At 41.6% G+C, this 72089-nt stretch overlaps 6 protein-coding genes and 2 long non-coding RNA genes across 8 annotated transcripts in view; 4 read left to right on the top strand and 4 right to left on the bottom strand.

Annotated features, from left to right (window-relative positions):
• LOC138945377 (metalloreductase STEAP4-like) overlaps positions 1–2456 on the bottom strand; it is a 17081-nt gene extending 14625 nt beyond the window's left edge. Inside the window, exon 1 of the mRNA XM_070316804.1 lies at positions 2319–2456. The gene's annotated coding sequence lies outside the window, so the exon portion shown is untranslated. The remainder of the gene's footprint in view (positions 1–2318) is intronic.
• Positions 2457–13440: 10984 nt separating this feature from the next.
• On the top strand, positions 13441–14767 carry LOC138945843 (uncharacterized). Its single transcript, XM_070317358.1, has 3 exons — positions 13441–13711; positions 14063–14153; positions 14465–14767. The coding sequence occupies exons 1-3, from the start codon at positions 13662–13664 to the stop codon at positions 14765–14767; spliced, it is 444 nt and encodes a 147-aa protein (XP_070173459.1). The 5' UTR covers positions 13441–13661.
• A 262-nt stretch (positions 14768–15029) lies between these two features.
• On the top strand, positions 15030–16607 carry LOC138945842 (uncharacterized). Its single transcript, XM_070317356.1, has one exon. The coding sequence runs from the start codon at positions 15030–15032 to the stop codon at positions 16605–16607; it is 1578 nt and encodes a 525-aa protein (XP_070173457.1).
• Positions 16608–17888: 1281 nt separating this feature from the next.
• Positions 17889–25294, top strand: LOC138945375 (uncharacterized). Its single transcript, XR_011448980.1, has 2 exons — positions 17889–18169; positions 18869–25294. It is a non-coding gene; the product is annotated as an uncharacterized lncRNA (long non-coding RNA).
• Positions 25295–27117: 1823 nt separating this feature from the next.
• LOC138945374 (putative zinc finger protein F44E2.7) lies at positions 27118–33989 on the bottom strand. Its single transcript, XM_070316803.1, has 3 exons — positions 33746–33989; positions 31036–33527; positions 27118–27880 (listed from the first exon to the last, which is right to left on the bottom strand). Exons 1-2 carry the CDS (start codon positions 33966–33968, stop codon positions 32530–32532), a joined length of 1221 nt encoding a protein of 406 aa, XP_070172904.1. The 5' UTR covers positions 33969–33989; the 3' UTR covers positions 27118–27880; positions 31036–32529.
• Positions 33990–34544: 555 nt separating this feature from the next.
• On the top strand, positions 34545–41241 carry LOC138945841 (uncharacterized). The gene is made up of 4 exons (XM_070317355.1): positions 34545–34853; positions 35965–38449; positions 38813–39096; positions 39718–41241. The coding sequence occupies exons 2-4, from the start codon at positions 35971–35973 to the stop codon at positions 39889–39891; spliced, it is 2937 nt and encodes a 978-aa protein (XP_070173456.1). The 5' UTR covers positions 34545–34853; positions 35965–35970; the 3' UTR covers positions 39892–41241.
• A 1099-nt stretch (positions 41242–42340) lies between these two features.
• On the bottom strand, positions 42341–44176 carry LOC138945373 (uncharacterized). The gene is made up of 3 exons (XR_011448979.1): positions 43922–44176; positions 43310–43432; positions 42341–43143 (listed from the first exon to the last, which is right to left on the bottom strand). It is a non-coding gene; the product is annotated as an uncharacterized lncRNA (long non-coding RNA).
• Positions 44177–64441: 20265 nt separating this feature from the next.
• Positions 64442–65815, bottom strand: LOC138945840 (uncharacterized). Its single transcript, XM_070317354.1, has one exon. It carries the CDS (start codon positions 65813–65815, stop codon positions 64442–64444), a length of 1374 nt encoding a protein of 457 aa, XP_070173455.1.
• Between the last annotated feature and the right edge of the window lie 6274 nt (positions 65816–72089).

Raw genomic sequence — 72089 nt, 5'->3', positions numbered from 1 at the left:
AATCATAAAAGATTTCCTTTTTTTCATCAAGACAAGATTAGTACAATTCGAAGTTTTGAAAGATTGGAAAAAGAAAAGCCCGAAAACGTGTCACGCAAACCGTCTTTCTCGTAGCAGACGACGGTTTTGCCTAGCGCCCGTTCCTCTGAACAGTCAACTGTCATCGCTCTAGTTCGTGGGAATCGCAGCCGTTTGTTGCGTTTAGATTCAGAGGTACACAATAACGTGCTATTGCAGATGAGCTTACTGCGAGTCCCATTGAAATCACAAACTGACGACTACATTGTGAAAAAAGAAAACTGGATCACACGGGATCACACGGGTTCGCGATGGCTCAGGGGTAAGATAAACCACGCAAAAATTAATTCTTTGAAAATTGCTCGGTCTTTACGGATGGCACCTCGGATGTTCAAAAGCGGTGAGTGTGTAAATGAAAGGGTGTTTGTACTATGTGCAAAAGCCTGACAGTATCTGTGATGGTTTACGGGAGGCTTACTGTGGCTTTACGTCTTTGGTAAAGGGTAACAAAGTGATCGGGTCGGTTGAAGTAATTCCAGCTCTTCAAATGCATTGCCTGCTCTGTGTTAACCTTTGAAGACTGAAAGCAACTTGTTATTACAGTGTTCTAGTTGGTCGAACGTGTAGCAAAGACCTGTACGCGTACGTGTAGATATTACGTCACCCGTGACTCACTTTTTTCTCCAATGTTCCAAATGCATACGTTGTTTTGCTCCCACCAAGACTGCAGATCTTGGCAAACGCGTGTCGTAAAAACTAGATTTGATGACGTTACCCCTTACACGTTCCCGTACACGTGCTGAAAAGTTCCACATCTAGACCTGTCTATTAGCAGCTTCCCCGAAACAAGTTCATTACATATTGCAAATCAAAGTTCACCCGTTCTGGGAGCAGAAGGAAATACCGTAAAATCCCTAGCAAACGCCCACCCCCCCTCTGCACAGATTTCGGGTACAAGTAGGGGGTGGGCGTTTGCTAGGTATACACCCCTTTGCAAGATAAAGTGTCATCACATTTTCACAAGAAAAAAAAAGTGATACAACATGTGATGTATGCAATTTTAATGAAAAATAAACACACCGTTTGTTTACAGAAATAAAGATCAACGTTCTGTGATAGAAAAAAAGAAGAAAAAAAAACCCGGCGAATCATCGAACAGTGTGCACAAATCGTAGATAAAGGAGGCCGAATGTCTTAAAACAAATTATGTTTAAAGCAAAAAAGGGGTGGGCGTTTGCTAGGTAGTGACCCCTCTGCACAACTTTTAGCCAAAAGTGGGGGATGGGCGTTTGCTAGATACTGGGCGTTTGCTAGGGATTTTACGGTAAATGCACTGTGTAAACACGGAACATGCCAGTGTATCGATCAGTGTAAAGATGACAATCAAGAAGTAATCAGTAAGTTCTAAACTGAGCGTCATAATACGAGCAACAGCTCACGGGCCACGAGGAATTAATAAAAGTAAACTCAATACAAAAAGTTAAGCAACCCTGATGTAAAATATGAAACTAAATATTCAATAATTGTCCATCAAACTTGACTGAAACGGTAGAATCACTTTTCTTTACCAAAAAAAAAAGAAAAAAAAAGCCAGGCAATGTCTTCGCTTAACAACCGAACTTTTGTTCAGATAAAAACGTTACTAAAGGGTAATTATAAATCCTTTGAAATAATGTCCAAAATACGCATATTTACATGGAAGAGCTATTTGTTTTACGAATATTTTCACATGTATTAATGGCAGACGTCCCTGAGAATGATAAAAAGATCGTTTGAAAAATTCGTTCTTTAAGTAGAATTTATGGCAAACGTTCCTGAGAATTATAAACACATTTTCTTTGATTCATTCTTCACAAATTCGTCTTCCGGATTGATTTTAATAATTAACGGCAAACGTTTCTAAGAGTAACAGACTGTCTTTAGATCATTCTAAACAAATTCGTTTTACGAATACGTTTGGAAGAATGGCAAACTTTTCTGATAATAATAAACAAACTGTCTTTGGCTTATTGATTTACAAATTTGTTTTCACAAATTAACGCTTTTAGAAGATTTAATATCTTCACATGTATAGACGCTCATGAAATTTAGGCAACCAATTTTTCGTTTGGTTCTGCTTGATAGCAGTTTTTCTTTGGTTCATTCTGCCAAAATTCGTTTAACGAATATTTTTAATTCTATTGGCAGAAGTTCCTGAAAATGAGCACAAGATTGTTTCAAAAATTAGTTTTTACGAATTCTGTTAAAAGATTTCATGATAAACCTTCCCGAAAGTAACTTCAAATATACATGTCACTTACATGTGGAGGAATCAAAAACATGCACCAGTCACAGCAGTACTGTGTTACGTCTTCGTGTTACATTGTGTGATTGCCACGCAGCCGGCGAGACGATCGCTTTTTTATACAAACCACCAAACACCGTAACAGTCTATACCGTCGGAGGGGCGTGGTACTTACTGCATATATCCAGGGCCGGACCAAGTTCGTTTGAGGGGGGGGGGGGGGGGGGGGTTCCAACTGAAGGCAGGGGTCCAAAGTCCACATTTTTTTTTCTCTGAGAGGTACATTGGATGGCCAGGGGGGGGGGGGGGGTCCGGAACCCCAGGACCCCCCCCCCCCCCCCCCCAGATCCGGATCATCTTCGTTCATGGGCTGAAACGTCCACGTTCACTCATGTTTTCGCACGAGTGGTGTTTTGTGTGCATGGCCGTTTTTACCCCGCCATTCAGGCAGCCATTCGCCGCTTACACAGCACTATCGTAGTTCGTTCGTAGTTCGTTTAAGTTTGTTTATTGTTCATTTTGTACATTTTTAAGATAGAAAATGTTAAACAAATGAGTGCTATTTAAAAAAATCTGATGATCTTACACATGTTGTTTGCATTTGGAGGGCTTATTTCCCTTTGTTTATAACATATTTAGAGGTAGAGGTTTTCTTTCTGACAGATGGTGCATGAATAGCTCCTTGACAAAGGCATGCAACTATGTGAAGATATCTTGAAAAGAACCGGAGTTGTTGGCATGTGAATAAAAGTCTAAACTCTAAATTGAAGTGTTCCACGTTTAAACACACTTTCTGTAACCAATTGTTAACACAATGTAACATATTACATAGTTCTACTGGCAAAAGTAGCAAACCTTGTAAATCACTGGTGTTCAAATGATTGATGAAATATTATTTACTTTGTGTTCAAAACAGGTTACAGAAGGTGTGTTCAAAAATGGAACGCTTCAGTTTAAAGTGTGTGCGCATTTGCACCCACAAAATACGATAAAGATTCAACTTCCTTTCGGGACGTACTGACACCTCGATCCTTCTTTTTTCAACTGACAGATATTGAACTAGCTATATTTATTCGCCGAATAAAGGGGATCTGGGTGTCATTTTGTATACTTTAGCTCTTCAATTAACTATCTTTGACAGCTCAATTTCAATATGAAAAGCGTGTTTGCTTGAGTTAAAAAAAAAAGGATAGAAGTCTTAGTTAAAAACATGTTTGTGTCAGAGCTGTCCTTGGGATTGTATTTTGAGCGGCTGTCAACACCTGGGATCTGTTCACAGGCGGAAGGTATCGTCCACTGGACTACTACTATCACAGAAAGACTACAAGGTCTGTCACTCACCTTCGAGTCTTCTGTGTTCTTGGAGTCGCTTCCTGGGGAAAAATATTGTTCAAGACGGTTTGCCTCTTCCTACAGTCTGTGTAAGGTCAAATAAATACAGTTGAATGATTGTTTGAACTATTATGTGCCTTTAGTTTTCAGCTTCCGTCCGCTGCAGGTTGTTTTTAACCATCATTTGGACGAATCTTCGTTTGCGAGCCGCTAATCCACTTGGGGACAAATCGTGTATCCGCACCGAATATGCATACCAGCGCTCATTGGTTAATAACAGGATATTCGATGATTATTTTCCCGTGGGTAGCTTCCCTTTGCTGCACAATATTTACATAATGTTTTAGACCAATGAGCTCTGGTATGCATATTCGGTGCGGATACATGATTTGTCCCCAAGTGGATTAGCGGCTCGCAAACGAAGATTCGTCCAAATGATGGTTAGAAACAACCTGCAGCGGACGGAAGCTGAAAACTAAAGGCACATAATAGTTCAAGCAATCATTCAACTGTATTTATTTGACCTTACACAGACTGTAGGAAGAGGCAAACCGTCTTGAACAATATTTTACCCCAGGAAGCGACTCCAAGAACACAGAAGACTCGAAGGTGAGTGACAGACCTTGTAGTCTTTCTGTGATAGTAGTAGTCCAGTGGACGATACCTTCCGCCTGTGACCTGTTAAAGATACCGTTCTTCCCGCGTACACGATCATAGTCACCGCCACATATTTGTCAGGGCTTTTACGTTGAATTAGACCATTATTCCACTTGGACATATACCAAAAATTAACACCCTGGCTGTGTCCTTTGAGGAATTGGATTTTTGGGATGAATTGAATTCTTACAAATTAAGAAATTGGTGCAACAAATACAACTTGGACGTTTGAAAATTATGCCTTTATCAGTTCATTTCACATACCTATACCGTTTTACCGAGGTCTAAATACTTGGTGTAGAATTTGTGATGATAGATCGGTTTAGAAGATGATCTAAATATACTTGACAGTTCTCTCCACAACTATTGTTATCTGTTTGAAAAAAATGCGTTTTTAGGATTTTGGTGACAGGTCAACATTATACTTTTCGTTGCAGTAACAACACTTCACCCTTACGCCATATTACACCGCTTATGTAGAGGTACAACGAGACTCTAAGTTACAAAACGGGCTCCCCGTACAGACAGTTTAACATCAAATCAAATCAAATCAAATCAAATCAAATTAAGTTTATTATCTCACATGGAGAAATTGCAGTGATATCCTGCACGAATCTGTTTTAATTCGTGAAATATCGGTTTGTATTTTACTACAGTTTGAAAACCAAATAATATTTATTGCGACAGTGGGCGCGAGTGTAGCGTTTCCTTTGCCGATGAGTGTATGCGATTTCTTCACCCAGGACTAATAGGAAACGACACCACTCGGGGGAGAACAAAACCTGGGGAATTCCCTGTTATTCTGAGCAAAGTCGTGTAAACAGTTCGGGTCATGATCATCACAGATCTGCCCAGGCTTGTGTACGTGGGATAAGACCATCCCTCCACCTTGACACATACCAAAACTGAATTGACTGGCTGCTTTCTGTGTAATGTGTGCTTTTTTTTATTTTATTTTTTACATTTAGTCAAGTCAAAGTCAAATTTAAGGGGCTTACTGTCCGTCAGGTCTAATTAGTGCCTATGTTGGACATGAGTTGGTTTATACGATTTGTTTGTTTGTTTGTTTGTTTGCTTAACGCCCAGCCGACCACGAAGGGCCATATCAAGGCTGTGCTGCTCTGACATATAACGTGCGCCACACACAAGACAGAGGTCGCAGCACAGGCTTCATGTCTCACCCAGTCACATTATTCTGACACCGGACCAACCAGTCCTAGCACTAACCCCATAATGCCAGACGCCAGGCGGAGCAGCCACTAGATTGCCAATTTTAAAGTCTTAGGTATGACCCGGCCGGGGTTCGAACCCACGACCTCCCGATCACGGGGCGGACGCCTTACCACTAGGCCAACCGTGCCGGTCTCCTCCAGCTGCTGACAGCCAGCTATATTCATATACCCAATAGCACAATAGACGCAGGGAGACTGTTAGGAAACGCTACCGTTGCTGAGCTTTGGTTCAGTTTTGTGTGTTACATGTAGTTGACTTATTTGTACTTTGTGGGAAAATACCGATATTATATTTTGTAAACACAATATTTATGTTTTGACGAGAATGCAGGTGAATTTTCTAGTCCTGTCAAAACAAGTTGTTTACCACGCTGTTTTTACTCGTGGGTTCGTGGCGTTCGTTCGGATTAAGTGCGTCGGCGCTTTTGATGTACGTCATAGAGAATGTCGCTAGTTTAGTCCATGCACGGCTCGTATAATGTAGTTGTATCATGTTCGGTCTGGAATATTCTCGAGATTGAGTATTTACTATATATGCCAGCGCGATTTGTATGTAAGAAAGCTTCTATTTGAGTTCTGCTAGATGTGCAGTTGTATGTATGGAATGCTAAATAAATCCTCGAACTCAATTTGACGAGTTGTTTTCTGCTGCTGCGAAGACGGGCGACGTAGAATAAAAGAACACAACTATACGACGTTTGAGAACTTGTGGCAATCTCAAGTGTCGTGTAACAGAGACAAATACAGAAACACAAAGACACCCCAATGCTGTCTCTAAGAGCACAATAGACTCAGAGAGACAAAAACAGAAACACAAATACAAGTTTTGACTAAATGTTTTTACATAGAGGGGGAATCGAGACGAGGGTCGTGGTGTGTGTATGTGTGTGTGTCTGTGTGTGTGTCCAGTGTTGTTTGTAAATTAATGTTGTTGATCAGTTTGTATAAATGATGCGTGTGTTGGTGTATATGGCTGGATTGAAATGTTTCTTAAGCGCACTGTCATCACAAATTCCCAACCTTGGGCAATTAAAGATTCTGTATTCTGTATTGTGTGTGTGTGTGTGTGTGTGTGTGTGTGTTTGTGTGTGTGTAGAGCGATTCAGGGAAAACTATTGGACCGATCTGCATGAAACATCACATGAAAGTTCCTGGGTATGATATCCCCGGATGTTTTTTTTCATTTTTTCGATACATGTTTTTGATGGCGTCATATCCGGCTTTTTACATTTAGTCAAGTTTTGACTAAATGTTTTAACGTATTACGTAGAGGGGGGAATCGAGACGAGGGTCGTGGTGTATGTGCGTGTGTGTGTGTGTGTGTGTGTGTGTCTGTCTGTCTGTCTGTGTGTGTGTGTAGAGCGATTCAGACTAAACTACTGGACAGATCTTTATGAAATTTGACATGAGAGTTCCTGGGTATGATATCCTCAGACGTTTTTTTCATTTTTTTGATACATGTCTTTGATGACGTCATATCCGGCTTTTCGTGAAAGTTGAGGCGGCACTGTCACGCTCTCATTTTTCAACCAAATTGGTTGAAATTTTAGTCAAGTAATCTCCGACGAAGCCCGGACTTCGGTATTGCATTTCAGCTTGGTGGCTTAACAATTAATTAATGACTTTGTTCATTAAAAATCTGAAAATTGTAAAAAAAAATATTTTTTTTATAAAAGGATCCAAATTTACGTTCATCTTATTCTCCATCATTTTCTGATTCCAAAAACATATAAATATGTTATATTTGGATTAAAAACAAGCTCTGAAAATTAAAAATATAAAAATTATTATCAAAATTAAATTGTCGAAATCAATTTAAAAACACTTTCATCTTATTCCTTGTCGGTTCCTGATTCCAAAAACATATAGATATGATATGTTTGGATTGAAAACACGCTCAGAAAGTTAAAACGAAGAGAGGTACAGAAAAGCGTGCTATCCTTCTCAGCGCAACTACTACCCCGCTCTTCTTGTCAATTTCACTGCCTTTGCCATGAGCGGTGGACTGACGATGCTACGAGTATACGGTCTTGCTGCGTTGCATTGCGTTCAGTTTCATTCTGTGAGTTCGACAGCTACTTGACTAAATGTTGTATTTTCGCCTTACGCGACTTGTTGTAAAAGTTGAGGCGGACTTGTCACGCTCTCCTTTTCTAACCAATTTTGTTGAAATGTTGGTCAAGTAATCTTCGAAGAAGGCCGGACTTTGGTATTGCATTTCAGCTTGGAGGCTTAAAAACAATTAATGAGTTTGCTCATTAGATTTGTCATTACAATCGATTTTTCGCAAACAGATTTTAAATTGAAAACAAGTCGCGTAAGGCGAAATTACTACATTTAGTCAAGCTGTGGAACTCACAGAATGAAACTGAACGTAGTCCGCCGCTAGTGCAAAAGGCGGTGAAAGTGACGAGCCTGTTTGGCGCGGTAGCGATTGCGCTGTGCTTCATAGCACGCTTTACTGTACCTCTCTTCGTTTTAACTTTCTGAGCGTGTTTTTAATCCAAACATATCATATCTATATGTTTTTGGAATCAGGAACCGACAAGGAATAAGATGAAAGTGATTTTAAATTGATTTGGAAAATTTAATTTTGATAATAATTCTTATATATTTAATTTTCAGAGCTTGTTTTTAATCCGAATATAACATATTTAATTTTGATCATAATTTTTATATTTTTAATTTTCAGAGCTTGTTTTTAATCCAAATATAACATATGTATATGTTTTTGGAATCAGAAAATGACGAAGAATAAGATAAAATTGTTTTAAAATGTTATTTTAATTACAAGTTTCCGATTTTTAATGACCAAACTCACTCATTAGTTTTTAAGCCACCAAGCTGAAATGCAATACCAAACCCCGGGCTTCGTCGAAGATTGCTTTGCCAAAATTTCAATCAATTTGATTGAAAAATGAGGGTGTGACAGTGCCGCCTCAACTTTTACAAAAAGCCGGATATGACGTCATCAAAGGTATTCATCGAAAAAATGAAAAAAACGTCCGGGGATATCATACCCAGGAACTCTCATGTCAAATTTCATAAAGATCGGCCCAGTAGTTTAGTCTGAATCGCTCTACACACACACACACACACACACACACACACACACACACACACACAGACAGACACACAGACACACATACACCACGACCCTCGTCTCGATTCCCCCCTCTATGTTAAAACATTTAGTCAAAACTTGACTAAATGTAAAAATGCAGTGCGTTCAGTTTCATTCCGTGAGTTCAACAGCTTGACTAAATGTAGTAATTTTGCCTTACGCACTTGTTTTATTACTAATTAATTTCGAAACGGACACTATTGTCATTCAGCAAAAATAATTCCTGAAACAAAATTCCCCTTCTCGGTTAGAAATAGCAAGGCAGCTGATGTTTTTGTGGTGTTATTAAAAGCCTGGAAAGATCTGAAGTGACGACCCAAAATGTTGGCCACGGGAAGGCCTGTGCCTTTCACCTTAACTGTGAGTATTTGTGTCGACTGGTGTAAGTCGAGCAAGGTTGAACTCTTTTCAAATCTTTAACAATCCCTCTTCACTGAATACGTGAAGCAAGTATGTATGACTGCGCGGGAGTACAAGTTGGCAAATAATCAGCCCCTGGGTTCGTGCGTGCGTGTGTGTGTGTGTGTGTGTGTGTCTGTGTGTGTGCGTGCGTGCGTGCGTGCGCGAGTGTGTCAATACCTTGTCTATCTCATTTGAATGTGCACTTGAAATTTTATCTATGCATCAACAGTCATGTGCGTGCGTGTGTGTGTGTGTGTGTGTGTGTTTTAGTACGTGCGTGCGTGCGTGTGTGTGTGTGTGTGTGCGTGCGTGCGTGCGTGCGTGCGTGCGTGCGCGTGTGTGTCAATACCTTGTCTATCTCATTTGAATGTGCACTTGAAATTTTATCTATGCATCAACAGTCATGTGCGTGCGTGTGTGTGTGTGTGTGTGTGTGTGTGTGTTTTAGTACGTGCGTGCGTGCGTGAGTGCGTGCGTGAGTGCGTGCGTGCCGGTGCGTGCGTACGTGAAGCAATCAATACTTTGTCCATCTCATTTGAATGCGCACTTAAAATTTTATCCGCCAGGCCATGTTGGGTTTGATGCGTGCATGCCTGGTTTTCTCCTGTAGATGGGTGTCGGCACAGAAGGTCTGCCCGCTGTCCTCAGCCAACATGCTCCGTCTTCATGGCAGCTCAAATTTTTTATCGAGGTTCTCTCCTCTAGATCCGCCGTGTTTCGCCTAGGGGCTTGCGCTGCCTAGTTGATAGGGTCACCTCGTAGAGGATGTGGTCATAGACCACGCACGGTCGGTCTTGGGATAGGGAAACGTTATGCTAGTCCGGAGGGATTACGCCACAATATGGCCACCTCGCGAAGACCCAGGGTCCTAGACTAGGGAGGTCCAAGGGGGAGCACCGGGAGGGCTACCCCTCTACCCGCACCTCCAACACAATCCCTTCCCCTGGTAGCTTCATCCCCAAGGAGGAAACAGAGCTACCTGCAACACCCCAAAATTTTATCTATTGATCAACAGTCATGGCGAGATCCTGTTGTGACTCACTCTCGGATATCAGCACTGCGTTTTATTGCATTAGCGTGCTTGATTATTTTGTTTGTCTTTTTACATTTAGTCAAGTTTTGACTAAATGTTTTAACGTAGAGGGGGGAATCGAGACGAGGGTCGTGGTGTATGTGCGTGCGTGTGTGTGTGTGTGTGTGTGTGTGTCTGTGTGTGTGTGTAGAGCGATTCAGACTAAACTACTGGACCGATCTTTATGAAATTTGACATGAGAGTTCCTGGGTATGAAATCCCCGAACGATTTTTTCATTTTTTTGATAAATGTCTTTGATGACGTCATATCCGGCTTTTCGTGAAAGTTGAGGCGGCACTGTCACGCCCTCATTTTTCAACCAAATTGGTTGAAATTTTGGTCAAGTAATCTTCGACGAAGCCCGGACTTCGGTATTGCATTTCAGCTTGGTGGCTTAAAAATTAATTAATGACTTTGGTCATTAAAAATCTGAAAATTGTAAAAAAAATATGTTTTTTATAAAACGATCCAAATTTACGTTTATCTTATTTTCCATCATTTGCTGATTCCAAAAACATATAAATATGTTATATTTGGATTAAAAACAAGCTCTGAAAATTAAATATATAAAAATTATTATCAAAATTAAATTGTCCAAATCAATTTAAAAACACTTTCATCTTATTCCTTGTCGGTTCCTGATTCCAAAAACATATAGATATGATATGTTTGGATTAAAAACACGCTCAGAAAGTTAAAACAAAGAGAGGTACAGAAAAGCGTGCTATCCTTCTCAGCGCAACTACTACCCCGCTCTTCTTGTCAATTTCACTGCCTTTGCCGTGAGCGGTGGACTGACGATGCCACGAGTATACGGTCTTGCTGCGTTGCATTGCGTTCAGTTTCATTCTGTGAGTTCGACAGCTACTTGACTAAATGTTGTATTTTCGCCTTACGCGACTTGTTTTTCCTATGCATAACTTGATCAAAAACCGGCACCGTTGATTCGATGGCGAGATCCTGTTGTGACTCACTCTCGGATGTTAAAAATCCTTCAGCTTTACATTTTATTGCATCAGTTTTCGTGCTTATTCTTTGCTATGCATAACTTGGACACAATTAAAACTAAACAGGCACCGTTAATTCGACTGTCAGATCAGTATTATACTACGCTTGGTGCCGATTTTTCAACCTTATATATATACATTTTCGAATCGTCTAAAACAAGAAATTCCTCCGAGGTAGGAAAAACACCCCCGTCTTTACCATTCTCACTGCCACCAACTGAGAAGGTTATTTCCCTTTGACCATTAATATGTCCCTCTATAAGTCCTTGTAGAATCTTAATCCACCAATAACTCCCTAACCGTGTGTTTGACTGGTCCCAATTTTTGTAAGGACCGTCTCAGGAATGTATAGAACCTGTTCACCAAGTTTGGTGACGATCGGTCCGTTCATTCTTGAGATCTATATGCGAACACAAACACACACACACACAAACAAACAAACAAACAAACACATCGACCGAATCCTATACACACCCCTATACCGGGGGTGTAAATATAACAACTTTTGACGCCCTTGGGTAGATGATCAGTTACCAGTTATCAAGAGCGTCTTATTTTTGTCTGCTGAAAAACTTCGCTCTGTTTTGCTCTGTAACTATAACTGATATTAGACTGAATTGTCATTTGCTTGTCCCTTGGCCTATATATTTAATCATTTTTGAAGATACTAATATGCATATCATCATTTTTTTAAAATCTTGAACTTCGCTGTAAATGCGTTTGGAACTGACGTCAACAAAATGTTGCTGCCCTAGATGCCAACCGGCATAACGGACAGTAAGTAAGTAAGTCAACAATGTGTGTCAGTTCTGTGTTGATGGTGTTTTCGACATATGAGTCGCATCCACTCCACAGTTGTTGGTTTTTCATTTGCAACACATACGAATGATACCATTGCATTTCTATTTCTTTTTCTTCGCGGACGGCAAGACGCATGTGGTGTGGGTTTCGCAGTTTACATTGACACCCACCCCCCGCCCCCCCCCCCCCCCCCCCCCCCCCTCCCCGCTATTCTATTCTATTCACACACACACACACACACACACTCACACGCACACACACGCACACACACACACACGCACACACACACACACACACATACGCACACACACACACACACACACACACACACACACGCACACACACACACACACGCACACACACACACGCACACACACACACACGCACACACGCACACACACGCACACACACACGCACGCACACACACACACACGTACACACACACACACACACACACACACACACACACACACACGTACACACACACACACACACACGCACGCACGCACGCACGCTCGCACGCATGCACGTACGTACAGACACAAACACACACATACACATACACACACACACACACATAACCTCACCCTCGTCTCGATTTCCAGTCTATCGTAATACATTTAGTCAAATATTAAGAGTAAGATCCTCGAGCACGCAAACCGAGCTTTGTAAACAAAATGTTTTTGAAATGCATTCAGAAAAAGGGGACCAAAAATCGTCGTTCAATGAGGAAGAAAGTGTTACATTTCACACATAAAACACACACACGCACATACGCATAGCTTGTCAACAGCATTCAGAAAAAAAGGGACCCAATATCTCTGCTCAATGACGAAGAAAGTAGGGTATTTGACACACACACACACACACACACACACACACACACACACACACATACACACACACACTCACACACAAACACACACACACACACACACACGCACACACACACACACCCACACCCACACACACACACACACACACACACACACACACACACACGCAAGCAACTACTAAAATGACATTTTTTAAGACATTAATGAATAGATTATAAATACGAAAATCGTGACAAGAATAAAATATTCTTCCCAGTCCAAACCAAAAACGAAATTCGGTCATTCATTCAGGAAGTCCAAAACGGATCTTAAAAGGGGTAGGGATGTACCCGCTCGACTAGTCCGGGTACGGTGAATGTTACATTCGAACTGTAAAATAAACAACAGGATTAAAAACAAGATTTAAAAAAAGGGAGTGTTCGGAGATATCAAGCTGTGCATTTGGTATTATTACAGCGGGTGTTTCACCGCATGAGTGCACAGCTGAATAAAATATGGGTGGGACTGAAAAATATCCTGAATCCTGAACCTCAACCGACCCCCCCGACAACAATAGTTAGGTAAGGTTAACCTGACCGAACTTATTTTTGTCTGCCGACCCTGGAACTTTTTTCAGCTCTCGGGGAAAAGAAAAGATTCACAGACAAAGGGACATTTGGCGCTCAATCCATTCATTTAACCTTCACCGGGCTTCGTGTTTGATACCCCGATTATGGCATCCTGGGTCCTACAGGACCCATATTTTTCAAAGAAGGATAAAACTGTTTATACTGATTCGGATGATGTGGGTACCACAGGACCCATACTTTTTAAAGAAGGTTGCACATAGTTATTTGCTTTGGCGATGTAATTCTTTTGTTTCCGTGAGTACTGATCATCGTGACACATTGACAAAATGGCATCAGCAAGCAAGGCAAACCTCGAGGAAGCTTTCAGAAATGTTGGGTAAGCCATTTTAAATCCTTTGTTGTCTAAACTTCGTTGGTACTAGAAAATGAACGGCACTGTAATAAAGTACTTTCAACAAGTCAGAACATGATCTCTTTGTGTACTTGGAACTATTTATTCATTTGGGTGTGATAATGAGATTCCCACGTGCTTCAGTTATTTAGCTGAGCTCGAAAAAAAAAATATCAACGTGCTGCGCGTACTGTCTTGTGTTTTATAGACTACTTTGTAGATGTACAGTGATGATCAGTGATGCATGGTGAATACAACGTCCTAGTGAGTTAACACCATTTTCACCCTAATGTTAGTTCTGATTTCACTAATATTTTACATCCTTTGTGTCTGTAGCGCGGACGTGCCAAAGGGGATGGTGCATATCCTGCACCACGTGGGTTCCACCAGGCAGGATGTGTACAGGTCAATGTGGAGCAGCCTCATAGTAAGTTAGTTTTACTGTTTTCATTTATACAAAGTGTACTGTTTGTTGATGGCACAGAAGTGTTTATTTATTCGATATCTGGCCTTCTAATTGGAGACAAAGAATGTGTGCAAAAACGTAGATTATCATGTGGTCATTTTGATATTCACACTGTATACCAAATAAGTTCTCATTGCAATGATACTTGATATGTTGCACACACACACACACACACACACACACACACGCACACACCAGAGAGAGAGAGAAAGAGAGAGAGAGAGTGAGTTTTCTAACTCGTAACTGAAATTACTGTGATTTTTTTTATACAGTACGTTGGGAAACTGTCGACGTCTGGAAAGAGGACACTGGTGTATCCCACCCGCGTCGCTGGGGCCGATTCGCCCGGCCCCTCGTCCATGGGTTCTACTGCTTCGGCAAAGGGATTTCCGGCCACAGGATTTCTTTCGAGGGATCGTGGCACTTTCAAATCGTTACCATCGACTTCCGGTTCGCATCCTACGGGAGTTCCGGTCGTAGGTGGTAACGGCAATCCGTTTCCTGCCTACGCTTCCGCTCAGGCGGTTGCGGACGGTGGGGGACAGGATGGGTCAGCTTTCAGAGCTTGCCCTTAAGCAGGGTCAGAAGAAAGGCGGTTCCACGCAGTCTTCGTCTTTTCGTGGGTCTGGGCAAAAGACGCGGTCGCATAGGGGTGGCAGCCGTTCTCGTCCCTATAATAAGAAGCCTTCCTTCGGGAAGAAGGGGTCAGGTGGTAAACCTAACCCCCAATGAAGGCTCCCCGATCCAACCACTCCTCTAGCCCCTACCCCTTTGGTAGCGGGCGGCCTCTCAAGGGCCGTTCCAGCTTGGTTGTCTCTCGCGAGCAGCCCTTGGGTTATGGGAGTGGTTCGATCGGGGTTCCGGTTGCTCTGGTTAGAGGACAAGGCTCCTTTAACCAGAACAACACCCAGTTTCAGGTTTCCCGCCGATCCGGAGGCATGTGCCGTCATTCAGGCGGAGGTGCTGCTGCTTTTGCAGAAGCATGCGATAGAGGAGGTCATCGATCGTCGATCCCCGGGGTTTTACGGGAGACTGTTTGTCGTCCCGAAAGCGTCAGGGGGTTGGCGACCGGTGTTGGATCTGTCTCCCTTGAACGGCTTTCTCCGGAAGGTTCCGTTCAAGATGGAGACTCCAGCGTCTGTCAGGGAGGCCCTTCGTCCGTTGGACTGGGTCACTTCCATCGACCTGACAGACGCATACTTCCATATTCTGATGCACAGGTCAGATCGAAAGTGGCTGCGGTTCCTGTGGGACGACAGGGTGTTCCAGTTCAGGGCGCTGCCGTTCGGGCTCTCGTTAGCGCCTTGGATCTTCACCATGATAGTGCGCCAGCTTTGCGCTTTAGTGCGGCAGCAAGGGATTCGTCTCAGAGTTTATCTGGACGACTGGTTGGTCCTGAATCAGCTAGAGTCCCTGTGCGATCAGCACACCCGGATAGTCTTGCAGACTGCGAGAGACTTATGTTTCTCCGTGAACCAAGGGAAGTCCGACTTGGTTCCCTCTCAGCAGTTTACGTATCTGGGCATGGTGTTCGACACCCGAGCTTGGACTGTTTGTCCCGCCCAGCGGAGGATAGACAAGCTACAGGATCTGGTCAGGTCCCTGTCGAGCCTCCGCCACGCGCCAGTCAGGGTATTGGCTTCACTCCAGGGCCAGATGGAGTCGATGTCTACCCTGATTCCGCTGGGCAGAGTTCACAAACGCCCGTTTCAGGCGTTTCTGAACTCTGCCTGGGATCCAGCCTCTCAAGGTTGGAATTTGTCTCTTCCCCTTCAGGGATGGTTCCTGGAGTCAACGAGGCAGTGGTTGGATTCGGCCTGGCTGACTCAGGGCGTTCCGATTTCACTGCCCCTTCCGGAGTTGCATCTCTTTACCGATGCTTCTCTTCAGGGTTGGGGAGCTCATCTGGAGGGGAACACAGCTTCCGGTCTTTGGGACCAGGCTCAGAAGTTATTGCACATCAACATTCTGGAATTGGAAGCAGTGTGCCTCGGGCTTCTGGAGTTTGTCGCCTCTCTGCGAGGCAAGCAGGTGTTGATCCACATGGACAACACCACTGTGGCCGCGTACCTGAACAAGCAGGGGGGCACGCGCTCGCTAGTTCTGTCCAACAGAGCATGCGAGATTCTCACTTGGGCGTTCCATCAGGGGATAGTGATCTCAGCGAAGTACCTTCCGGGGTGCCTGAACATCTTGGCAGATTCGCTCAGTCGCTCATCGCAGGTACTGCACTCGGAGTGGACTATCGCGCACCAGGCACTGCGGCGTCTTTGGACGCAGGTGGACAAACCCCTCTTGGATCTGTTCGCCACCCGGTTCTCTCGGCGTCTCCCAGTCTTCGTGTCTCCGGTACCGGACCCGGAGGCTTGGGCGGTCAACGTCATGGGAATATCCCTTTATCACTGCTGCGCTTAAAAAGTGTGGGTCCTGTGTTACCCACATCATCCGAATCGGTATAAACACCTCCATCCCTCTTTGAAACGTATGGGTCCTGTGGGACCCAGGAAACCAGAATCGGGTATATCAAACGACGTCATTGCTGATTGTTTTCTAATTTGACCGATTGACTTAAAATTTGGGTCATAGGAAGCCATGCAGGTGGCCGAGGAATACACCAAATTTCATTAAAAAATTCGTATTAGCACTGGAGTTATGGTCATTTTTATGTGCCTCTGGGTCCTGTAGGACCCAGGAAGCCCGGTGAAGGTTAAAGGCATACGAACGCACTCCCGTGTTTACAAAGTGTAGTTTGCCCACAATCGATGTCAAACTATGGCATTCCGTTTGTCAAATAATTATTTGAATACTTTTTCATGTTTTTTTCACCAGTTTTAGCTAAATAATCATTATTTAGAAGCTCATGTGCTAAATAAGTAATTGTTTATAAACAATGTAAAACAATTCTAAATAATTTTTTATTTACGTAAACCATTCATTATTTACCTAAACAATTCATTGTTTACGTAAATAATTCATTGTTTACGTAAATAATGATTTATTTACGTAAACAATATATTATTTAGACTTATATTACATTGTTTATAAACAATCAGCAATGTTTCTAAATAAATCATTATTTACGTAAACAATGAATTATTTACGTAAATAATTCATTGTTTACGTAAATAATGATTTATTTACGTAAACAATATATTATTTAGACTTATATTACATTGTTTATAAACAATGAGCAATGTTTCTAAATAAATCATTATTTACGTAAACAATGAATTATTTACGTAAACAATTCATTGTTTAGGGAAAGCAGTTTTCATTATTTAGGGGAATCAAGAATTGACTTCTAAGCTTCATTTTTTTTCTTTGTGTATATACTATAATTCAATACAAGGTATCTCCAAACATTATTTATCAGAAAATGTTCGTAAATTTGTTTATTTTACAAGCTGAAATTGCCGTACGAAAAGAACTGAATGCGAAAACAAACAAAAGGTCAAGGTCATGACCGGGAGTGTTTAGTGTTTGCATTCTCTCCCTGGAAGTTGTTGAAAAAAAGTTTTCCGTCCTAAGTGTTCTGTTCTGTCTCAACAAAAACTGTTTGTTTCTCTTTCCATTTCTCTTACTGCATGATTAAACTTTTTGTTATCTGTAGGTTACACAACACACCACAACTTGGTATGAGCTCTGACGCGATGACGTCACACAGTCGTGTGCAGAGTTGTCCGGCCTTGCCCCATGCATTCCGGCGGAACTCGCGAGAAGGCAACACGCGAAATCTGCACTCTGAATCTCTCGCATTTATCGACATGGTCTCTAGTTGTAGTGTTAAACATTGCCATAACAGACAAGATAGAGATAGGGACAGAAGATTCTTTTCTTTGTTGTCAACGGAAAGGGCAAAGAGACAAGGGATTTGACTGCACGACGCCGGCGAGAATGGTTGGCACAGCTTCAGCTGAAGAATTTCAACTTTGAATCAACAGCTAGGAGATACGTGTGCTCTGATCATTTTGTCAATGGTAAGTACTCATGCTTTTGTTCACCTGCCTTGGTTAGTCTGTGTTTTATGCAAGCTGTGTTGTAATGGTAGTGTGCGGACAGTCGGTCAGTCCTGCACCGAGTGCAGTCTATGACTGAGTGAGTCTTCTTCTTCTTCTTCTTCTTCTTAGTGATAGGTAGCCAACATCAGCATGGTGATGAATCTGCTACACTTGGGTGATGGTGGTTCCGGTCTATTGCTTGGTCAGGGGTGAAGTTCAGGGGGGGGGGGGGGAGGTTGGGGGTAGGGGGGGGGGGGGGATGATGGGTCAGTGGAGAGTTGCCAGCCTGGCCTGAAAGGATGCCAGGGATGGCGCTGTGGCAGTTTCTACAGGCAGGCGGTTTCACTCTGGAATGGTGCGCGGGAAGAATGTTTTCTGCCTGTAGGCTGTCCTGGAGTGGGGGATTTCGTAGGACAGAGCGTGGGTCTGCCTGTAACAACTTATCATGGTTGCCCAAAACCATGACTTGTGAGAATGCCATATGTGTGAAATACTTGGATTTGATAATCAGAATTTATTTGAACACTAAATGGTCATTGTTGATACAACTTCATAGTTCAGTTTTAAAGGGTAGATCTGTGTCGAGATTTACTCATTCATTTTGTTTGGGCGACTTATTTTTAAAATAACTCCCAATCCATAATTTACAATACATTTGCCTTTGATTTTTTTCTGCAGGGCAACCATCTGTGGGAAGTAAACAGTCCGAGCTGGACACCTACTTTGAAACTTGGGTATGGTGCAGGGACACAGCCTGACAGCCAACAAGGACAGTACCAGAGACTCAAGGACTGAAGGAGAGGAAGAAGCTTGTGGGGAGTGAGTCAACTCCTTGTCCTCCTCACCCTAATTTAGCAGAGGATGCTGGTGATGGCGACGGTGAAGGTACTTCGGATACAGCAGAACTGGCTGCTCCCAGACCTGTTTACCCCCATGAGTGTTTTGGAGTAATGCTCAGCCCCAAAAATAGTAATCCTGGCACAAAAATAGTAATCATCCAGCATTCGTCACCAATTACAACGCATATAACAACTGTGTCTGCGAAACGCAATCATGCACATAGATGCATCATTCACAAACAAAACACATCAGTCAGTTTTTGTAGTCATCATAATTTCAAAGAAGATCACATCAAAAGCATAGTAGGCCTTTTTCAGTGTGTCAAACGCTTCTCTACTGTACTTGCGCTTGCCGAATGAGTGAGGGCGAGACTTCACCACTAGAAGGCTCTCCAGCGTCTCATCAGACCGACATGATCTCTGGTCAGTCCTGTGCTCTTTCACACCATTTTGCCATTGAAAAAAACCAATGCCAAACATGTGAATTGGTAAAAAAAAAAAAATTTTTTTTTACATTTTTTTTATTTATGAAAATCGTAGTCTTGACACGGATAGCGGAATGGCGTATTTTTTGCAGAAAATCGTAATAAATTACGCCAAAATCGTAAGGGTAAACAGGTCTGCTGCTCCTCTTCCCGAGAGAGGTGACTGTGGCGGTACTTATTGCCAGACTGAAACCTATGACAATTTTGCCTGTATTTCTAAAGATGAAGAAAAGCAGCTACGGGATGAACTTAACAGGCTGGTGCTAGAAACTCGGGAACTTAAAGACGAACTTGCCAAGAAAAAAATGACACTTGAATCTTTGAGGGACAATGACGATACTGTACGATATTTTACTGGGATTTCTAATTTCTTCACACTTGTTACATTATTTGATTTTCAATCAATCAATCAATCAATCAATGAGGCTTATGTCGCGCATATTCCGTGGGTACAGTTCTAGGCGCTCTGCAGTGATGCCGTGTGAGATGAAATTTTATACGGCCAGTAGATTGCAGCCATTTCGGCGCATATTTACCTTTCACGGCCTATTATTCCAAGTCACACGGGTATAGGTAGACAATTATTAAATGTGGCTAAGCAATTTTGCCAGGAAAGACCCTTTTGTCAATCGTGGGATCTTTAACGTGCACACCCAATGTAGTGTACAAGGGGGGGGGGGGGGGGGGGGGGGGGAGTTCGGACACCGAAGAGAGTCTGCACACAAAGTTGACTCTGAAATAAATTTCCGCCGAACCTGGGATCGAACTCGCGCTGACAACGGCCAACTGAATACAAATCCAGCACGCTACCAACTGAGCTATATCCCCGATTTTCTTGCATCGCATTTGCCAACACACTCGCGCAGAGCACTGACACAGTTTCAAGCTCTCATTCATGCATATATACGCCTTAACACACCTCTGCAACACCTGGCATACATCTTTTCTGTGTCAAGAACATCTGCCAGCAAAGTTTTTCACGAGACTGTGCATATCATGTACCACTACCACAGACTGCAGCCACTTGTTTTCTGGCCAGACAGGCAAAGTATAAAGACAAGTATACCGCCACAGTTCCTTCCCTATCCATGGAACAGAGTAGTGTCCATTATTGACTGTTTTGAAATATATTCATTGAGAGACCCTCCAGTGTTGATGCTATAGCGCTAGTGCACTCACCTGGTCTAACTACAAGCACAACAATACAATTAATATGGTGCGCCAAATTGATATTACTATCGTTAACTGTTATGTAGAGTTTCGAAACTATCGTTATCTGTTATATAGAGTTTCAGAAACTCTATATAACAGCTAACGATAGTTTTATTAAAAGCGCGTTGGTATCATTCCCAAATGGGAAAACCCTGAAATGCCATTGCAAAACTGTCTTTTTGCTACGAAATGTACATTTTAACTAGAAACATAATACAACATTATTTAGTTAGTGACCGTTCTTCTGTTGTCGTCTTCTCAAATCATTGTTGAGTTTGTTTAATATTAGCTTTATCATTTGTACTTTCGGCCGTACCGTTTTCCACGTGTGCGGTTTGAAGACGGTAGGCCTACTGAATATTCGCGGAAAAGACCATGACGCATTACACAAAACAGTGGGTTTTTTTCAAAACAAACACAAAACAACGTGTTTCCCAAGTGACATCCCCCAAGGCGCGTTTTGGAAAACACTGCATGCTTTCGCATCGTGTACCGTTGCCCACTGCATGCATGCCAGCCGTATGTGTACAAACTGACCCGCACACAGTGCGGTAGCTAGAACGGGTCAAGCTGACACTGACCAATATTTCTGTGAAAACAGGAAGCGTCCTAGCTGTAACGAAGATTTGATTACTTGATTAAACGAAGCAGCGAAATGATGGACTTATCAGACGACAGTTAGTTGAATATGATCTACCAGGGATCGCGCTAGCTTTTTAAAAAACGCGTAAGTCATACGCAACGAAACGAAAAAAAAGCGTCACGGACCAATATTTTTGCGTACTACGAACACACGTACAGACACAAACAAAACACGCACGAAAGACTTAAAGACACTCCTTAAGTTACCTAAATACGGCGAGTTTTCCTGTCGAACTCCGCGCACGCCTGTCGAATAACACCCCTGCTGTCTCCAACCTTCGGGCCTTGCGAGTTTGTTTCCCGCTCTAATACGACTAGACACACTTTCCGCCTTTTGGAAGCGCGAGATGGGAGAGCAGCTAATGTCTGTTTCATTATCCGACAAGACATTATCTGGTAATACCCTCGTTACGTTCGTTTGCGATACTTCGATGCAAAAAGAAACAGACTTTAGTTTTGACGCGCAGATTTCATGTGTGTCGTCACTTCTCGAGCCCTATAGTCAGTTTCAGGATCGGGTGATTATTAAGTCAGAGCAAAAGCGCTGCGTGAAGACAAGAAAAAGTTACAATATTTTTGCGTATGGCTTACGCGGCGCGACGAAAAAAACGCGCCAACGACTTTTAAAATGCGTCAAATACGCAAAAATCGTGCGTAAACGCGATCCCTGATCTACTAAATCATGTTGTAGTAATTTAGTGCAAATTCGCTCGAACCAGAGACATGTCTCTGCTCGAACGAAACGTTCAGCAGCCATTTTGCCGGCATCAAAACATCCGACCACGCCATCGCTATTTTTAGAAACTCTATATAACAGTTAACGATAGTAATATCACTTGCGCGCACCATGCCGCCGTTTTGCGAAACCCTCGTTATCTGTTATTCATAGTTTTAGCAATAGCGCGCACAAACGCGCTATTTATATATTATAACTCTAAATAACAGTTAACGATAGTTTCGAAACTCTATTTAACAGTTAACGATAGTTTTGAAACTCTATATAACAGATAACGATAGTTTCAAAACTCTATATAACAGTTAACGATAGTTTCAAAACTCTATTTAACAGTTAACGATAGTTTTGAAACTATATATAACAGATAACGATAGTTTTGAAACTCTATATATAAGTATAACAGTTAACGATAGTTTTAAAACCCTGTATAACTGTTAACGATAGTAATACCAATTTTGTGCACCATAAATTAAATACCTAATATCAATTACACCTCAAGGCCATATTTCTTTTATTTCTAAAGGGTGGGGTGGGCTTTCAAGTGACAAGCACATCACTGCAAATAGTGGGTATCTAGACAATATTGTACAAAATGATGTCATTTTGGCCGACAGGGGATTTGACATTAATGAACTAGTGGCTATGAGAGGTGCACAAGTGAAAATCCCTGCCTTTACAAGAAAGAAGAGTCAGCTTACAGCTTATGAGATAGTCAACACGCAAACTGAGAATTTATGTTGAGCGAGTTATCGGTATTCTTTGGGGAAAGTACACAATTTTGAACTCTGATATTCTGACTGATCTTTTGTTTGCAAGGGAAGAGGAAGAAGTGGTAACACTGGACAAAATAGTCACTTTATCATCTGGGCTTGTCAATGTTTGCACAGCCTAGTGTTCAAACTGAAGGCATTGTTTAGACTAAAGAATATGTTAATTAAACTCCAGGGGTGTCGTTTGGATCGGCCCTTCGGCGAATCGCCGATTTTTTTTTTACTTTGGCCGAAACTTTCATGTACTTATCGGCCAAATGTCCGAAGAGTATTCGTCTGAATCGGCCAAGGTTTGTCCGGGTTTTTTATTGGTCAGGCTTTTGGGCGGGGATATAGCTCAGTTTGTAGCGCGCTGGATTTGCATTCAGTTGGCCGCTGTCAGCGTGAGTTCGATCCCAGGTTCGGCGGAAATTTATTTCAGAGTCAACTTTGTGTGCAGACTCTCTTTGGTGTCCGAACTCCCCCCCCCTGTACACTACATTGGGTGTGCACGTTAAAGATCCCACGATTGACAAAAGGGTCTTTCCTGGCAAAATTGCTTAGGCACAGCCGGTTAATAATTGTCTACCTATACCCGTGTGACTTGGAATAATAGGCCGTGAAAGGTAAATATGCGCCGAAATGGCTGCAATTACTGGCCGTATAAAATTTCATCTCACACGGCATTACTGCAGAGCGCCTAGAACTGTACCCACGGAATATGCGCGATATAAGCGTCATTGATTGATTGATTGATAAAACTGCTGCCGATGTACTTAGACAACTGACTGGCGTTTATTTTCTTCGTGAATACCAAGAACGAAACATCAGTGTTTTGAGCGCAAGCCATTGACAAAAACTATAGCTGCCAGAGTGGTTTCGACAAGGGAAACCACACTTTCTGCGGACCGCTCAGGCTCAGCGTTTGCGTTCGCCGAACATCATGTCGCAACCAAAAAAGAAGAAAAAAACTCAATTGATCAGTGGCCACGGTGTGCTACCCTTCGCCAAGGTAGGTGCTTCTGAAAAAAATAACAGCAACACCGCGAACGTGGACAGTGTGAGTGATAGGGGTAGTGTTGTCGAGTCGATGGAAGCAGACGACACAAGCTTAGCAGAGGACAGTCACATTCACCGGCGTATCGACATCTGCTGAGATTGAAAAGCGACATCCAAATCGTGGTTTTCAAGCAAATTGGCTCACCCTAGGCCTAGGCTTAGCTATGAGGGTGGGTCCATGTTTTGCAAACTGTGCAAGAACGGTGGATGTAAAAATATTTTCACCAGGGGAGGTTGCCAAAATTTCAGCATTAACTGACCACCTCGCTAGCAAAGACCATGCCAGATCCATAGATGTGCTCGTGTATCAGGAAACCTTCAAAACAATGGATAAAATCACAATGTTATGTGACGGTGTCAGAGTGTGTTTATGTTTTATTGGTGTTTTACCAGTCATATTTCCAACTGAAAGGCTTGTCAAGATTGGAAGAGTTTTATTGTTTTACTTTCAAAACATTAAAGTTAAAGGTTTGAAAAAGTTTTAAAGAATTGGTGTCTTTGTGTTTTACTTAAATCAACAAAGCTGATTGTTTCAGTTGCAGTATGCAACATATGTTCTGTGTTCCTAAGACAATGATTACCTCTTGTGCTTCAATGTTGCGGTGACTTTCGATGAGCCAAAATAATGGCCGAAATTTTTTCAAAATGTCCTAAAGCATTCTGACAGTTTTGGCCAAATGTCCCAACATAAAAATGTCTAGCAACACCCCTGAACTGTGGTGTCTTGTATCTGATTCTGATGTCTCTCATGAGCAGTAGCAATAGTCTTTCTGTTATTATGTTTTCACTGGACGGAATCTTGAATTTGAAGATAAAGGCATTGTTTAAAGAATGTGTTAATTAAACTGTGGTGTATTGTATCTAATTCTGATGCAGGTGTCTCACATGAGCAGTAGCAACAGTTTTTCTGTTATGTTTTCACTGGATGGAATCTTGAATTTGAATACACATACATGTATCATGTGTATATGATCTGACCTGCTGCTATTTCCTTCCATTTCAAGAGCAGATTTCACTCTTTCTATCACACACACACACACACACACACACACCACATTAACATACACTTTGAAATCATTTTGCATAAATGTGACATGTATGTATTGACACAACTGACAAAGGTTGAATTATGCTGATTAACCTCAAAAAAGCTCTACACAGGAAACAAGATCAGGAGCATTGCAAAATTAAATGGCCTACACTTGAAATGCGAGCACACATTTAAACTACCAATAACATGCAACTTCAAGCAACACTGAACATACCACTACCAGTATTGCAGGTATCAAGCCAAAGTGAAGAGAAGAACACTTTCACTAAATGTTCAAAATTGAAATAACATACTGTGGGCATGTGAGTCATTAACTATTCATTATGATAAATAGACCTGTGCGCTTTTTTGCAGAAATAAGTGTGTTCAATTTTGTTGTCATCAAAACAGAACTAGTTGATAATAGAAACTAACTTTCAGTTCCACTGCCAATTTAAACACTGTATTACTTGACTGTACTGATGCAGAACTACGCTGGACCACACACTCTTATTTGTTCCCTAAATCAAGCAGCCTATCCGTGTCACTGGAAACATTGAACAAGGAGAATGAACAATATACCTGGCTGAATAAGTTGATAATCAAACTGCTCATGATTCTTTGTTATTCACAGCAGTGGATGTAAAACAATCACAAAATAATGTCCTGTATGCATCATAATTTATACTTGTAGCACTTGATTTTGTATTGTGGTCAGTGATCCTAAACAAAATGTATGCCTACATCTGTGCATGATTTTACTTTAAGAATAAAATGAAACAAGAATGGAACAATGACTTCTCTGTGAGTGTGAACTGTGATTTAAAACATTACATGCCCTCTTTTCTCTCCCTCTTTACAACTTTACTACTGGCCACTTTCTGTGTGTACAGTCATACATGATGTTTGTTTTCCCACACACATGAGCAAGCGAGTCAGGCATTGTCACTGTTTCTTGCTGCGTTTCACGGCTTGTGTTTGCAGCTGCTCCTGGTTCACATCCACTGCTTGTAGAGGCTCAGCTTCTCTGTCCAGCCAGTTTCCAACTAGCTCTGGAAAAACTGCGAGTCTGAACACTTTCAAAGCTTTCTCCACACACATTGCCCAAAAATCACAGTCAGGCAATACTCAGACAATAACTTTATCCACAGTAGTCCACACCATGAAATCGCAGTAGGAGGAACTGGTCATAACAATCTGGCACTGTACCGGTACTTGACTATTTAACTTTTAAGTATGGGTGGTCCTTGCGCAGACAAAGCATCCCCTCACTGTTAGATTCCAAACAGAAATGGCGGTATGTCACACGCTTTCCTTCTTTGCCACTACTAAAGCAAACGTGTGCAAGATTGTATGTTACGCGCTTTGGAGCATGTGCAAGAACGGATTCAAACTCGAAATCGTCCCCCCAAAAACCCCAAAATGCACACACGACTTTTATTTCTCCTGCTGTTATCGTTTCTTCTCTTTACAAATTCTTCAACGCTCAGAATACTGAAAACGGCATCCCAGACGACAGTACTGTTTCCATACGCGAATTTAGCTGCCCTTGGAAAGTGGCTCGCTCAGGAGGCCTGTTAGTCTGACACTATAAGGACAGAGTTGTGAACATAGATGACAAAGATCCCGGAAAGAACAAACATTTCGCGGATGCAGACACAGAAAGACGTCATGAAGATTGCGATGCTTCAAAAGATACAGACTGTGACGATGACTGTGACGTCATTCACATATTCCGAGACGTCATTTATAGTTGTTCGGTCACTTTCGTCAAAAAGTAGATCTCTCCACAATGGCTGCTCCTGTGTTTAGGTTTATCAAGCGTGAGTACGCAAAACGTGTTTGTTCTCTCCTCTGTTGAAGCTGTGAGACATAATCGCCATTACGAGCTAGTCGTGTGACAGAGAGTTTTCTTGCACACTCGACTGCTGCTGTTTCACTCCGGCTAAAGCCGTCGTGAAACATCTACAGTCTCGTGTGCAAGAAAACTCTCTGTCACACGACTAGCTCGTAATAGCGGGTAATGTCACACGCTTTCCTTCTTTGCCACTACTAAAGCAAACGTGTGCAAGATTGTATGTTACACGCTTTGGAGCATGTGCAAGAACGGATTCAAACTCGAAATCGTCCCTCCAAAAGCCCCAAAATGCACACACGACTTTTATTTCTCCTGCTGTTGTCGTGTCTTCTCTTTACAAATTCTTCAACGCTGAGAATACTGAAAACGGCATCCCAGACTACAGTACTGTTTCCATACGCGAGTTTAGCTTCCCTTGGAAAGTGGCTCGCTCAGGAGGCCTGTTAGTCTGAAACTAGAAGGACAGAGTTCTGAACATAGATGACAAAGACCCCGGAAAGAACAAACATTTCGCGGATGCAGACACAGAAAGACGTCATGAAGAATGGAATGCTTCAAAAGATACAGACTGTGACGATGACTGTGACGTCATTCACATATACCGAGATGTCATTCATAGTTGTTCGTTCACTTTCGTCAAAAAGTAGATCTCTCCACAATGGCTGCTCCTGTGTTTAGGTTTATCAAGCGTGAGTACGCAAAACGTGTTTGTTCTCTCCTCTGTTGAAGCTGTGAGACATAATCGCCATTACGAGCTAGTCGTGTGACAGAGAGTGTTCTTGCACACTCGACTGCTGCTGTTTCACTCCGGCTAAAGCCGTCGTGAAACATCTACAGTCTTGTGTGCAAGAAAACTCTCTGTCACATGACTAGCTCGTAATAGCGGGTACTGTCACACACACTCAACAGCTGACTCCTTGAAGGTGAAGGGACGTGTGTGCAGGTTTCTCCAACTCCGGCCATGCAGGTTTCTCCAACTCCAGCCATGCAGGTACAGTGTGCTGACAGTATGTTGCCATCAAAAGTGGCGATGGTCCAAGGAGAAAGTGCTGGTTCATTAAGGCGTTGTAAATGAAGAACCTGAAACATAAATTGAAGATCACACAAATCAGCATTCAGCTAGGTCAATCGAATGAATATAACTCTAAGACGCACATAATGTCAATGTGCTTTACAACATTAACAATGAAAAGTAAACAACAGATTTTTAACTGAATATGAACATGAAGCTCATTATAATTATATATAAATATAATATTTTGCAAGCTATTTCAAAATATAAATATATTCAAGACTATCTACAGCTTTTGTCGTAGTCCAGAATACAAACTAAAGCGAAGAATATATTAAAGACAAAGCCTCAACACAATATCCTGAACTGCAACTTACAAGTGAAATCTGCAACACAAGACAGAGAACACTCACGTTCATTCATTATTATATTTGGCCTTAAGTCTGAAATGGTGTCCACAGCTGAAATAGCTGTGCAACCTTGGCTCTAACCTGATTTGTACATCAAAGAAAAATAAAATCCTTGTAAAGATTAATGAGACTTGTAAAAAAAAGTATGAAGTACACACCTAGAGAAACATTGTGTGCTCAGTTGTTGTTTTTAATGAAAATGTCGCCATTATCTGAAGTCAGCAGCACTACATTTTGGCCATTTTTTGTGACATGACCTTACAGCATATTGAAACATGGTCTACTCTGTCATATTTATGGGACAGAATGTCATGAATGACTTTTCACTGAGCCAGTAAAACTCAAATGTACCTTTGACAAAGCAAAGTTTTTGAATTTTGTCAGTGAGCCTGCAGAAAATGGGGAGACAAAATTTCACAGAAAGTTCATAACTATTTCCGTAAGACTTCATTTATGTTCACTGATCAGCTCTAAATAATAATTAAAGATTGAAACCTGATATATTTTTGTAAAAAAGTATTTTACAGTATGTTTTGCAGAGGTATAAAACATAAAAAGGGTTGTTTGACTTGTTTTTGCATGTTCAAAAGTAGTTTGAAGTTTACGTGCAGATTTTCTTGTGAAAAAAGAGTTATGAACTTTCCAACCTTTTGCCTTATAAAATGAGTAAATTAACTGGTTGGGGAACACCTAGCTTTGTAATGCATTTGGATCCACTAGCAGCAGTCACACTGAAAGTTTGCATCAAGTTCATTCATTGGTGTTTGAGTAATTGAGAAATAAAAAATTCTTGTGAGAAAGTTATGAACTTTCCTACTACAGTATCTCCACTGAGAGTGTTTTTTGTTCTTAAATGCTAGCCATGAAAGTTAAGGTTGTAGTGGAACAGCAATTTTGCATATAAAAGTACATTAGATTTAGATACTAAGCAATTTTTGTCACTAAAGTCAAGCAGTATGCTTTAGTTAGCCATTTTCTCTGTGTCTTGCGCACTATTTTTATGTGAGAGTTACTAACTCATATCAAAACCCAAAATATATGTAAAATGACTATTTTCAGTTTCCAAATTACACTGTACCATGATTTTCATCACAAAAAGAATCTACTGGCTGCTGACTGTTTCTTTCTGAAGTACTTAGCCGTTTTGTCATGAAGTTCATAACTTCACATAACTCAAGCTCATTTTTCAAGGGCGTGTTTAAAATAATGCCTTGTTAATAGCAAAAGAGTACATTTGACTTTATCTGGACATTTTGTAAGAAGTTTTCTGAATATCAACCCTCAAAATTACATTTTGATAATTCCAGCATGAATCTGGGTTGACTGCACGGTGTACATAACTTCACATCAACTGACCCTCAGCCCCACGGTGTGAAGTTATGAACACATGCCATGAGTATGATTTATACACAATAATTAATTTACTACACTAAATCACTACCTCAAATGATGTGCTGCTCTTCTCCAGAGTAGGCTGTTACAGTTTGATGTCATTTTTATTTTAATTTACCAGCAGATTTTAGTACGTAGCTTTTCAGTTAAATAAATGATGTGAAGTTATGAACACACAGTCAGCTGACATAAACACTAACTAAATAATGATTTCGGTAACAGTTTTCATGACTGAGTTTGGTTAAGTAAATCATTAAGTTGTTTAGAATTATTTGCAAGAGACTTTAGTTAGTTATTTTAGTATAAATGTGTGATTGATGTGAAGTTATGAACTTTCACAAGTTTCAAACAATTTGTTTTATTTTGGCAATTAAAATCTGATTTTGTAATATAAGTGCAGCTTTAGCCTATACTATAACTCTGTGTTCTCAGTTTGTCATTGTTTTGCAAATATATTATACAGTAACTGTACTAGAGACCAACATAACAAAAATTCTTGTGAAGTTATGCGCACGCTCACATTTTATGATTTTTGTTATCGTTTGTTTTCACAAATGTTTTACTTTTATTACTTAGTTGTATGTTGATTACAAAGAGTAGCTGGAGAGAAAATAAGATGACATATGCACTTTCTTACTTTGGTTTGAATTAGCCATAGTTTGTGATGTCACGGTGTGAAGTTATGAACTCCTAGGACATTCTAAAAAAACTTTCAGTTTCTGCCAACTCTTTGAGTCAGACAAACATTTTGGTGTATTGAAATCCTTTTGATGGTACTTTTCAAGCACATTTTGCACAAAAACAGCAAAATTGTAGATTTAATTATAACTTATGCCAATATTTGCTGTGAAAAAATTGTGACAATATTAATTTCTATAAATAATACAGATAACCAAAAAATCTTCTCCACACTTCATCTTCAAAAATTACCTTCATGTTCCAGCTCACCTTTTTCAGATTAAAAAACAAAACAAATTGTTTCCTGCCTGTATAAATTAAATTTATTATACCAATAAAAGTAAATTATGTGAAGTTATGAACTTCCCATTAATGGAGTTCACATCTGCATCATGCGTGGCCAAAACAAGTTTAACTTGCTTGAAATGCAAAGTAATTTGCTGTAGCAATTTGCTCAGATGTCTAAAACAGACCCAATACATGTAGCAACAATGATTTAACAAGTCTAAATTTTGTGACGGTGTGAAGTTATGAACTCCTGCAAACTTTTAAACCTGAATCTGTGAAGTGATCAAACATGAGTTTTCTTAAATCATAGCTGTTCCTTGCGTATTTATGCTCTAAAATACATCTCTATTTTCAAAACAAAGAAAATGTTCATTTTTAAAATTGATTTTGTATGTCACAAAAATGGACACCTATTCTGACTTTGGGCCATTTATAAACTGAAAGCACATTCTTACCTTTGCAGAAATGACAGAGTTTTGACAGCCATCAGGGCTGTAGCGCTTGACATCCCTCACCCAGCCAGAGACAAAAAGTCGGTAGGAATCCAAACGTTTGTAAGCTTTCAGCAACATGCAGTTAGAGAAAAAATGAAAGGTAAATGAAATAAATGAAATGTAGTTTGTTGAAAAGATAATAAAAAGACCATTCCAATGGTATAAGTATGAACACTGTGAGTCAATTTGTTCAAAAGTTACGAATTTTTAATTGAATAAAATCCCGTCCTTTGTTTTACTAATTGGACATTAGAAAATTTGTGACCAGATTACATGCGCTGAACAACAAAAACCTGCCTAACTTTTTTATTTTCAAAGCTAGAAGAAAACCAAAGATATCTCTGGAATTGTTATGGCTAGAGCTATTGATTGAAATAAAAAAAAAATGACAATTTTTTTTTTAGTTAATTAATTAATTAAATAAAAGGTGAATTAATTACCGTCGTTAACACAACCAAGCGACTGTAAACCTGCCTAACTTTTTTATTTTCAAAGCTAGAAGAAAACCAAAGATATCTCTGGAATTGTTATGGCTAGAGCTATTGATTGAAATAAAAAAAAATGACAATTTTTTTTTAGTTAATTAACTAATTAAATAAAAGGTGAATTAATTACCGTCGTTAACACAACCAAGCGACTGTAAACCTGCCTAACTTTTTTATTTTCAAAGCTAGAAGAAAACCAAAGATATCTCTGGAATTGTTATGGCTAGAGCTATTGATTGAAATAAAAAAAAATGACAATTTTTTTTAAGTTAATTAATTAATTAAATAAAAGGTGAATTAATTACCGTCGTTAACACAACCAAGCGACTGTAAACCTGCATAACTTTTTTTTTTCAAAGCTAGAAGAAAACCAAAGATATCTGTGGAATCCTTATGGCTAGAGCTATTGATTAAAGTGGGAAAAAAATGAAAGAAATTAAGTTAATTAATTAACTAAAAGGTGAGTTAATTACTGTCGTTGACACAATCAAGCGACTGTAAATTCTGTATATTTTTCAAACCTCTCAAGTGATATTGAAAAATGTGATGTTTTCAGAAAACCTGTGACTAGGACTATCATTCTACTGAAAAAAATCACACCCAATGTATGAATCAAAAGATTTGAAGCTTATTAATTTTAATAATTAATTACAGCTATACGTACACAGTTCATGAAGTCCGGACACTTACACAGGCAGCAAGCACAAGTTCCACAGTCTATATATACAGTTGATGAAGTTAATAAAGTTCACCCTTTGAATGTACATCAGGCATCTGCACCATCCACAGTATAAGACAGCATAAGTTCACCGGCGATGACGTCTGCCGCAAGTTGAAACTTGCCCATGTCGTAGTCTACTGCATGATCTTCCTCCTCTTCTTTCGGTGACCAGTATACAGTTGATGAAGTTAATAGAGTTCACCCTTTGAATGTACATAATATACAACAGGCATTTGCACCATCCACAGTTTAAGACAACATAAGTTCACCGGCGATGACGTCTGCCGCAAGTTGAAACTTGCCCATGTCGTAGTCTACTGCATCATCTTCCTCCTCTTCTTTCGGTGACCAGTATGCGATGACTAGCACATCCGGCTTCTTCTTCTTGGTCTTGAGGACCTTGCCATAGTACATTTTCTGGCTGTTGGTGTCCTCATCAAACCACATGTGGCAGAGGCGGCGACCGATGATGGTTCCAGACATAATGTCACTCACATCAGCAGCCTCTTTCTTCTCCAGATCAGGGAACAGCTGCTCGACCTGATGAGGGGCGCAATCCTTGAGGGCTTTCTCAATCTTTCTCCTCTCCTTCTCTTCCTTCTTTTGCTTTTGGGCGGCCACACGGCGTGACATTTCCTCCTTCAATTGTTCATGTTTTTGCCTGTTGGCATTCCTCTTCTTCCTTGCAAAGGAGATGGCCCACGTCACAATCTTGTTCTTCTCTGTGGGTTTGGCGCGGAGATAGTCTGTGCATTTGTTCTTCTTTGCACGCAGCATGGACGACAGGTAGCACAGTGTGGCGTTGGGGGCCTTCTCCTTAGCCGCACTGAACATACCCATAAGTTCCTCCGCATCGATATTGTGGAGACGTGCGGTCTGAGTTTGTGCTTGGAGGTCATCTGTCTGGACAATTTCAAACTGTTTCTTGTATTGGCGATCGATGACGCTCATCACGGCATCCAAGCACAGTGTCAGCATGTCCCTCATTTCATCAGTCCTAGGAGTGAAGGCAGCAATTGAATGGAGGACAGGATCTTTGCTGATATCCCCACCGAAGAAGTCGGTTTGTCGGTCCAGGAGCGAGAGGGGATCCATGGCGCTCTGGGCAATGGTGTTGTGCACGCTTCTGACGACATCAACGCCAGCCAGGTAGTGCAGTCCTTTCTCTGGTCCAGCGTAGAACTTGGTCATCCAAGGGCCGGTCAGGAGCTTCCCGAACAAACCCAAGGCACAAAGCTCAAGGATGCCTGGGGAAAAAAATAAATGTTTTTTAGTTCAAAGCCAGCATGACCAAAAACTAAGTAATGTTTCAATTATACTTTTCATCAACTAGCACCCATACATAAATCAGCTGCAGAGACATAATGCTGGTTGCTGTGATCATGACTTCCACTGTTTACACCAGTATAATTACGTTAAACAATGTGAATGAACTTATAATGCTACAATTAATAATACTCATTACCTGTCTCTGATGTGAAGTCATGGAACAAACTGTCTCTCAGACCTCCGCATGACACCACACCAGTTGCAAGGAAATCCCTGATGAGGTCATAGTGCTGAACCAGAACTCCACAGGTGTGGAACAGTATGTGGAGACGGTTCCCCCTGTAGCGTGGCAGGAGTCCTTTGGGCAGGCTGTGATCCTCCAAGAAAACCTTGAAGCCCTTTGGGTCACCTTCAGACATACACACAAATACTAATTAGCCAGGTACATTTGAGTTCTTCTCCGATACTGAGCTCACTTAGGGGTGATGAAACAAAAACGAAAATTATGAATAAACAAATTAACTGAATGCTGTTTTTATTGTTCAATGAAACAGTGAAATAATAAAACTATAAACTGTTGTAGTTTGAGTTAAGTGATTTGTGAGGTTGTGTGATAAAATTGTGAAAAAGTTGTGATTTTGCTCCAAAATGGCGCCCAAAAAAGTGGAATTTGAGAGTGATGAAAATGTTGTACCATATTTGTCCCTTTTTTCGTCCTAGTGTTGTACAATTTATGTTGTAATCCATTCATAAGTGATTGATGAAATAATACAAACATATATTCATGCAATTGTAAAACGGAGCTCACAAAAAATAATCCTTCACAAACGTGTTTCGGCCGAAACAAGTAGCGTCCCGTTGGTTGCGACCGAAATAATGGTCTCGCAACTGCCTGCAAGATAAATAAATATCCCAATCAAATCATAAGTGAACGATATTTCATTCACTGGGTTGCCTTCAAACCTTTTTCGATGGAAAAAGTAAAAGATTTTTTTTCTTTTAATTTTTGAAATCGTTGTGTCCCTGATGATACGGCCGAAGCGTGAAATCTGTTTTCGATTGTGCCGAACCACACGAGAGGCTCAACACACTGCCAAAAATCCTGCAAAATTCTCGAACAGTTTTGCACAGAAACTGATGACGTTTTCAGTAGAAATGTTAATTTCTTCGAAGAAAAGCACAGAAATGCGTGACGTGTCCGGACTTTGTGTTCCGGTTTCGGCCATAACGCACGTTGCGACAGTATCTGTCGAACTCGAATCCTGAGTAATCTCCACGACGTACAGGCATCATCTTGCTTCCAGGTACGTGAATTTAACTTTATTATACTTTTCTTGATATATTGTCATCGTAGTAGATGTATTTATTGCATGATCTCTCACGACTGAAGCGATTAATCGACGATGTCGGGTTTCGGACGATTCACTGGACAACGAGAAGCAGCCATTTTTGAGTGTCTTATGATTCGTACGAGGGAAAAATCTTGCATTTCTTTCATATACCTTGAAACTACATACAAAAGCTTGGAAAGGAGTAAGGATGATCAATCTCTGGTAAAGATAACATGTTGTCATCGTAGTGAATGAATGTATTGCATAATCTCTCACGACTGAAGCGATTAATCAGCGCTGTCGAGTTTCGGCCGATTCACTGGACAACGAGAAGCAGCCATTTTTGAGTGTCTCATGATTCGTACGAGGGAAAAATCTTGCATTTCTTTCATATACAGAAACTGCATACAAAAGCTTGGAAATGAGTAAGGGTTATGAATCTCTGGTAAAGATAATATGCTATCGTCGTAGTGAATGAATGTATTGCATAATCTCTCACGACTGAGACGATTAATCAGTGATGTCGAGTTTCGGCCGATTCACTGGACAACGAGAAGCAGCCATTTATGAGTGTCTCATGATGCGTACGAGGGAAGAGTTTGCCATTTCTTTCATATCCCTTAAAACAACACACAAAAACTTTGAAATGAGTAAGGATTATCAATCTCTGATAAAGATAACATTTTATGCAAAATCCATTGATGTTGTATTTACGTAAAATGTGTGACAGGGCACAGATCAAAATAATGTTTTGGCCGTTTCATGACACTCAAGAAGTTGTGCTTAACTGAGAAGCTGATTATTGAAAAAATATTACAGTGTGTTGGTCAGTGTAGTAATTAAGAAAAAATACCTGCCAAACGATTTTAAAAGGGTGGGGGAGGGAGTGGCGAAGTGGTCTGAACAAAAATTAGCACACTACTGGCTTACAACCATTTGTTTGCGATCATCAGTGGGAAAACAGTTAAGCTTCGATTAAAAAAAAGTGGGAAAACAGTTAAGCTTCGATTTAAAAAAATGCAATGTCATGCATTTATATATATATATATATATATATTTTTTTTTTTTTTTTTTTTTTTTGCAGGCAGTTATGGAATCTACAGCTGCCAGACGCTCTTCGCGTAGACAGAGCAACGCAACTAAGATCAACAACAGTAATGATGTAACAACTCCGCCACCACTTCCACCACCTCCTCAAAAGTCCACTCCTGAGGGAATATCAGCTGCAGGACAAAGGTCTAGAAATTTCCGTGCCAAGGTAAAGGCTGACCCTGAGCGATTCGAGGCTTATAAAAAGTCTGAGCGGCTAAGGTCCAAGCTAAGAAGACTTTCCATGACACCAGAAGAAAAGGAGGCCTACATCAAAGCAGGAGCTGAACGCACAAAGAAATGCAGAGCAAAGAAAAAAGACGCTGGTCTGCCACTGAATAAAAAACGTCCAGAACCAACAACAAGAGCTGCTGTGTTGAAGAAAAGAGAAGTTGAACGTGTGCGCAAAGCTAACTACAGAGCAAGGGTGGCAGAAAACCCTTACAAAAAATCATGGGTAGACAGAAAAAGAAGAGAAAGCTATAGAAAGAAAAAAGCAGCTTTAAAGGAAAAAGAATCCAGTCAACAAAGTGAAGCAGCGGTCACCCAAGAAGTTACGTCTGGTGGATATAAAAATAAGTCATCAAAATTGAAAGCTTTAAAAAAAGTAAAGAATGTCATTTCACCTTCACCGGGAAAATATGCAGATGTAGTTGCCGCTTTGGCACAGACAAAATCCCCGAGAAAAAGAAAGATTCTGGACGAAAAAGGAGTGAAAGCTCCATCGCCAAGGAAAAAGTTGTTTTCTGATGATGTCCTGCACAGTGTAAAAGAAGACTTACAACGAACTTCTAAAAAGCGCACCAAAGTAGAAAATGCCAGACGACGAGTTCTCTGTGGTGTCTTCAACAGATACAGTAAACACCGTGGCTGTGCTTCTACTCTAAAGGCTTTTGGCACCACCAAGAAGTTTGTAAACCAGTGTGCAGAGAAAAATGGAGAGTGGACAAGAAAAAAGCGCAAGGATGCAGTACCAGCTCATGTAGTGGAAAAAATACAAACGATATATGAACGCGAAGACATTTCCAGAGATGACCCATGCCAAAAGTCGGTCAGTGCTCGAACAGGCAATTCAACACGTTATATGGAAAAAACTCTGCAAGAATCCTATGATCAGTATATCACCGAGTGTAATCCTGACACAGAAAAACAAGTGTCCTTTTCGAAGTTTGCTAAATTGAAACCAAAAGATGTCAAAACCACTCAGCACAACAAGCTTAAAACTTGCAAGTGTGAGCACTGTGAAAAAGTGCGACTGCTACTCATGGGTATAAACAATTTCCTCATAAAGAAGAACCAAAGGGGTCTGACACTTGCAAACAAACGAGCCGCACTTGACTTGACACTGTGCCCCAAACAAGGCGAGTTCCACAACATTGCATGTGTGGAGAGGACCTGTGAACACTGTGGTGTTCGGAAGCTGCGGGATCACCTCAGTACAACTTTGGAAGCTCATGCAGACGAACTGACGACTTGGGATGCCTGGACTCTGACGAAGGAGCAGTACAGGAAGAATGATGGCACGGTAAAGGACACCACGAAGTGGAAGCCCATTCCAAAATCCGGACCCTTCGACGAATTGGTGACTGAGATGGAGGAGCAGATGACAAAGTACAGTCTTCATTTGTTCAATGCTGATTGGCAGTACAAGCAGTTTTGTCATTTGAGAGACAATTTGCCTCAAAGGTGGTTGCTGACGGTTTCAGATTTTGGTCAGAATTTCACTTGCCATCATCAAGATGAAATTCAGGGTGCTCACTGGGCGAGATCAGAGTGCACCATTCATCCTGTGGTGACCTACTTTCACACAGACGAGGGCATCAGAAAAGAAAGCTTTGTCTTTTTGTCCACAGACCTGAGACATGATGCGCATGCGAGTCATCACTACCAGATCGACGCAGTCAAGCAACTCCTCGGACGAAATCTGGAGTTTGAAAGGATAGTTCATTTTAGCGATGGCTGCGCCAGTCAATATAAAGGGAAGACGAGTTTTGTTGACCTGTCGTTTTCAAAAGAAGACACAGGCATACTGACCGAGAGACACTACTTCGGCAGCAGACATGGCAAAGGGCCGTGTGATGCAGAAATTGGCACAGTGAAGAAAAATGCCAGCTTGGCTGTTAAAAGAAGAACGGCTGTCATTTCAGATCCCTCTCAACTGTATCAGTGGGGAAAGCAGAAACTTTCTGGAAAGTTGAAAACACGACCGGGACAACAAATTCCAGGTTACAGGACGTTTGTCTTCGTTGGTGCAACAACCATCAACAGGAACCGACCAGAGAGGTCGGGGGACAACATCAAGACACTCACCGGAACACAGTCACTTCACTCTATCCGAAGTGTTGAAGAACCATACATTGTGACGTGGAGAAAGAGAACCTGCTTCTGTGGAGCATGCAGAAACATCAATTCTGCTGACCAGTGCATCAATGAAGCTACATGCGGACCTTGGACAGTGTTCAACATGAAAAAAAGGACTCGTGAGTATTTTCTTTTTTCTTAATTTATTTTTATTTCCAAGTGATTTGTTGTGTCGCGTTCAACATGGAAAATAGCGCACGTGAGTTTTTTTTGTTGGTTTTTTTTAAAGTTCCTTGGATTCTGCAATTGAGACTAAGAATGTTTAAGTAACATTAAAGAAAGCGAAAAGTTTGAAGTTGAAATGATGTCAGACTTGAAGTGCCTTTTAAGTTATCAATACATGTACATGTATTAAAGTACCATGTCAAAGGATGAAGTTTTGTAAGCAGGTTTGATTTACAATTTAATTATTTGCCAAATCATCATAAGTATGTTGACATGAACAGTAAGTCACTTAAGATCTTTATAATGGACTTTTTCAGGCAGAACTGTCAACCGAGACCGTGGAGCTCCTGTCACCCCCCCTGAAGCTGAGCCTGTTATCCCCCCTGATGCCCAGCCGGTCGCCCTCCCTGATGCTGAACTTGAGGGTCCCCCTGACGCTGAGCCCGCTGTCGCCCCTGTTGCCGAGCCAGTTACCACCCATGAAGCCGAGCAGGTCACCCTCCCTGACGCTGAGCCCATTGCCGCCCCTGTTGTTAAAGGAGACTGGGTTCGAGTCGCATTCCCCTTACGCAACCAGCGCAAAGCGGAATACATTGGCAAGGTATTTTGTCAAGTTTCCATTTCAAAACATTAGATTACCTTTTTTCAGTGGTCCGGTGGCAAAGTGTCCGCCTCAAGTGTGGGAGGTATGGGGTTCGAATCTCGGCCGGATCATACCAATGACTTTAAAAAGTGTTAACGTAGCAGTTCTCTGTCAGACGCCTCACATTATGGGTATATAGAGTGCTAGGACTGAGTTGGCTAGTGTAAGTATGCTGCGACAGAGTGAGATGTAACCTGTGTTGTGACTCTTATCCTATTGTGGCAGCACATTAACTTGTCTAACTTGTGCTGTCTTGAGATGATCCTACGTGATTTGCTCGGCGTACAGCACCATAAAACCAAGATGACTTTTCACTGATGTGTACAGCAATCCTTATATTTTCCGGTCGCTTTTATTTCTTTCTTTCTTTATTTATTAAATTTCTTTCTTTTTGTTTTGTTGGTTTAATTATCGAAAGTGCATTTCTACAGTTAATCTGCAATTAACCAGTTCATCCAAAATTGAAAGAACAGTGGCAAATGATATCAATAACGGTTATATCAACTGAAGAAAAAGTATTATAACAGAAAGACATTTATTTCTAAAAGTCACATTTTTAATTCTTATGCGCTGTTGCAGGTGTTGGATACTGACGGTGCGGAGCTGGAGATTACTTTCACCAGGAGGAAGGGCCGCCACTGGGTTTTTCCGGCAAAAGAAGACAGAAGCTGGGTGGACAGTGGACAGATCATCGCGAAACTGGACCACCCCAGCATAACCGGCCGAGACCAATACATTTTTGAGACACAGTAGATCTACAAACTGAAAAATGTTGTTGCATGTTGCTTTTTTAAAGTTGCCAGCAAGCAGATTGGCTGACCTTCTCATATCAAAATTTGACATTGCCTGTCCGATTCCTTACACCTTAAATTATCTTCCACTTAATTTTCAGCCTTGTAGAGCAAGCGGTTCGGCTGTAATCAAAGAAAACATAATACAACACGTCGGCGTAGTACTAACGTCGTAACCGGTAGTTTTGACGCATTTTTGCCAAATATGCAACGACCAAACAAAAATATACTTGCGAAAAATACGCAACAAATTGGTTCAACACCTGTTTGTCACATTGTATTAAGAAAGACTGATCTACCACACTTCACTTCACTTAAAAGATAAAACAGCATTTTTAGAATTCAACTCCACACCTGCATTTTTTTAGAAACGTGAAATGAGTTAAATTCTACCATCCCTCATACGTCACTTCCGCCGCAGCCGAAAGTCTACGCTGGTCTGTCCCTTTAAATTTGGTAAGCTCTCACTGTGTAATTCCAAAAAGAATCAAGAGCATCACTGTACACATAAGAAACTGACCTACAGTCATGCCAGTTTTCACAAACATGGTATCCCATGTAACACCAAAACTACCACATGGACTTCTCATTACTTCAGACTACCAATTAAAAGCTTCATTGCCTTAATTTTGGGGCAGCTGTCAGGTCAGATAATAAGACATTACCCAAATGAAAAGAACAGTTGGTTTGTTTGCTATTTCTCTCAGTGTGTGACAATGTATGTATTAGATTGTGGTGGTCTGAGTGTCCCATATCAAATGTGATGTCCCGTGTAACACCGAAATGCTAAATGAAAATTTTATCACTTCAAGACATTAGGTAAAGCTTGAATGAAGAACTTTTTGGACAAATATTAGACCAGACAATGAGAAATCTACCTCACAGGAAAAAGTTGGTTTGTTTGCTTTTTATTACAAGTGTGGCAAAATGTTGACATCTGATTTCGGTTGTCGCGGTGTCCCATTATCAGTTTTGTCGTCAAGTTCCTTTTTGAAAATAAAAATCTTGAAAAACTTTTTCACTTGCATTGTTTTATTGATATGATGATGTGTGAATGAGAAAGTGAATCATATTATCATTTGTGATCTTTTTATGATTTATTTGTGTCCCGCTGTATCACCCGAAACGCCATTGTTTACACCTGAACACTTTTCATTATTGTGCGTAAACCGTTTGTGTTATTTATTTTTTAGTTATATATTCTGAAAGTATGTATTATGAAGTACAAAAACTAATTAAAGATAATCAGTCAGGTTTGATTTTAGTTTTTGGGTAGTTTTCCACTATTTTGAGCTCAGTATTGGAGAAGAACTCATATCACTGCTATTTTAAGTGTAGTCAAACTTGTATGAAAATGTTGGGCTAAAAAATTACTAAAACACCCAGAACAATATTCATTATATTGCCAGTTAGTCTAGATAGGTGTTGTGCTGGCATTTCATACCAAAGAACACATGAAACCTCACCTTTGCAATCTTTGTAGCGCATCTTGTCTAGCTGCAGGACAATGTTGGCAGCAATGCAATCCTTGCCAAAGAGTTTCCCCTTCGATGTCTCCAGTCCTTTGAGTGACGACCGACAAGCACTGGCCATGGTGTCCAAGGGGTGGAGGTGACAGTTTAGTTCAGTCAAGGATTTTTGCCACAACGCATTTATTTTGGTGATGGTGGCATGGTTCACGGCTGCTCGATCACTCATGGTGTTGCTGATGTTGGAGATGATAGTTTTCCTCACTTCAGTGTACTCTTGCTGGTGGAAGTCGCTGTACACTTTTGCTAAGTGATCCACAGACTGAGCGATGTGTGTCTCATAATCCACTGCAGTCCCACCAGCAAGTTGGTCGATTGCCACCACAACACACTCCGTCTCTGTTGTCATGTGGATGGCGTTGATGTGAACCCCTTCTTGTGTTGTGGCATCAAAGGCTAGGGTCAAGTTCTTGGTCGCTATTGCTGTCTCGGCTGCTTGAAGCTCAGAAATGACGCCTATCTCCCGTGCCATCTGTTCAACAGTTGTCCGGTTTGGGATGCTGTTGAATTCAATCAGAGTGTGGTCAGAAAGTTTCTGCAGAAGCAGGGGCACCGAACGAGTGGGCACATGACACATCAGCATATCGTAGATCAGAGCCCTGATGTCTACGCAGTAAGCTCTCCCAGCTTTGGCTGTTGTCTTGCTGGTGTTTGCCTGTCTCATCTCTTCAACTTCTTCTTGCAGGAGCAAGATGTCATCTTGCAAGGCACGGATGATGTCATCTTTCTGCTTCAGGTTGCTGCGGTGGTCTCTCTCAAGCTGCGATGTTTTGCTGTCCAACTTTGCCTTGGCCAAAGACAACTTCTGCCTCAGTCGAACAGTTTCAGATTGTAACTTCGTCAGTTGGACCCTGGCAGGCTGTTCCTTGAGAGCAGTTTTGAGCTGACGGATGGTCTTGTTCTTCCGCATGATTGTCTGCTTGAGCTGCTTGCACTTGTATGGTCTGGACTTGACCTTCTCTTGAAGCTCTTTGACTTTGGCGCGTTTTTTTTTAATGTTGGTGGCATATTCTTGGGAGAGAAATGTCAACCTCCTCTTCATAGCCTGCTTTCTGGGGGTCACTTGGTCACTTCTCAACCTGGGAAGTCTGGCGGGTGACTGGGAAGTTGAGGGACCAGGGTCAGTGTAACAGAGCAGCAAAGGGGGTGCTGAAGACTGAGGTGTCAGCAGAGGCACAGAGGTAGGCAGCGGAGGCACAGAGGTAGGCAGCGGAGGCACAGAGGTAGGCAGCGGAGGCACAGAGGTAGGCGTCGAAGGACCGGCTGCTGTCTCAGGCAAAGCAGGGGACGCTGGATGGACTGGAGATGGACAGGCTGCTGCTGTAGGTGCAGGTTTTGGTGGCTGTGGGTACCTGAACACAAACACTTCCTCGCACAGCGCGGCGAATGCAGCTTGGTTGTTTGCACGACTGTAGTTCTCCATAAAAGGATGAGCTCTCCTCACAAGACTGTCCACTTGGCCATACTTTGGTTCAAAACCAAATCGATGATTGATGTCCCGCATTGTCTTCAGGATCGACTTGCCAGCTGAAATGTAGAGGAACAGGACGTGTCCAGATTTGCAAACCAGGCTGTGGTCGTCGACAGAAAAGTTGTCAATCAGAAACTGACGTGCAGGACCAGGCTTTCTGGTAGGGGCAACAAGTTTCTTCTTCTTCGGTGGAGGCATGATGACACTCAGTCACCTGCACACAGAATAAACAAAAAATATTGGCACAGTGTTAGTGTAAATAAAGATTTTATAAGTTTGAACTCCAGTTACCTGAAAAGAGAAAAGAAATCTTACAATGAACTCAATACACACACACACACACATGCAATCCAGCAATAGAAATGGTAAAGGCTTCATACCTGTAGATTTGTAGACACTGATGGAGTGATGACTGAAGTGAAGGAATGAGTAGGCCTACTTTTGACTTCAATAAGTTGTCCAAAACACACCAAATAATCCTGTCAGTTATCAGGAACAGCTCCCTAGATAAAAACAAAACAAAACTTGTGTCACCACCTGGTCACATTTACAAAACAGTCATTTGACAGCAATGTAGCTTCTTTCTTACTTCAACATCGTCAAAGAAGACAAAAAATCCAATGTAAACAATGTTCACAACCAATCAGAAGTCGCGGTCTGGGTCACGTGACCACATGCGGTCGATCTTACATTACAATTTGAAAACCAAACAACACGCTTTTATCTAACACAAAAAAGACCTAAATTGTTTTAAGGAAGCATACGGAATGTTAATAAAGTAAAATACATTAATTAGAAGTAGTATAAACGATTCCACTAGATTTGATGAAGATTCTCAGAAAAGCACTTGATCGGCCATTCCTGGCGCGATCTGAAAAACTGACCACATTGAAATGAGCAAATCTCCAAATTCTTACCACATATTCAAAACCTAATCACTAAAATAGACTCAGAAATGATTATTCTACAAGCTGATTGCAGAATCAACATACCTGATATCCACGTTTGATGTCAAAATGGTGTTAGAAGAAGAACCAAAACTTTCAAACTAGCGTAGCTCAGCTATTACGCGTCGCGGGAAGTTGAAACTTGTATGTAAATGAAGGGAAAAACGTGAACTACGTCACAGAAAACGCCGTCTTTCCGATAAACGAAAACGAGGCTAGAAAACAGCGAAAGAGAGAGAGTCGCTGAGCGCGCGAGAGCCGAGTCTGGGCACAAGTTTCGCGGAGCAGCACAGCTGCGCATTCGTGACGTCACTCACACATGCCTACGTGATAATTGATCATGATCATCATGCACTCTTCTCAGTTCTTGCCAAGCACAAAATAATTTACGATGTTGATATAACTCAGCTCTGGCAGATCGTCCGGATTTGCTGACCAGCACCTGGTTGGAATGTCATACGGATCATTCCCATCACTCTCCAAAATCTTCTGATGGTATCGCCGCCTCTCCTCTGGTAACAATCGCTCAGAATATGTTCGCTTCTTGCCCGGTCGCTGTTTCTCCATCTTGCTTTCAAGGCAAGGGAAGTCACTCCAGGAGGCATTGTTTCCCGTTTTTCAACGGTTCACAGCTGTTTTTACTTTTCTCTTTGAAATGAAACGATGAAAGGAAGAGAAATGGAAAGACAGGCATGTTGTTGGGACATAAACAGAACAGAGAACATAAGGGGAAAATACTGTGTTTCAACAACTTCAAGCAAGAAAATGCAAACACTAAACACTCCCGGCAGAGAAAACCCTTAATTGACCTTGACCTTTGACTGTGTTTGAGATCAGTTATTTTCGTACTCGGCTTGTAAAATAAACAAAATAATATCCAAACAACAGCTATTTTAGGATAAGAGTGTGTGGAGAGACCTTGTATTCAATTATAGTAATCACTGAAAGACATAAAACTTAGTTCAGAAGCGAATCCTAGAAACCCCTAAATAATGGAAAATGTCTTGGCTAAACAATTCATTGTTTACGTAAACAATTCATTGTTTACGTAAATAATGATTTATTTAGAAACATTGCTCATTGTTTATAAACAATGTATTATAAGTCTAAATAATATATTGTTTACGTAAATAAATCATTATTTACGTAAACAATGAATTATTTACGTAAATAATTCATTGTTTACGTAAATAATGATTTATTTAGAAACATTGCTGATTGTTTATAAACAATGTAATATAAATCTAAATAATATATTGTTTACGTAAATAAATCATTATTTACGTAAACAATGAATTATTTACGTAAACAATGAATTGTTTAGGTAAATAATGAATGGTTTACGTAAATAAAAAATTATTTAGAATTGTTTTACATTGTTTATAAACAATTACTTATTTAGCACATGAGCTTCTAAATAATGATTATTTAGCTAAAACTGGTGAAAAAAACATGAAAAAGTATCCAAATAATTATTTGACAAACGGAATGCCATATCAAACGCACCATAAGACCATATAATGACGATACGTCACCATGCGCGGACCATAATACATGCATTACAGCTTGTTCTAGCCTCTGAAAAAGTGAGGATGTCAACAAAGCCGCGGTGTTCTCTCCCTTGCATCAACGTTACATGTGTTGCCAAATCTATAAATAGGACGATCCAGATCAAAATGAAAATTCAAATATCTCAACATTTAAGGGGTCCTAGACCACAATATTTTGCAGGGAACTTAATTTAGTCTGTCTCCAGCTGTTGGTAAAGCAATTAGCGTGTATAGTCATCGAGTACATATGGCTTTAATTTCATTTACTATACTTGCCCAATGCTGGGAAGCTAGCAGCAGCAAGAGTCGATCTACCCAGGTGTGCGCGAGTTTAGGTGTAATCAGCCGACATTAGATACATATGTCGGCCTAATTAGAGTATGAGGGTTGAACACACTGGAATTTCTTTTAGGCCAAAAAAAAAAAAGTTTGTTTACGGTAACCCGACCGACCCTATTTTTTTCGCGCGACCCCAGACGTTTTTTTGGCATTTGGGAAAAAAAAATAATAACGTAAAAATATGGTTTTTGGGAAAAAAAAAAATCCCGACCTACCGACCCTATTTTTTGGCCTATGTTACCGTAAACAGACCTATTTTTTTTTGGCCTTATCAATCAATCAATATGAAGCTTATATCGCGCGTATTCCGTGGGTACAGATCTAAGCGCAGGGAATTTTTTATTTTTTTTAATGCAATTTATATCGCGCACATATTCAAGGCGCAGGGATTTATTTATGCCGTGTGAGATGGAATTTTTTTACACAATACATCACGCATTCACATCGGCCAGCAGATCGCAGCCATTTCGGCGCATATCCTACTTTTCACGGCCTATTATTCCAAGTCACACGGGTATTTTGCTGAAACCAATAAGTCCTGGGCTGGCAGAAACTCAATCTCGGTATACGAAACCAACTGTAAACCTAAATAGGATAAAACAGATTTTTCTTTTTAGCATATTTTCAGAAAAAATGTAACATATCAAAACATTTTTGAATTCAGGCAATAACAAATAATGCAATGACATCACGTTTGAATCTTTTATTTTGTATAAATTGCGGAATTACAATTAGCAAAATGATTGATCAATGAACATTTAATGCGGTCGCCACAGGGCCGCCTCAACTTTTTTTAAAAATCGGATATGACGTCATCATTATTTTGTCCAACAAACAAATAAAAACCGTCCACCTCACCTTGGAATATCATCCAGAAGAATTTACATGCACAATTCCATGAACATTTTTCTAGTGGTTTTCTGGGAAACGCTCTAAACACACGCGCACACACACACACACACACATAACACAAACATGCACACAGACACAGACAGAACACAAACATGCACACAGACACAGACAAAACAAAAACATGCACACACACACACACACACACACGCACAGACAGACACAGACACACACATAACATACACACATAACACAAACATGCACACACACGCCATCACCACAACCAGCACACTCGACAACAATTTGCGAGCAACAATATCTTTACTTTCTTTCTTTATTTGGTGTTTAACGTCGTTTTCAACCACGAAGGTTATATCGCGACGGGGAAAGGGGGGAGATGGGATAGAGCCACTTGTCAATTGTTTCTTGTTCACAAAAGCACCAATCAAAAAATTGCTCCAGAGGCTTTCAACGTAGTACAATATATGACCTTACTGGGAGAGCAACAATAGCAATTTTATTATTATACTTCAGTGTAATATTATCCCTATGTGGACAAGGTGTGCACAAATACAGGTCAAGATAATGCACACCTCCACACCATTTTTTCAAACATATCCCTGTCTCTTTTGAGAATGAGAACATGTTTTAAATATTGTGGTCTCCCCTTTAAAATCTCCAGAAATCCAAGAAAATAGATTTAAAAATGGAGGGAATTTTGAAATGGAGTTAAATCTAGAGAACAGAAAATCTAAAACGAAGTAGTGTCTTAGACAATACAAAGTGTTCGCTGGGTATGTGTGTATTACAGTATAGCATATGAATATTGTGTGAACAGTACATGTGGTGATTTTTGTCCGTATGGTTAAAGATACTGGACTTGTCAAATCCAGGTGCACGGAGCCCCTGGGGCTTTTAGTCATACCTCAGGCATCTATTCCTTTGAATAAATACCAAGTTTCATTGACTTCCATCCAAGGAGTCAAGAACTTCAATTTTTTTACGAATTAATTTTTAACTCGGACCCGCCGGTCCTTGGCCTATTTCTTAATTATTTTTAGATCTGCATCATCTTGATGATCACCACATGCACATAGAATGACACGTCACAAGCAAACTAGGTCACACATAATTGATGAGCTTGTAGGAAAAAATCTCTGGAACAAATGGAGGCTCATTCAGTCGTATCGAACCAGGGTGATAAGAAAAGAACAAAACGCAAGGGTCCCCGGCCGACTGTACCGGATTCAACCAAGAAGAAACGAAAACGCACTCGTGCACGTAACTATGACACGTCGCGCGTGTATATCGGTGAGGAGCTTGCGCGTTGGAACGAAGTGAAGAATTAATTTGGATTCATCACCAATCCGCAGTTTGCTCGTCACCTGCTGAACAAGTGGGTATTTTTTCATGCATTTCATAAGATGTTTAGGATGCTATTTATTTTATGTGATGGAAGTGTATATTGGACTTGTTTGTGAAAAGTAAATTGACCAAAGAATTACTGAATTAGGGTGGGAGGGATTTGTTGTGGAGCAGAAATGTATCACCGTGAGTCAGTAAAAGTGCCCGTTGCCCTGACAAACTGTCGATACTTTGCGTTCGGCGTTTGCTTTGATTACTGGGAACTTGCGTAAGCTGCTGTCTTGTTTAGTGTCGTTTAGTCATCATTGCTTGTGGTGTTGGGATTCCCAATTTATAACCTGTAAAAAGGAAAATGTATGCACGAGGTGTTTGACGATTTATTTCGGATAAGCGAACCGTTTCTTTCTGCGGCCATTTGCGTCTGTTATGATACTATTTATAGAACTATGCAAATGAAATATTACAAAACATAGATCTATCGGCGCATTGTGCGATTTCTGCTCTACACTGTGTGTGTGTGTGTGTGTGTGTGCCTGTGTTCTATGTGCCCTCGTGTGTGTGTGTGTGTGTGTGTGTGTGTGTGTGTGTGTGTGTGTGTGTGCCCCTGTGTTCTATGTGCCCTCGTGTGTGTGTGTGTGTGTGTGTGCCCCTGTGTGAATGTGTGTGTGTGTGTGAGTGTATGTGGCCATGTCTGTGTATCCCTGTGGTTGTGGCTTGTGTTTTTCATGAGTCTTGAACATTATTTATTTATAGGACATTTACTTAATTTTTCTTATTTTGTGAATCAGCATTGAGGCTACAGCAACAATGCCAAGCAGAACACAGGCAGGCGGTACTTCTTTTGATCTCAGCAGGTAGTTGTATGTTTTAAATTATCAATAAAATAAATAGTACAAAAAAAGTCATAATTAATTTATATTTATAGTTATGAGATATATGAAGATGGAAGTGTGTTTGTTATTGGTGTAAAAGCCAAACAGTTAGTTGATACTAAATAATATTATGATTTGTAAACGATAACAATTAAGCTCAGGCTGCTGGGCCATAGAATATCATGCCTCACGCCTAACGTATATCACGTATACATCATGTCTTTTTTTGGTAGGACGTTGTGGCAGTTGTAGATTAACAAGCATTGAAATGATGATGGTGACCAGGATGTTCTGAGAAGAGGGTGAGCTTGCTTGTTACATAATTCATATTTTGTATTTTTCCATGTTTGAAAATATGTGTCACTATCTGTGTCTAGATCATCAGAAAATAATGAAGAAAGCTGCGTGAAATAACAAATATTCTGAGAAATGGTTTCACTTAGACTAGAGTTAAAGTATAGTGGTATTGTAGTTGAATTTGCAGGAGAGAACTGTTGATTAGTTAACATTATATGCTGCTTTCAGCGACAAGAAGTTTCATGGATCAAGAGCTGGCAGGACTGTGAAGCAGAAAGAGCTATCTCAGTCTTTCATTGACCCACTAGAGTGAGTTGTTTTTCTTTGATAAATATTGTGTGGGTGTGTTCAAAACACATGCTGTTTGTTGTATACGTATTAAAACAATATTTATAAAATAAAGTTGATTAATGTGAATACTGCAAATTTCTGTGTATGATAAAATCCTTTTATGGTTACAAATGGGTATTGGGATTTGTTTCATTTATGATTGATCAGAACAAATATATTCCTTTTCTATTTTCTTGAACTCTGTGTGTCGATCCTGCTTGGCCAAAACTATCTCATTCTCATTGAGTGAATGATAAATTCTTCAAATAAGTTTTTCTGTTTTCTGTCAGGAACTGGTTAATTCTGCAGATTCCAATTAGCAATAAATTGTGCATTGTGTAATTATCTTTCAGGTCATTATTGGAATGTTCAGAAACTGCTTTGACTATTGTAGGTATAGGGGCTCTTTGTGACACATGTACCCATTCATTAATCTTACTTAATTATCTTAGTTTTCCCTCAATCATTAGCTTTCAGCATTTAATTGTTATGGGTAGCAGCTCAAGACAGCTACACTAATGGTAGTACTAATTGAAAAGTGTAGTGGATCCAAGACTAAGAGTTGATAACATATGTTTCCCATGGCTTTACACAATTTGTACTACCTAAAGCAAGTGAGTGCATGTTAGTTTTAAAACACATAGAGAATATCACATGGTTTGCTGTGCTGTACCAGATTGACAGGAGCTGTTTTTTCACATATTGAACTGCGAGCGAAAGTGAGGTGTACAGGTGCTATGGTCGCATGCTTTGCGGAGACTGCAGGCTTGACCCATCTCAGTCTTTGGGGATGGTTACCCGAGACTATTTAAATGTAGTCTCAGCAATGACTCATGGTTTGTCATGTTGATCTTTTAGTTTGGTAACGACTGACTAAATGTTTTATATTGCTTCACGCACCTTATTGTTTTGTTTTTAGAGCCCTAATAGCTTGTGTAATTTTAACTGATATTGTTTTTCTTTGGTTAGCCTCACAATTGAAGTGACAGTTGAGTCTGGAGAGGATCAGGAGGACTAGATGATCCTGATTATGATCCCAACATCACATTGACAGCGATTCTGTAAGAGATTTGTTATTCTGGTGTTACCTGTGATGGTTGGCCCCTGCGATGAGAGGACACCTCCCTTCAAAGGACACCTAATATTGTCCTTTTTCTATTATCTCTACCAGATTATACCTGTTATGACAGGCCCCCTGCATTGCAGGTACATTTTTGTCCTTTCACCGCAGGTATCACTGTACTTTTTTTTCTACTCCCTTTGGAATATTATGGTGTTAAAATACACAGTCTATAACAGTATTATCACAGAAGGGATGTCGTTTGGGTCGGCCCTTCTGCCAATCGCCGATTTATTTTTACTTTATTCGAAACTTTCATGTCCCTATCGGCCAAATGTCCAAAGAGTATTCGCCTAAATCGGCCAAAGTTTGTCCATTTTTTTGTATTGGTCAGGCTTAATGCCCCTCGGACCATGCACCCATACATACATGCGTGTGTACCTGTGTGTGCATGTGTACACTGTACATGTGTGTGTGTGTGTGCCCTTGGTGTTTGTGGCTCTGTCTGTTAGGCCCTGTGGGTGTTGGTTTGTGTTTTTTTCATGAGGTTTTTAAATGATTATTTTATTGGACATAATAATCAATCAATCAATCAATGAGTCTTATATGAGTCTTATATCGCGCATATTCCGTGGGTACAGTTCTAGGCGCTCTGCAGTGATGCCGTGTGAGATGAAATTTTATACGGCCAGTAGATTGCAGCCATTTCGGCGCATATTTACCTTTCACGGCCTATTATTCCAAGTCACACGGGTATAGGTAGACAATTATTAACTGTGCCTAAGCAATTTTGCCAGGAAAGACCCTTTTGTCAATCGTGGGATCTTTAACGTGCACACCCAATGTAGTGTACACGGGGGGAGGTTCGGACACCGAAGAGAGTCTGCACACAAAGTTGACTCTGTGAAATAAATTTCCGCCGAACCTCGGATCGAACTCACGCTGACAGCGGCCAACTGAATACAAATCCAGCGCGCTACCAACTGAGCTATATCCCCGCCAATAATAATATATGCATTGTGTTTTTGAAAGTATTGTACATTTTTTTTAATTGCTCATTTTATTTATGTTTTACATTTTGTGAATCAGCATTGAGGCTACGTTCATACTGCAACTGTGCCAAGCAGAACACAGGCAGGTGGTGCTTCTTCTCTTGATCTAACTTCTATAAGCAGGTAGTTGTATGTTTATATCCAGCAGTTAATAGTACACACAGAATAAAAATCCCCATGCATGGTCTCACATCCACACACAAAATCAGGAATGCATGCAATTTGTTATACATGAAGTGTATTTATTATTTATGAAAAAGCCAAACAAAGTAATAGGTCAGTCAGTTGATAGTTTATATGATCTGTAAACGATGAAAAAAAGACAGTTGCAATCCATCTTATTGTGCAATTGAAGATTGATCGATTCCAAAACAGGTTTATGGGGAAAACGTTGATTGTGAAGTTTCTTTGTTTTCTCGATACAATATGTATGCTGTTTGTTACTTTATGAATATAATCTTGCCTTAAACACAACAATACTTGTTGCCTGTATACTTGTTTCATAACTATGATAAGTTAGTACAGGTGGAGCAAATTAATGCTGAATTAATTTCATTATCAGACTCGGTGATTATTATTCTCAATGACATTGTACGACTTCTTTCCTAATTTGTATACATGTACCTTGGATCTATTATGTACATGTACTGTCTGTCAGTGTTATTTTAGGTTCAGTGTACTTAACGATCTAAAAATGATTGACCTGAATAATTTTTAGCCACGGTGGTCAGCCTATATACCTGGGACTTCTGGTATGACAACATCAACACCTGGTGCATTTGCTTATGGACTAAAGGTGCATCCGTCTACTCCTGGAGTATGAGACATATCAGCCGCAGAGCCTGAGAGGTACTTGGTTTAAAGATTTTGCCTTTTTAAAGTTCTCAGAATTCACTCGTGTAGAACTTTATCCCATGGTCAAAAGATGTTATGACAAAATTGCTGTCTCAGTGTGACTGAAACTAAAGAATGCACTTGACTTAATTGAATGCAATATGCAATTATGATAAGAATAAAGAAAGAAATACAAAATATAAAATATCTGTTGCAAAAAAATCACACCTACAGATTTGCCACTTTGTGGACAGGCCTTGCATAAGCTGAAATTGATGTAAACCAAATATGAAGTAATTCGGCGGAAGGCTGTATCAGTAATTAGCATTTTTGTGGGTTGCATTTTGCGGTGTCAACCTGTGCAATACATGCTTTCTTATTTAATATCAGATAAGAACCCCACATTTCTACTTTTCTGTTTTTGAAACGTATACACTACTCGTCATAAGAAAAACTACACAGATGCGTTTGAGGTCAGATCTTTCTGATGAGGCTGTTGATTGTAAAACCAAATATATCACTGAAAAGTTAATTAATTCCCATACCTTGTTCACAAAACAGATTGAGTTTACATGAGGTAGTGTCAATACAGTGGAACCTACAACACAGACACATCCCAAAATCGAATTCGCAAAATCAAGGTTCCCGCGATCAAAAAATCAAAAAAAAATCAGAACTAAATCGAAACATGTTTAGCATGTCCTTAGACAGTACAATCAAATCTGCATCCAAATCAGTCAGTGTTGTTCACATATCTTGTCTAACAAGGACGCTATGGCATGCTGAGCGGTGTAGGCGTCAATCCTCTCGGTAGGCATAAAAGGCAGTTTTTGAATCCGTTTTAGCGGGTAATGAGACAAAAAAATGGTACATTTGAGTAACTCGCAAAGCATTGCCTTCAAACTTACGAATACGGGGATTTGTGCAAACACATGTCGTAAACTACACACGAAATACCAAGTCATTAGAGATACGTATTAGTTCTGCTGTTAGGGGCGGGGATATAGCTCAGTTGGTAGCGCGCTGGATTTGTATTCAGTTGGCCGCTGTCAGCGCGAGTTCGATCCCAGGTTCGGCGGAAATTTATTTCACAGAGTCAACTTTGTGTGCAGACTCTCTTCGGTGTCCGAACCACCCCCTGTGTATACTACATTGGGTGTGCACGTTAAAGATCCCACGATTGACAAAAGGGTCTTTCCTGGGAAAATTGCTTAGGCACAGTTAATAATTGTCTACAATACCCGTGTGACTTGGAATAAGGCCGTGAAAGGTAAATATGCGCCGACATGGCTGCAATCTACTGGCCGTATAAAATTTCATCTCACACGGCATCACTGCAGAGCGCCTAGAACTGTACCCACGGAATATGCGTGATATAAGCCTCATTGATTGATTGATTGATTGATGTTATGCGACATACCAGAAAGAATTTTGATAATAAAGAGGTACCCTGTCCGATTGAACAGAAACAAATTAAAATTAGCATGCATTTAGAAAAATGAAACCTTCAATTTACCTTTAAATTGAAAACAGTTTTAACATTGGCTGTTTACAGCGCACGTACTTGTTTAAACGCACACACAAATTCTTGAAAAATGCTTTTTCAAGAGCCATTGATCAGTTAAGTGTGTCGGCAGTGAGCGTTGCTAGGCGTAGGCCGACATTTGCGCTCAGCGCTCGGAATGAGTCAACTTCTTAAAAAGTACTTTCGCGTTGAAATCCTCATACCACCCATGTCTGATAAAATATGTACATGAAATGTGAGTATGTGGCGCATCTGTCATTGTTTTTGAAGATTTCAACAAATCATTTTTTTCGATGAGTCAGCAAAAACCTACCGTCAATTTAATTTGTTTCTGACATGACAAATAACAGCAGACCTATTAAATGTCTCAAACAACTTGAAACTCAGTATGCACTTTACGACATGTGTTAGCACAAACATCCAAAAGTTTGAAGGCAATGCCAGGGGTGGGATTTCTTCCCTCGGACACGGATTTTTTTTTTATACCTTTTTGACTCACATGCGAAGCAAAAGTGAGTCTATGTACTCACCCGAGTCGTCCGTCCGTCCGTCCGGCCGTCCGGAAAACTTTAACGTTGGATATTTCTTGGACACTATTCAGTCTATCAGTACCAAATTTGGCAAGATGGTGTATGATGACAAGGCCCCAAAAAACATACATAGCATCTTGACCTTGCTTCAAGGTCAAGGTCGCAGGGGCCATAAATGTTGCCTAAAAAACAGCTATTTTTCACATTTTTCACATTTTCTCTGAAGTTTTTGAGATTGAATACCTCACCTATATATGATATATAGGGCAAAGTAAGCCCCATCTTTTGATACCAGTTTGGTTTACCTTGCTTCAATGTCAAGGTCACAGGAGCTCTTCAAAGTTGGATTGTATACATATTTTGAAGTGACCTTGACCCTGAACTATGGAAGATAACTGTTTCAAACTTAAAGATTATGTGGGGCACATGTTGTGCTTTCATCATGAGACACATTTGGTCACATATGATCAAGGTCAAGGTCACTTTGACCCTTATGAAATGTGACCAAAATAAGGTAGTGAACCACTAAAAGTGACCATATCTCATGGTAGAAAGAGCCAATAAGCACCATTGTACTTCCTATGTCTTGAATTAACAGCTTTGTGTTGCATGACCTTGGATGACCTTGACCTTGGGTCAAGGTCACATGTATTTTGGTAGGAAAAATGTGTAAAGCAGTTCTTAGTGTATGATGTCATTGCTAGGTTTAGTTATTTGAGGGTCAAGGTCATGTAAAGGTCAAGGTCAAGCATGTGAGTCGTATGGGCTTCGTGAAAGTTGAGGCGGCACTGGTTCAAATTTTGGTCAAGTAATCTTCGACGAAGCCCGGGGTTCGGTATTGCATTTCAGCTTGGTGGCTTAAAAATTCATTAATGACTTTGGTCATTAAAAATCGGAAAATTGTAAAAAAAAATAAAAATTTATAAAACGATCCAAATTTACGTTTATCTTATTCTCCATCATTTGCTGATTCCAAAAACATATAAATATGTTATATTCGGATTAAAAACAAGCTCTGAAAATTAAATATATAAAAATTATTATCAAAATTAAATTGTCGAAATCAATTTAAAAACACTTTCATCTTATTCCTTGTCGGTTCCTGATTCCAAAAACATATAGATATGATATGTTTGGATTAAAAACACGCTCAGAAAGTTAAAACAAAGAGAGGTACAGAAAAGCGTGCTATCCTTCTTAGCGCAACTACTACCCCGCTCTTCTTGTCAATTTCACTGCCTTTGCCATGAGCGGTGGCCTGACGATGCTACGAGTAAAAGTTTCATTCTGTGAGTTCGACAGCTACTTGACTAAATATTGTATTTTCGCCTTACGCGACTTGTTTTCTTCTCGATTACAATTTTGGTGTATAATTTTCAGTTTGTCTTACAATTTCTTCCAAGGAACTGTATGCACAACAATAGTTAGTTAGTTAGTTAGTTGTTGCTTTTTGGGTCCAGCAGACCATATAGGCCAAATCAGGACCCCATGCACAACAATGAAACTCATAGTGGATGAATGTGCAAAACACACACACACACAAACTGACACACACACACGCACGCACGCACTGACACACAGACTGAAACTCACACACACACACACACACACACACACACACACACACATACACATTTTTATACAGTTAGAATTATTGTAAGTCCCCACTAATCACCAGGTTAACCAGAGATCCCTCAGCATTAAACCGCTTAACGTTGAACTGGCTGAGGACAATTCCAAATGTCCACCTCTCCAGCGAACATAACTGTCACTTCAATTTGCTGTGGGGTCTGCAGTTCAAAGGGTCAACAGGTCAATTGTAATGTCCATCTCTCCAGCGTACATAGCTGACAAACTTCATGGGTCCGCAGTTTAAAGGTTAACACCAAACAAGTGACGCTCTTCTGCAAACAACCCGGACCGTCCGGTGAAGCAAAGCCAAAGTTCTGTTCCCTGCTCTAAGAGCGAACAAGAGACAGAATTAGGCGCTCGGGTATGCAAGGGGGCGAAAACCATAGATTTGCTGTTTAGTTGCAGGGCTGGCAGCCGTTGAAAAGCCGATGGGTCAACCGTTGAAAAGCCAATGCTTTGGTTTTGGGTGGATGGATTCGTTCCACCTGGCTGATCTTCCGAAGAGATTGAAGTAAGTAAGTTTGCAAAACAAAAATGCGATGTCAACCATTTTGCGTGCTACATGTTGGCAACATGTGACAGTTGATTTACAGCCTGTTAATACAACGAAAACAAGAGACATTCACCCCTCCCCCCCAAAAAAAAAACCCAAGTCGCGTAAGGCGAAATTACTACATTTAGTCAAGCTGTGGAACTCACAGAATGAAACTGAACGCACTGCATTTTTTCACAATGACCGTAGTCCGCCGCTTGTGCAAAACGGAGTGAAACTGACGAGCCTGTTTAGCGCGGTAGTGGTTTCGCTGTGCTGCATAGCACGCTTTTCTGTGCCTATCTTCGTTTTAACTTTCTGAGCGTGTTTTTAATCCAAACATATCATATCTATATGTTTTTGGAATCAGGAACCGATAAGGAATAAGATGAAATTGTTTTTAAATCGAGTTCGGAAATTTAATTTTGATCATAATTTTTATATTTTTAATTTTCAGAGATTGTTTTTAATCCAAATACAGCCGCACTCGCCTAAACGAAACACGCTTAAGCAAAAAACTCAGATATCAGAAACCAAAACCAATTCCCCGCCAGACCCCCCTCTTTGTAAGATTATTTCTAATTCGGATAAGCCAAACTCTTGTAAAAAAAAAAATAGCTAACTCAAACACGGACATCTCAAACGTGATTTTGACAGATAAGTCAAACTCTAAACACTGTCGCAGAGACTTTTTTTTACATTTAGTCAAGTTTTGACTAAATGTTTTAACATAGAGGGGGAATCGAGACGAGGGTCGTGGTGTGTGTGTGTGTGTGTGAGTGTGTCTGTCTGGCTGTGCGTGTGTGTGTGTAGAGCGATTCAGACCAAACTACTGGACCGATCTTTATGGAATTTGACATGAGAGTTCCTGGGAATGATATCCCCGGACGTTTTTTTCTTTTTTTCGATAAATACTTTTGATGACGTCATATCCGGCTTTTTGTAAAAGTTGAGGCGGCACCGTCACACCCTCATTTTTCAATCAAATTGATTGAAATTTTGGTAAAGCAATCTTCGACGAAGGCCGGACTTCGGTATTGCATTTCAGCTTGGTGGCTTAAAAATTAATTAATGACTTTGGTCATTAAAAATCTGAAAATTGTAATAATTTTTTTTATATAAAACGATCCAAATTTACGTTCATCTTATTCTACATCATTTCTTGATTCCAAAAACATATAAATATGTTATACTTGTATTAAAAACAAGCTCTGCAAATTAAAAATATAAAAATTATGATCAAAATAAAATTTCTGAAATCGATTTAAAAACAATTTCATCTTATTCCTTGTCGGTTCCTGATTCCAAAAATATATCTATAGATATGATATGTTTGGATTAAAAACACGCTCAGAAAGTTAAAACGAAGAGAGGTACAGCAAAGCGTGCTATGCAGCACAGCGAAACCACTACCGCGCTGAACAGGCTCGTCAGTTTCACTCCGTTATGCACAAGCGGCGGACTACGTACGGTCATTGTGAAAAAATGCAGTGCGTTCCGTTTCATTCTGTGAGTTCCACAGCTTGACTAAATGTAGTAATTTCGCCTTACGCGACTTGTTGTTGTTGTTGCTTGAAAAACACGTCAGGAAGATAAACATATTTCGTCACGGCTATAATTATCCTATGGAAACGAACACGTCACCTGTTTTTGAGAATGCGGGGAAACTGATGACGTGTAGAAGGAAGAGATCTTTGTGAAGAGCAAGTCTACCTGAGGAATGTATGTGCTCATTGTGAGCGAGTGGTGAAGATCAAACCACAATAAACATGCAGCGAAACAAAACATTTGCCTACAATCTATGTTTACGGAGATTTGATCTTGATTTATGACCACAGAGACAAATTGTCTAATTTTGTTTCTTTTCTTTCTTTAATGGAGAGGGTTTCATTAAACATTACATTTATTATGATTTACTTGGAATCCTTTTAACAAAAGCGTAGTTGCTTGTGGAATCTTTGGTTTTGTTTCTGAGATGTGTCACTGTTTTCACCATTTATTTTTACAGTTGGCTTTGAGGTATTAATAAAGCCCCACTGAAGAAAGCACTTGTAACTTGTCACTGTTTTGATCTTATTCATTTAAAAACACACACACACACACACACACACACACACACACACACACACACACACACACACACACACACCAGAGAGAGAGAGAGAGAGAGAGAGAGAGAGAGAGAGAGAGAGAGAGAGAGAGAGAGAGAGAGAGAGAGAGAGAGAGAGATTCCAAGTGATTTTACAACTTATCCTGAAAAAAAACTCGCTTAAGCCGAACTGCAGGGTAATTTCTCGGGAAAGGTTTGGCTTATCCGAACTCGGATATGCACAAACTCGGATAAGCGAAACGATTTTTCATTCCCCGGGCGCATTCGGCTTAAGCGTGTTTGACTGTATAACATATTTATATATGTTTTTGGAATCAGGAAATGATATAGAATAAGATGAACGTAAATTTGGATCGTTTTATATTAAAAAAAATTTATTACAATTTTCAGATTTTTAATGACCAAAGTCATTAATTAATTTGTTAGCCACCAAGCTGAAATGCAATACCGAAGTCCGGCCTTCGTCGAAGATTGCTTTACAAAAATGTCAATCAATTTGATTGAAAAATGAGGGTGTGACAGTGCCGCCTCAACTTTTACAAAAAGCCGGATATGACGTCATCAAAGACATTTATCGAAAAAATGAAAAAAACGTCTGGGGATATTATACCCAGGAACTCTCATGTCAAATTTCATAAAGATCGGTCCAGTAGTTTGGTCTGAATCGCTCTACACACACACACGCACAGACAGACACACAGACACACAGACACCACGACCCTCGTCTCGATTCCCCCTCTATGTTAAAACATTTAGTCAAAACTTGACTAAATGTAAAAAAGACAACAAAAAAGACCCATAAAGAAGGCTGCTCCCCGCCTAAAAAAAGAAAACAAATTAAGAGGCAAAAAAATAAGGGATGAAGCAGCCTGCATGCAACTGATGTAAAAAAAACACTAAAAAAAACTAGAGACAATTCAAAGTTTCCAAAGAAAAAAACACCCAGAGATAAATTAAGACATGAGAGCTATATGACCGTGACAGGAAGAGAAGAGAAAGTCAGCCAGCCAAACGGACAAGTATGGGCGGGGATACATCTTGAACACAAGGCCAGTACTGTAACTGACGGGGATATAGCTCAGTTGGTAGCGCGCTGGATTTGTATTCAGTTGGCCGCTGTCAGCGTGAGTTCGATCCCAGGTTCGGCGGAAATTTATTTCACAGAGTCAACTTTGTGTGCAGACTCTCTTCCGTGTCCGAACCTCCCCCCGTGTACACTACATTGGGTGTGCACGTTAAAGATCCCACGATTGACAAAAGGGTCTTTCCTGGCAAAATTGCTTAGGCACAGTTAATAATTGTCTACCTATACCCGTGTGACTTGGAATAATAGGCCGTGAAAGGTAAATATGCGCCGAAATGGCTGCAATCTACTGGCCGTATAAAATTTCATCTCACACAGCATCACTGCATGCAGAGCGCCTAGAACAGTACCCACGGAATATGCGCGATATAAGACTCATTGATTGATTGATTGATTGAAGTAGACAGAAATACTAACAGAAGGATCGACAGACATGAGATCTTAGACAGCCATTCAGACATGATAGGAAGAATAATAATTTGTATAAGAGCTTGAGAAGAGAACGAACGAACAAAGCACGCAAAATCAGCGAAATACATTGATGTAACATACCTGATTTGTTTACTGTTTGTCACATTTAAAGTTTTGAAACTTTGATACGAGCGACAAAGACACACAGTATTATCAAGATTGTGAAGGAGGGTTCAGGTTCGTATTTAAGCCCTTAGCCACACACACACACACCCCCCCCTCACACACACACAGAGGAGCATTAATGGCCTGAATAAAAGACTCTTATAGCCTTATCATTTCATGCAGTTGAAAAGCAATAGATAAAGAAAACTTATCGCTGTCTGGTTTTGCATTATCGAAAATGGCACAAGCGCAAGCTCACTTCTATGGCACCTGAAGACCCAGAACACACACAAACAAGAAGAGCAAACGCTCGATCGAGTCACTTTCGCAGTTCTGAATATTATATGAGGCATCAGATGGACAGGAAGAAATTGCTATTCACAACACAATGAGTCACGTTCACATAAAATTTGAGCCCGGTCACTTTTATAGTTTCCGAGAAAAGCCCAACGTTAAGTTGTGTGTTGCCGAACAGAAAAGGCTAGTTATCTCCCTTGTTTTTCTGATAACGTTCGTAAAAGGCTACAGATGTAAATACTTTGATGTAAAGAATAATCCTACAAAGTTTCAATCACATCCGATGAACTTTGTCAAAGATATAAAATGTCTAATTTTTCCTTTGACGCTGACCTGTGACCTTGAAAAAGGTCAAAGGTCAACGAAACCATCGTTAAAGTGTAGAGGTCATTGGAGGTCACGACTAAACAAAATATGAGCCTGATCGCTTTGATAGTTTCCGAGAAAAGTCCAACGTTAAGGTGGTGTCTACGGACGGCCGGCCGGCCGGCCGGCCGGACGGCCGGCCGGACAGACTAACACTGACCGATTACATAGAGTCACTTTTTCTCAAGTGACTCAAAAACCACTACCCTGCATCTTCTTCACACAAAGTTAAATGCTTCACTTCATATTGAGATCTATCCAGTCACAATCATACAATTTACAGATGACCAGCACTTTACATACTAGCTGTTAAAAGCTTTCTTATACAGGGGGACCCTCCAAAAATTCCACCCACTAAAATGCTAATAACTCCCTGATTTGTTTCGCGAATAACTTCATATTCGGTTTACACTGGCTGGAGATATGGAATGATTAAAGTTCACAAAGTTTCAAGTGTGCCTGTTAAATGACCTGACTTTTATGCTCTTTCTAAAAGTTATTCCAAATTCAGGGGTTGACTCAAAACACGAGGTTTAGCACTGAGTGGTAGCCGCACTAACCCGGTTTTAGGCCTCCAGATTTTTACATGTTGGTTTTTCTGACGGGCCTTTCATACAAAAACCATCCTCATGGACAATATATGAGTTGAAAAAGCAATTACAGGGAATCTGGAGGGTTCAAGTGGGATGAGTGTGGCCGCTGCTCAATGTCAATCCTCCTACTTTTGAGACAATCTCCGAAGTTGAATTTTTGTAAAGCGTAAAAATCAAACCACTTGACGGGCGGGGATGTAGCTCAGTCGGTAGCGCGCTGGATTTGTATCCAGTTGGCCGCTGTCAGCGTGAGTTCGTCCCCACGTTCGGCGAGAGATTTATTTCTCAGAGTCAACTTTGTGTGCAGACTCTCCTCGGTGTCCGAACACCCCCGTGTGTACACGCAAGCACAAGACCAAGTGCGCACGAAAAAGATCCTGTAATCCATGTCAGAGTTCGGTGGGTTATAGAAACATGAAAATACCCAGCATGCTTCCTCCGAAAGCGGCGTATGGCTGCCTAAATGGCGGGGTAAAAACGGTCATACACATAAAAGCCGTGGGAGTTTCAGCCCATGAACGAACAAACAAACAAACCACTTGACCTTCATGCTCAAAACTTTGTGAAATTATCATCCTAAATCTCACGCTAATGTACACCAAATTTTGAAGTAATTCGCCGAACAGATGTGGGAGTTATTAGCATTTTATGGGTGGCATTTGTGCGGGGTCACCCTGTACCTCCCCCAGCATAATCCTCATGCCTTATGGAAAAATTGGAAACGAGGATGGAGAAAATGATAATTCCAAAAGTCTGACTTTTAATACAAAATAATTGTCCCCACTGGTTTATGCTGCTTGAGTAAAATTCATAAAACTGAACTGATTCATTATACATAAGCTCTTCTAAAACATCAAGAAGCAATAACTGAAGACATGCTTAAAAAAAAAAAAATCAGCCTTCAAAAGTCTCTCCAGGACTTTTTGCAAAATGATGCACTTAAGAGCATTTGAACAAATCACAGGTCCTCAGAGTCAATACACTTACTAACATAAATTGTCATGTGATTCTTAACCAAAAGTTTAAAACTACAGTGAAAACTCTATTTTATGACTCTCAAGATGAATCACCTCTTTTTATAATAGATTTTCTCTTGATAAAAAAGTCTGTAAATTTACCCCTGCTTTATTACTAGTTCCAAGTTTTCTCAGATTGCTTGAGGTATTAAAACAGGTTTCCCACTGCATATAAATGGGAAAAAAGCAAACGGAAATGATGATATATTTTCACTCTGACTTCTGCTCCATGGAATGTAAACTGAAACACTTTTAAAAAAACACTTTTTTTTCTCTGTCTGACTTTTGAGATCAGGGACCATCAGGTTGGCAAGAATTAAAAATTTTAGTAATAAATTTTCATTTGATTAATATACTTACCCAACTCACATATAGCAATTAACCCTAGTTCAGTGCCGGTAACGCTGTACGCATCCCCTTGGTAACCAAGGGAAGCCCCTCTAAAAAAAGAGTGACCAATCCCATAAGGCCATATTAATACATACTTCCGACTTCCGTATGCGCGCGCATACGCCTCCATATGCATCATTCCAAACGAAGCCCAACTCACACCCTTTTTTAGAAACCCACAACCCACAGCGGGGAGGCGGGAGGGAATAAACGATGTGAGTTGGGTAAGTATATTAATCAAATGAAAATTTATTACTAACATTTTTAATTAAATTACATATCTTACCCAACTCACATATAGCAGATTGCTACTATAGGTGGCGGGTACTCACCCTCTCAAGTACGAAGAACCTGCCCAGCAGCCACCAGAGACGGCAAGGCAGACGAGCCGTCCTGACGACAAGAGGCAACATCCCTCAAGTAGTGGTTAATGAAGATGTCCTCTGATCTCCAATATGCCACCGCAAGAACCTCCGAGAGGCGTCCTGAGCGGAGCACAGCCAAGGACGATGACCATGCCCTAGCCTCATGTGTTCTGGCAGAGGTAAGAGGCAGAATGGCTCTAGCATCCCCCGACTGGGTCTGCCACCACATATAAGCCTGCCTGATTGTCATCGACACCCATCTGGTCAGGGTAACTTTAGAAATGTCTTTACTTCTGACAGTATTGAGTGAAATAAAAAGAAGCTTTTGAGTTTCCGAGCGAAGAGGAGACGTTCTAGACAAGTAACTGCTGAGGGCACGAACCGGACAGTTAAGAGCATCAGGATCTCCTGGAGCCAGCACAGCGCTCAAGGGGGGAATATGAATAACCGGGGAAGCATGACCGGGCTTTTGATTCTTTGCTAAAAAATCCGGCCTAAACTTCAACGAAAAAGAACCATCCTTCTCTAAAGAAATATCACGCGCCAAACCCGACAAAGCGTGCACCTCACTGCCACGACGAGCTGTGGCGAGCAAAACAAGAAACAAAGTTTTCCTCGTAAGCTTAGCTAGACTAGCTAAGTGCAGGGGCTCAAAATCGTCCGATGCCAAAAAACGTAAAACTAAAAACAGATCCCACGCCGGGAGCTGCGTTTAGGACCGAGCTGAAAGAAGGGAAGCGCCCTTTAGCACACTCGCGATCACGCCACTTAAATCAATTTTGCGTCCCAGCTGTCTAAGCGTCGAAGATATAGCAGAACGCCTCACACGCAAGGAAGAAGGCGACCCCCCCTCCCTGCCAACCAAGATAAATGATTGGCAACTTGCATTGACCTGGGAGAGAGAGGGCTAACACCATTTTCAGCGCACCATTTTGTCCACGCAGACCAGTGCGAGGAATAGACCGACTTCGTCGAATCTCTATGCGCTTGCTGTACCAAATTCAGAGTTGACTCTGAGGCCCCCGCCCGGAGCAGAGAGCCTCTGATAGCACCCAGCCGTGAAGCTGCAACGCCTGCGGGTCCCCGTGCGGAATGCCCGACCTGGGTTGAACCAGGTCGCCCTTTCGAACGCCTAGAGGAATGGGTGGACGAACCGCCATGCGCACCAGATCTGGATACCAATGTTGACTGGGCCACCGCGGGGCCACCAGAACCAACGCTGGCTTTTCTATGTCTGCTTTCCGCACCACCTTGCCTAGCAGGCAAAACGGAGGAAAGGCATAAGCCTGCAGACCCGACCAATCCAGATCCAGCGCATTCACGGCCCAAGCTAGAGGGTCCGGAAACGGAGAGACAAACAAGGGGAGACGAGCCGAGAATCTCGTTGCGAACAGATCGATGGGAGGCTTGTGAACCTGCACCCAAAGACGATCCAGAGCCTGATGGGAGAGAGTCCATTCTGAGTGCAGGACCTTGCTCCCCCTGCTGAGGGAGTCGGCCAGGACATTGAGAGAGCCCCTCAGGTAAACAGCTGACAGCCGAATGTTGTGAGTGCTGCACCAGACCAGTAACCGACACGCGCTGTTCGACAGAACCTGAGAGCGCGAGCCCCCCTGGCGATTTATGTAAGCCGCTACCGTCGTGTTGTCCGTGTGTACCAGAACATGACTGTTTGCCAGCAGAGGCAGAAACGAACGCAGGCCGAGTGCCACAGCCTCCAGCTCCAGAACATTTATGTGCAGAGAGGCCTGACTGGCGCCCCACACCCCTGAAGCAGTCTGGTCTGCCAAATGAGCCCCCCAGCCCGAAAGCGAGGCGTCCGTGAAAAGATTGTTCTCCGGTGCAGGGAGAACAATAGGGACACCCTGTGACACCCAGGGGAGAAGCCATATGCTCGTTGTACGACTGAACCAAGCACCCAACTCGATCAAGCAATTCCAGCCTTGAGTCGCTTGGTCCCACTGCGCTTGGAGCGCTGCTTGAAAGGGCCTCTTGTGGACTCTTCCCAGAGGGACAACAGTGGCCATGGATTCCATCTGCCCTAAAAGGGAAGTCAACTCCCGAGCCGTAGACAGATTCTTTCCGTAAAGACCACGGATAGCCTCCTGCAACTTGTCCACCCTCTTTCGAGCAGGACGGACTGACCAGTTCAGTGTATCGAACTCCATCCCCAGGTACGTGAACTGCTGGGAGGGCACCAACTCCGACTTCACTAGGTTGGCTGTGAAGCCGAGCTGAACCGCTAGACTGAGCACCCTCTGAGTGTGCGTATCGCAAAGGACCTGGTCTTGATGCAGAATCAACCAGTCGTCCAAGTAGGCTCTCAGACGCACACCCTCCTGCCTCACGAGGGCACAGAGCTGACGCACGACCATCGTGAAAATCCAAGGGGAGAGAGACAGACCGAACGGGAGCGCCCGAAACTGAAAGATCCTCTCTCCCCAGCGGAAACGAAGCCATTTTCTGTCTGCCACATGCATCAGCACGTGAAAATAAGCGTCGGTCAGGTCTATAGACGTGACCCAGTCCCCCGGCCGAAGGGCTTCTCTCACTGAGGCAGGCGTTTCCATCGTGAACTTCACGACACGCAGGAACCTGTTCAATGGCGACAAATCCAGAACAGGCCTCCACGCACCCGAGGCTTTGGGTACTACAAACAACCTGCCGTAAAAGCCTGGGGACCTGTGATCGATCACCTCCTCGATCGCGCCTTTTGAAAGGAGTGCAGCGACCTCTCCCTGAATAGCTGCTTTGGCCTCCGCGTCTCGCGGAAACACAAAAGGCGGCGGTATCCTGGACAGCGGTGCCTTCCCGTCTGCCCAGAGAAGACGAAATCCCGAACTGATCACCCCCAAAATCCACTGGCTGGACACCAAACGAATCCAGGCAGCGATGGCCCTGGAGGGGCCGCCCGCCACCACCAAGGTGGGGGCTAACGGGGCGATCTGCTCGGGAAGACATCATTGGGGGTGAGGCTTACGCCCCGACCCCCTAGAACCACCAAACGAACCCCTCTTCTGATAAGGGGCGCCACGCCCCCTGCCTCGAGAAGAGGAGTTCTGGTTCTGACTCTTGCCACCGCCCGAGAACGAAGGCTGAGCCTTGTTCTGCTGCTGAGGCTTACTCTGTGGTTTTTGAAAGCCCTGATGGGCGATCCTGGCAATCGCCAAATCCCTGGCGTCCTGGGTCTCTTTTTGCAACGCATCAAGAGACGAACGACTTATCAGTGAGCCGTCCTCAAAGGGAGAGAACCTCAGACTATCGATAGTTCCCTTGTCCCTGATCTTTGAGCCACTCAGAAAGGCAGCTCTGCGCGAAAGAATCGCATGAGTGTACAGCTTGGCTGAAAGCCCCATTTGCTCACGAGAGACCCTGGCTAAGGTAGCCAACAGCGTTGTAACGTCTTCAGCAGAAGCGTCATAACGAAACTCAAAAGGCTCAAGACTTGACGCAATCGACCTTGACAAAGAACGTTGCAGTGACTCAGAGACCGAGGCCAATTCTAAAAGAGATCTCCCTGTCTCCTCTAGCGCCAACAGAGAGCCCTCCGCGTAGGGCACAGGCCTGTCTTTGCTATAACCGTCTTCCCTGAGAGACGCCGGATCTGGCGTAACAGGCAGAGCCGCTCTAGGAAGAGCAAAAGACTCCACCAAGTCAACAGGCTGCGGCCCCAGCCTGAAATTGCGGAGAGCCGCTGCACCAGGCACCACTTGACCTGTCTGAGCCAGCCACGACGTGGCCGAATCAGGTGCATCCCCATGTTGAACCAACAAAGGCATCGGGGCCACCTGACTATGCGACTGAGAATTCTTCTTCAAAACTTTCGACATCTCATACGCAACAGCGGGCGATTCGAGAAACTTGAAAGAACATTTCTTCTCTTTCGCACTGCGAAAGTCTCCAAGTGCAGAGGGAGGAGGAACCACAAAAGACTTAGATTCCACCACCCCCTCTTCAAAATATCTTGAAGCCGTCTCAGCCGCAGATGCCACTGCATCAGAAAGCCTAAACGGAATCTTGAATTCGGTACCTTCGACTGCTGCGGAAGCACCGTCTTCAGAACAGCCGTCCGGCAAAAACATGCCATCCGTCAGCTGGCCCCCTGCTTGACTGCCATAGTCAAACAAAGAGCCAGCCACACTGCCCCCTTCCTGCCCCCCGGGCGGAAGCGAAAGACGCGCACCCGTACCACAATCTAAAGAAGCGGTTGGTTGCGACAAATCTTCCGTTCGCTCTCCAAGGTTCTTGACCGCCACCGACCTGCTGCCAATGCAGTCAGAGCCAGCCTCAGCTTCAGAACTTTCACCCACAAAGCCAGAGCCCGGAGTTACTTTCTCTTGGAAACGCTCTACCCTTTCTCCGGAGAACCCGGATACTTGGGTAGAAGACATACCTTTAATGTGGCGAGAACCACCAGCAGCCAGGCCGCACGCCACCAGAGTAGGCCTGGTACCATCCTGAGACGCATGAACCTCAGCCCGAGTAACAGTGGCCGAAGGCAAAGGGCGAACGTCGGCCAGAGACGACACACCAGCCACGCCCGCAGGCAGAGACCGGAACTCCGCCCGCGTGGACGCCACCTCCTCCGCCAAAGACGAGACCTGTGAGCTTAAAGAAAGTAACAGAGACGCCACGTCCACAGACGCAAGGCCGGGAATCACAGACACCGAAGCCGCCTTAGCGGGCTTATCAGCACGAGACAACTTGTCTAAAGTTTTATCAGTGGGCTTATCAGCACGAGACAACTTGTCTAAAGTTTTATCAGTCACATTCGCCGAAGTAGGCATGTCAATCAAAACATCGGTAATCTTTTGCAACGACGGTTCCAGAACCGAAACATGTGCCTGGCCGGGAGCAATAGCTTTCCTAGGCGTTTTCTTAGAAGGCGAAGACTCAGCAGCTACTTGCTTAGACGAGTGCCGCTTCTTGGCACTATCCGCCATGACCAAAACAACTCACGAAAAATTTTGTAAACAAAAAAATTTTCACAAGTTCAAATTACAGGTCAAAACGCCCACAAACACAAACAAAAAACAAGAACGACCTCACCTCAATATGTAGAGAAGCGAAGACAAGCTAGAAGAAACCAAGAGGTAAATGACCAAGTCCGCAGACGAAGTGTCAAAAGGCTGAACACAGCCAGAGCGTACAAAAACGCGACCAGTCTCACTGCTCGCTGAGTAAGGAATGATGCATATGGAGGCGTATGCGCGCGCATACGGAAGTCGGAAGTATGTATTAATATGGCCTTATGGGATTGGTCACTCTTTTTTTAGAGGGGCTTCCCTTGGTTACCAAGGGGATGCGTACAGCGTTACCGGCACTGAACTAGGGTTAATTGCTATATGTGAGTTGGGTAAGATATGTAATTTAATGATAAACTACATACAGTTTGATGTCGGCAGTCAGCGAAACACCAAAACTAATTTCAAATCACTGAAAACTTAGCCGTGATTTTACCTTAAACGTTTCTACTGAGGGGGAAGACGATGTCATCTTTCTTTCTTTGTTTGGTGTTTAACGTCGTTTTCAACCGTTCAAGGTTATATCGCGAAGGGGAAAGGGGGGAGATGGGATAGAGCCACTTATTAATTGCAGTGTTTCTTGTTCACAAAAGCACTAATCAAAAAATTGCTCCAGGGGCTTGCAACGTAGTATATATATGACCTTACTGGGAGAATGCAAGTTTCCAGTACAAAGGACTTAACATTTCTTACATACTGCTTGACTAAAATCTTTACAAACATTACTATACTCTATACAAGAAACACTTAACAAGGGTAAACGGAGAAGAATCCGTTAGTCGCCTCTTACGACATGCTGGGGAGCATCTGGTAAATTCTTCCCCCTAACCCTCGGGGGGAAGACGATGTCATGAGGACTGACTAAAACTTCTGAGAATTGCAGAAACTTAAGGGTCCATTTAATCATCAATTTGCCAAAGAAAATACACCGTTGATCCGAGGAACAATTACAAATCGGTATACCTATATATACATCCTCTTAGAAACACACTTTTTTTCTTTCTTTCTTTATTTGGTGTTTAACGTCGTTTTCAACCGTTCAAGGTTATATCGCGACGGGGAAAGGGGGGGAGATGGGATAGAGCCACTTGTTAATTGCTTCTTGTTCACAAAAGCACTAATAAAAAAATTGCTCCAGGGGCTTGCAACGTAGTACAATATACGACCTTACTGGGAGAATGCAAGTTTCCAGCACAAAGGACTTAACATTTCTTACATACTGCTTGACTAAAATCTTTACAAACATTGACTATATTCTATACAAGAAACACTTAACAAGGGTAAAAGGAGAGACAGAATCTGTTAGTCGCCTCTTACGACATGCTGGGGAGCATCGGGTAAATTCTTCCCCCTAACCCGCGGGGGGTAGAGAAACACACATGCAGTCCCTTTTAAAACCAAGGCAGACTTAAAACATTACCTCAATTACATCAACAACAACAGCAACATCAATAAAATTAACAACAACATGGGAGTCGAAGTATAAATAGTTATTTTTAGTACTGACATTAACCTTAACAAATATAATAAAATCAATTGAAACCGACTCCACAGCTCAAAATGTTAACTACACTCTGTCATTGATCACTTGTATTTTTGTTTGTTTGCTTTACGCCCAGCCGACCACGAAGGGCCATATCAGGGCGGTGCTGCTTTGACATATAACGTGCGCCACACACAAGACAGATTAGTCGCAGCACAGGCTTCATGTCTCACCCAGTCACATTATTCTGACACCGGACCAACCAGTCCTAGCACTAACCCCTACGCCAGGCGAGCATGCAGCCACTAGATTGCCAATTTTAAAGTCTTTATAGGTATAACCCGGCCGGGGTTCGAACCAATGACCTCCCGATCACGGGGCGGACGCCTTACCACTAGGCCAACCGTGCCGGTGATCACTTGTAATTCTCTCTGAAATGTGCATTTAACTTAATTTGGAAAGGTCTAATCTGGCACACTGTTAGCACTTTTAAAGGGAGGAGTCTTGCAGACAATATGGAATTTAAACAGAATGTGACCGTCTGCAACATCCAAACCACACTAGGTGTCCCCCCCCCCCCCCAAAAAAAAATACCCCCCCCCAAAAAACCCACCAAACAAACAATTTCTAAATATGTTAACCCTTACAGTTACATTGGTACAATTCTGTAACACATGTTGCATAGCCACTGGTGAATTAACAGAGAGAAAAACGGTCATACAGGTTTTCGCATCCATGGGAGGTAATCGGAACCGACCAAACAGACTGAGCCAGTAGCGCGACATATGTCGTGACAACCAGGTGACAGTATCTGTAAAGTAGCGCAACAATGTCGCGACAACCAGCCTAAGAATTAAAAGAAATATAAATCAAGAAACAAATGAAACAAAACAAAAACCTTTCTTTTCTTTCTTTATTTGGTGTTTAACGTCGTTTTCAACCACGAAGGTTATATCGCGACGGGGGAAAGGGGGAGATGGGATAGAGCCACTTGTCAATTGTTTCTTGTTCACAAAAGCACTAATCAAAAATTTGCTCCACCTGGGGCTTGCAACATAGTACAATATATTACCTTACTGGGAGAATGCAAGTTTCCAGTACAAAGGACTTAACATTACATACTGCTTGACTAAAATCTTCACAAAAATTGACTATATTCTATACAAGAAACACTTAACAAGGGTAAAAGGAGAAACAGAATCCGACGAACTTAGTCGCCTCTTACGACATGCTGGGGAGCATCGGGTAAATTCTTTCTCGTCCCAACCAATATGGGACTCCCCCTAACCCGCGGGGGGTAAACAAAAACCTGAAGGGACACAATTGACATTATACTGAGAGCAGAAAAAGTCACACAAACAAGTCCCTTCTAATTCAGTACGCTAGCTATCACCTCGATATGCATTTAATGAGCAATTCTGATGTGGCAAAAGGTAATGTAAAAGAAGTACCCAGTAAAAGTATTTATTCTGGCCTCGTTAAAACAAACAAGTTCTGTAATCTTTCCAAATGCATTAGATCAACAGTTGATTATGAGTTAGAAGGAAGCTCATGGCAAGTCAAAATCATAAAACAGTCTAACATTGATATTTTATTAACTAAAAAAATTGACAAACAGTAACACAAACTCAATCACTCCGTCACACATACACACACAGTAAGCATAGGTGACACTGTGCAAGAAAGCGAGACACTAGATCTAGATCTGTTTGTCTGCATGTAGCCTACTTACAGGGACACGACTGCCAACTAGTCTCGGCCCGCTCAAAATAACAATGACCGAGACTTTCAGTAATTCCTTCGCGTGACGTCTAACCCTCTTACGCCATAATGTGACGTCTTCAAATGTTAAAGTTTCTACCACAGACATACACACGCACACACGCACAGACAGACAAAGTTACGATCGCATAGGCTACACTTACGTGAGCCAACACTTAGTCTATTTTCCAAATCCATGCATGCCCACATTCACTACAAGCAGCAAATCAACATCAAGGTTCTGCCATGATCTTTTGCTCTGCAAGCCATGTACACTATGCACAACAAAAATACCCAAGAGTGTTTCTGAAACTTGAGCCAGTGAACTAAAGCATCAGGCATGAGATCATGACAATGTAAACACAAGAAAAGCAAGTGCTT

Source organism: Littorina saxatilis, linkage group LG13 (genome assembly GCF_037325665.1).
Source record: "Littorina saxatilis isolate snail1 linkage group LG13, US_GU_Lsax_2.0, whole genome shotgun sequence".
NCBI lineage: Eukaryota > Metazoa > Mollusca > Gastropoda > Littorinimorpha > Littorinidae > Littorina > Littorina saxatilis.
The sequence above is the reverse complement of the archived record's forward strand: the minus strand, read 5'-3'. Positions and strand labels throughout refer to the sequence as shown.

Coding starts and splice junctions, on each gene's coding strand:
- LOC138945843 (XM_070317358.1), top strand. CDS start 13,662: ATGGCATCAGCAAGCAAGGCAAACCTCGAGGAAGCTTTCAGAAATGTT. Junction 13,712..14,062: donor GAAGCTTTCAGAAATGTTGG/GTAAGCCATTTT, acceptor TTGTGTCTGTAG/CGCGGACGTGCCAAAGGGGA. Junction 14,154..14,464: donor CAATGTGGAGCAGCCTCATA/GTAAGTTAGTTT, acceptor TTTTTTATACAG/TACGTTGGGAAACTGTCGAC.
- LOC138945842 (XM_070317356.1), top strand. CDS start 15,030: ATGGGAGTGGTTCGATCGGGGTTCCGGTTGCTCTGGTTAGAGGACAAG.
- LOC138945374 (XM_070316803.1), bottom strand. CDS start 33,968: ATGTCTGAAGGTGACCCAAAGGGCTTCAAGGTTTTCTTGGAGGATCAC. Junction 33,528..33,745: donor TGACTTCACATCAGAGACAG/GTAATGAGTATT, acceptor TTTTTTCCCCAG/GCATCCTTGAGCTTTGTGCC.
- LOC138945841 (XM_070317355.1), top strand. CDS start 35,971: ATGGAATCTACAGCTGCCAGACGCTCTTCGCGTAGACAGAGCAACGCA. Junction 38,450..38,812: donor CAACATGAAAAAAAGGACTC/GTGAGTATTTTC, acceptor GGACTTTTTCAG/GCAGAACTGTCAACCGAGAC. Junction 39,097..39,717: donor AAGCGGAATACATTGGCAAG/GTATTTTGTCAA, acceptor GCGCTGTTGCAG/GTGTTGGATACTGACGGTGC.
- LOC138945840 (XM_070317354.1), bottom strand. CDS start 65,815: ATGGTCGTGCGTCAGCTCTGTGCCCTCGTGAGGCAGGAGGGTGTGCGT.